This window comes from Cyrtonyx montezumae, unplaced genomic scaffold (assembly GCF_038088225.1).
Source record: "Cyrtonyx montezumae isolate F1298 unplaced genomic scaffold, pur_monq_1.0 scaffold_8, whole genome shotgun sequence".
Lineage (NCBI taxonomy): Eukaryota > Metazoa > Chordata > Aves > Galliformes > Odontophoridae > Cyrtonyx > Cyrtonyx montezumae.
Window position 1 is genome coordinate 54,427,486 of NW_027072089.1, and position 72,089 is coordinate 54,499,574.

Below are 72,089 nucleotides of genomic sequence, written 5' to 3' on the forward strand. Positions count from 1 at the left end.
AAATGGAATGTCCAAGTTAAGAACTCCATTGATTTCAAGCCTAACTTTATTAATCTCTTAGAAAAAAAATGAGCAATTGATACGCATGCCAATTTTCAACATATGATTTTAAGGTGTAAGCAATACACTTTTTCTTCACTCGTCTATAAATCATAGTGAATATATATGGGTTATTTCACATAAATAATTTGTAGAAGTATATTGGGAGACTTTAAACATTTGGAGGCAGATGCCTCTTCTTCATCCCTGAAGTAAAATTGAGAATAAAAGCATCTTTAACTGCTTAGAGCAGATGGTAGGGCAATAAAAGTGCTGAACAGCTATAAAACAAACATCAGGAAATGATATCCATCAGAGAAGAGCCAGTAGAAGTGAGATGCACAAACACAGATGTTAGAGAGAAGTGACGTTAGAGTAAAAATTTAGACTTTCTATCCCAGGTATGATGTTCTGTTGCCCTACCAGCCTTTTGGTACTTCTGATGCCAGTTTGCAACTGAGCAATGATGAACAAAAGGACAAAACATACCAGTAATTGCTTTCTTGTGAGAGGGGGCACCCATATTCAGCAGTTATCACTCAATAGCAACAGCAGTTGCGTTTTCACACATTACTGATTTCTTCACCTACCAGTGCTAAATTTTTAGCGGTTGTTTTTCGCTGTAAATTCAAAGTATCCTATCAGGCTTCCCAAAGAACTGGCTCCTCTACTCACTGTTGCTCTCTGCTCTAACTTGCCCTGTTAACATTTCCCTGCAGGAGTGGAAGGGACCAGATTTCCTGCTGTGGGTAATATTCAGCAGCTGAGGTACTCACCTGTGTTCTTCTTAATGACCTGTGATACAGCTGGCTATCTCTGGGCTACTGCCTGAACTACTGTGGCTTATCATAACTTATTTTCAGACTTCTGTAAATGATATTTTAATAGATACTATAATTAATAATTATTGTATTATTATTTTTACAGTTACTGTTTTTAGAGCTCCAGAGCTCTCCAGAGGGAACAAATGTTATGATTTAGGGAATGCATCTAGACTTTTTAAACTCAGTATTTAAAACCTGGGAAAAAAATAACCTTTTAAAAATTGGGTTTTATCAATGCTGACATGAAGCTGTGGCATGAAGTTGTGTTTAATGGAATGGAGCTGCATCAGGGAAGGGTCAGGCTGTGTGCTGGGAAAAGAGTTCCTTCACCAGAGTGTGGTGGGCATGGAACAGGCTGCCCAAGGACGTGGTCATGGCCCCAAGCTGTCAGAGTTCAAAGAGCATTTGGACAGTGCTCTCAGGCATAGAGTTTGATTTGTGGGTGGTCCTGTATGGAGCCAGGAGTTGAGCTTGGTGATCCCTGTGGGTCCCTTCCAACTCAGGATAATCTATAATTCCATAACATGATTTAAGAAAGTGGTTATTTTGTTATGTCACAATTAAACAGTGACACTGACACTGCCTTACATTCACAAATTGTGATTCAAGCCTCTTTATCTCTTTGCATTTTGAATTACATTTTTATATGCTCTGATTTTTATCACTGTCAGACTCTACAAACTTGTAAGCTGAGAATGTCAGATAAATTACTTGACTGCTGAAATGGATTTATGCGTGTGTCTTCAAAAAAAGAGTAGCCCTGCTCTAAACCCACAAAAATTAAAATTAACTGTAAAGTTCTCCTTTCTACAAGTTTCTCATTTCTATTAAATAGAATCATAGAATATCCCAAGTTGGAAGTGACCCATGTGAATTTGAGTCCAATTCCTGGTTCCACACAGGACCACCCACAAATCAGACCACACAGCTGAAAGCATTGTCCAGACACTGCTTAAACTTGGCAAGATCAGTACCATGACCGCTACTCTGGGAAGGCAGTCCCAGTGTTTGACCACTCTCTTGGTGAAGAACCTTTTCCTGACATCCAGCCTGAACTTCCGCTGTCACAGCTTCATGCTGCTCCCTTGGGTTCCATCAATGATCAACAGAGATGAGATTATAACCCAAATTTAGACAAATTCAAGGAGTAAACAAGGAAATAAAGTATGAAAAGTCAGATACTTTCAGATTTTCATTTTGATATCAGGTCGCCAAGATAAGGGTTATTTGTATCTGGAAGTTTGGTGGTTTAATCTTCTTTGTTTTGATTCAGTGAGAGTGAACTATGGCTATTGGCCATAGTTCATGGGGGAACAATACGTAGCAGTTTCTGATGAAGTAGAGCTAGGCTTTCTGCTTTCTTGCAGAAGTACAGAAAATTCCTAAGTTCATTTCCTCCCTAGAAATTGAACATTCTCTCTTCCCTTTTGTGGTTTCTTTAGAATTCAGGACATGCAGAAGAAGGCTTGAGGTCTACTCACAGCTAGAGAGTTCACATCAACAGACTGCACACTGATGCCCGCTGCCTCAGATCCCCTCATGCTCCATTTTCTTCGTGATTCCTCATCACATAAAGTTTTAGACCTGTGAATTATGTCTGTGCTTTGAAACCACCTCCTGGTTATCTGATGTTTCACACTAAATGCCAGTACTGCAGTGACAGGCACTTAATCCTGAATGAAAAATACATGAGGTAGCTGAAAATACAGTTTATCTGGTTGTTTTTCTTTTTCTGAACCAGCAATATTTTGTCTCTATTCATAATCCAACCTGTTTGGCTGATCTTTACAGAAAGCAGATATAACATTTCATAGTGCTTTTGTCTACCCCATGCATCACTTTATATGTAACCAGTTACAAACACCAAAATGGGCACAGAGTTTCCAAATAAGGCTGACCAGGCTGCAAGATATGCAAATACTTTTCCCAGGACATGTATGTCCCTTTCCCTGCAATATCACCTCTCCTCTGTCTTGCAGGCCCCAGCCAGGGCTTCTCTCAGATAAATGAGACTTCTCAGTCTCTTCACAGCAGCTTTTCTACATGTGCATTTGTTTAGCTTTGCACATTGCAAACAGTTGTGTTTGCACAAGAGAGTGTATGTTGCAGAGAGCCACTTCACATATGTGCAGGATTTCAGCTTCAGCTGTACCACAAAACTGCAATCTCTGCTTTTACGTCCAATAAGTCACTGGAGAGACAGACAGGCTTTTATGGAAGTAGTCAAGTTAAAACATCTCAGAGCCAGCCAAACAAATGGTAGAGGAAAATAAATGAAACAGAAACTAAGAAGAAAATAATTTACGATTAAAATATCTGTAGCATGTTTGTGAACAACAGTGAGGGAATTTCCAGAACATCTTTTCCCTTGAGAAACCACTATACAAGGGCAGGAAAAAATTAGGGGATTCTTACATCCAAGATGCATTAGAAGGTCACCAGAAGTTATTTAATTGGAATTTAAAGAAAATTTAGTTTTCCTAAAAGGGGAAAGCTCTTAAACTAAAGTTCTTAAAATGACTATATATAACAGAATTTTTTTTTGCCCCAAGTTAACTTTACATAATTTTTATCATATAGAATATCTTCAAATAAATGCCTGAAGAGTACTTTCGTATTAAAGAGGAAAATGTCATTTGGGATCACGGGATATTGCCAGCTGGAAAGGAGCTGGGGCATTTCTGTCCAACTCTTGCTCGCAGCAGGGCCAGCTCTGAGGTCAGAGTGGGTTGCTCAGGGCTTTGTCCTTCTCATCCACTTCTTGCAGCAATTAGTTATTTTCCTCTTCAGAATAAAGGGAAAAGTTCAAGCAGAAGCTGTACTGATTCTAATCAAAGGGACGCTTTTAGGCCAGGATCTTGTCTTCACTGGTGCTTAGCCCTCTGCATCTTTCCCTGATGTGACAGATGGGAGGAGGGCAGCTTGTCTCTCTCCAGCTTGTTCCCTACCAACAATTCTGTAACAATCAAGAGCTACAGATCCAGAAATTATTACTTTCTTAAGTTCCTCTAGTTGTCCTTTTGTTTAATTTAAAACATACATACAATAATGAAACTGTAGGACAACACCACTCAGTGTCTGAGCTTTTACTCTTTTATTATGACAAGAAAGACATAATCAAATGTGATCGGACTGACAGCAGCCAAATAATTTTCTGACAGAAAATAACACACAGATTTTTGTACGGCTATCTTGGCAAGAGGTTATCAGGAAAGTTTACACATTATTCTGCATCAAATAATGATTTTTTTTTTCCAAAAGATAAAATTCCAGGAATTAATAAACATTCCTACTAAATAAACTTTAATTGATTGTGTACTAACTTTGCTCTGCCATAAAAACCAGGGCTCACTCCTAGCTGTGGCCTTATCTCAGGCCTGAGATAGTAGCGAGCAGGTAATGGAAGGGAATCAATCCTGAAGAGAAAGAATTGATGGCCTGCTTATTTACGAGATTGATTTGGTACTTCTGGGGACAGATAAAGAATTATCCTTTATCCCCTTGTATGTTACTGTAAGAAAGTGAATAGGCCCTTTCACTTGCTACAGGAGCTACTTTCCTGGTGAAGTCTGTCACATTTCTCAGCTTACTTATCAGGAGTGAGTTTAGAGGAGGAGAATGTGGGATCTTACTCGTCAGTAGAACAAGTCATGATTAACTCTTCTGGGAGATTTCAGTGCTGTTTTGTTGTAGTGATGAGCCACTCACCTCCAGGAGTGGCTTATTTTTACATTCAGGTTTATTTGTCCTATAGTGCTCTCACACACAAATGTCCAGGAAAAGGCATTTAACAGCTTGCTTCATGTATTTCTCTAAAGGTTTTGTGTTTGTTCCTCATAATTCCCCAATGCAGGAGTTATCGACATGCCAAGCATGGCTATTTCAGCACCTTGCTGCAAAAATGGAAAGCTGTGAAGCATTCAGGGGTTTGTCTGGGTCTCCTGATTTAAGAAATGCAACTGTGTGCCTTAAGTCAGAACAGTTAGAAGAGAACAATTCTTGCCTTAAAGAAACCAAAACCACGCAGCATTGACTAGGTGTATTAAATGAAGTTATAGGCACAAAGCAGATGTTATGTACAAATCAGAAAAAAAGAAAAAGGATAAAAAATCTACTCAAGCATAATTTCTGAAGCAGTTTTTAATTAAGGATTATAAACACCTGAACCTGAAAATCTGTTGTGAGTGAATAGCTTTAAGTATGGCAACAAGGCTGGGTAGTTACACTGCCTTTCAAGAGCATCTTAAAAGTGCCTGGTTTGCAAGGTCAAAAAGATCTTACATTGTCAGCACTACAAAGCCTACCAGATAATGACTAAATTAAGTCACATTTTTGGTGAATTTTCTTTTTCCCTCTTTTGTATCTTCAGTAATTAAAGTCTCACAGGACAGTTTTCATGTTCCCGCAGCACCAACTGTGTCTTTCGTTAAATTAACTATACTGAAAACTGTGATGTGCCTTGAGAGATTTTTTATTGGCTTCCTGATTGTGAAATAACATCAATTCTGGTCTCAGGCACATCTCCAGGAAAGAAAATTATTTGAGTTTGGCTCTTAGCTTACAGGTCTTGCCTACATTAGGGAATTTTTACGCAGAAATCCCCAGTTACTGCAAACAAAGCTTGGAAGACATGCATTTAACATGCAGCTGAAAAGAAATGCAAGGAGCCCTGAAGTTTTATATGGTAATATATCTAAAATTAACATTTCAGGATTTGATCTCATCAGAGGGAATGAAGACGATCTAATTACAGAGGGATCATTTTATATCAGCATTGTGACGCTAACAACTCTGAAAGACAGAAATAATTTATTTTAATTACTAAAAGACAGAAATCATTTATTTTAATTTCTAAAATATGCAGAAGTGATGCCACATACTGCCTGCATGCAGATTTATTGACATGGAAGAAACCATTCCTGTCGTCATGCGCAAGAGAAGAATTGCTCTTTAAATATAATTAAGATTCTCAAAGAGATTAGTTTTAATATTTAATGCTTTTTAGGTCTTCCTGAAGTCACGTTGAAATGGTTTTGCTGTGAGCATTATGTGTTCACAAGAACAAGTCTGAACCTCAAAATTATCTTATTTTAAAAAAACAACTGTAGTGCAATGCATCTGGCAACCTTAAGTCCCTCCATCTCCCACAACCTCTTACTGGGTTTGCAGAAAACACTGCTTTTCAAAATATGTACTGAAATCAATGGAAGCTCTTAAAGGAGAGGCAGATGGCTGAAGGAGCAAAGTGGAAGAAATGAAATGATGTGTTGAGGTTGCACATGAGCAGCTGGTCCCTGGCTCACGCCGATGTGAATGGAGTAGGGTGTGCAGAAATGGCTGGAGATGGCAGATGACAGTGAGAGGAACCAGAAAAAGTTAGGGGGAGTGCAGAGAAGGGTGGCTGGGTTTCACACTGGTGAAGGGAATGTTGCGAGAGAAACGGCAAAATGCAACATCCAGCTGGATGGGGACTTTGGGGCTAAGGGAGCCACCTCAATAATGCCCTATAAAGCTGAAATTATCTCAGTAACTGTATCACAAATAGCAAAATTGAAGCTGAATACAGCAAAACTGGGAACAGTGAGCAAAGAGTGATTAGGGCTGTTCATCTGAGTGGAAAAAGGGTTGTAAAAGGGCAGTTGAAAAGGTCAAGGAACAGGAGAAGGAAGATAAAGTACCTAAATGGCACATCACACATGGACTTCCCCTACCAGAGCTGTACGTTACCCTCCAAAACTGTGTGGTATATGTCTCAGGGAGGTGTCTGAAAGCTTGCAGTTCCTTCAGCCCTGCTTAGCCTCCCTTGTATTGTCCCAGTAAACACAAGCACAGGGCAGGGTTTATGTCCTGTGTTTATGTGGTGGTGACTGTATGTGTCAGTGGCACCCACAGATTTGTTCACTGCTGACCCCTCTTTAACGCTTTGCACTGAACCTTTCCTGCAGAACTAAGGTTACTAATATACAAGGGAGTATTTCTCATAAGGACACAAGCTGTTAAGGCAAACCAGGCTATCCATTGTTTTACAGGTTAGCAACTTAGTGATTTAACTCCTTACAAATTCTGGTCTCTAACCCATCTTTTAATCACTCTGTTCTCTGCAGCCATCACATTAACCAGGACTAGAGATATTTTATTTCTCTGCATTTCATTTTTTATTGATTCTTTACATGAGTCAGTCTGGGACGACAATGCAAGCCTGATGCCTTAGGGATCAGACATTACAACTGAACCACGAGAAACAACATTTATGTGACCCTAAGGCACTTAATGCACAAGAGGTCGGTTAGTCTATAGTCTACAAACACCAGGAAAAAATACACCTAAAAACAGGCATTAATCTGAACCTGAAGAGCTTTCGCCATGGCAGCTTTATAACCACCTGCACAGCCTCCTCTATTACTTTCAGATTACTGCAGCACTGTTTGGCCTGCCACTCCCTAATGTCCTTTGATCTTTTCATGCAGAAGAGAAAGGGCTGCTCCCTGTGCAGTGATGGTAGTTGATGATTGCTGCCCAACCATAGCACCCTTCTTTTGTCTCCATGATAAAACTGATCCTTATATCCAGTTTCTCAACATTTGTGACTTCTAACCCTGTTCCCTTTATTACATCCACGAAAATCCACACAGCAGACACCTCTAGCAAAGTGTAAAATGCCCACTTGCTAATATGGCACGAGCAGAGTTGTAAGTAGGCAGAAGGCACATCAGCCTCCCACAGCACTCTGTGTTCCTACAGATGCTGCTTGAGTTCAGTGGCTGGCCTTGTTTTTACAGGCAGTGTCAAATTCTAATAATTCCAAAACTTACTTCTGCTGCTGAGCTTATTTGAAAATAACCAATAACTCCAAAATTATTCAATAACACACACTTTAGATTTTAAAACTGACAGTTGTATAGAAAGTAATAACAGCAAAAGATAGGTTATTGTATTTTACACTCAGGTTAGGTAAATAATTCCTTCCTTGGCTGAGCAAAATTAAATGAATTCACACTGAATACAACATGCTATTTTTGAGCCCTGGAGCTTCTATAGAGATACAATTTTAAAATCTTGGTACAGAATGAGAAATCTTAAAATAGGGTCAGGACTGGAAAAGACAAGACATTTTCTAAACCCCAAGAAAAGGACTGATTAGAGTTATCTGTTCCACCAGAAGTTTCCTTTCAGAAATATTGATTTTCTCCAGAATAACCAAACCTAGTGTGAATGTGTATTTAATGTACAACTCTGTGTTAAATCTGGAAAGGACTGGTTCTTTTTGCTTTTGTTTTTCTTTTTTCTTTTTTTTTTCCCCAATAGTAAAGAGTCCTGTTGTTTATGTTTTGATTTCCTACTATTCCAGATCCAATAAATATCTGATTCTCTTTTCCTCCCCTCTCAAAACCTCTCTGAAAGCAAAGAAGAAACATGTACTCTTACATTTCTTACTGTTTCAGAACCTTAGATTCATAAAATAATTTGTAGTTGACATATTTCATCACTAGAGGGAAATCCATCACAGCACTCTTCTCAGTAACACAGGTAGGGATCCTATTCTCCAGAACTGCAAAATGAGCAACGGACTTGAGTTTGGATGTAACAGCTGAGTAAGATGTGGAGAAAGAAGACTGATCCTTTCCTTTCTGAGAAGATTGCCCAGATAATAATCTCTGGTCTCCCAGCATAGATGTCTGCAAACCAAAACCAGGTCAGAAAGCTATCTCAGCCAGGGAAACACAAGAAAGGAGAAAGGCCTATTTGCACCACTAGTCCTCAATCTATGGGCATTTGGAAGAAACAACAACATTCTGAGACATTTGTTAAAACCACTTTCTTTTGCTCTTCCTCTAGCTGGTTTCCATCTTACTCTGGTGTTCACTCAGCTGTCAACCATCAGTCAAGACACTGGCACACTACCAGCTCTGGGGACATGAATACATAGTACATGTACATGTACCTCTCCACCGAAGTCATGACAATGGGGATGGTCTCCAGATCTGTCTGTATTGCTAAGAGAAAGGAAGAAATAAGTGAGATTGGCTAACAAGGGAGCCAACTCAATTTCCAATCCCGGATTTTAGAGATTTCATGGTATATTTTATCTTTGACCTCATTTGGCAGTAAAGTCAGGGGAAGCGACAGAAGCCTCTGAATAGAAAAGGGTTGCAGGAGCCATTACTGTCTTATTACTCTGCAGGACCATTTGTCCATTTTGAGTATAAACATTTCATTTCAGGATAAATGAAAGCCATCTCCAGAAACATCATTCCATGCTTCTTTACAGGGCCCTTCTGTGGTGAAGTACTGAGGAAATCAGAATCTTGTGTGCAGCTGGTACTGAATATGATCCTTTTAATTGGAAGCTCTTTTGTAACGAAACATAATTGCCAGAATTCAGTTCTTAGTATTTCAGTATACAAAGTACCTCAGTATTTCAGGCTACTTTGAACCCTGAGCTTCGTGACATGAAGGAAAAAAAAAAAGAAGATACTTTAGTCAGTAGACCAGAACCTGAGTTTCATGGCAGACGACCCTCGCTTTGCCATCCATGCTTTCTGTATTTATTTTCATCTCCAGCAGTATAACTAGTAACTGCCTCACTGCTCCAACGTCCCATGCACAGATGATGAAAGATGGAGTAAATCTGTGGGTTGGCACAGGGTTATGCTTACTTATACCAGCAGCGGCCTGAACTCTGATCTCTATATTATCCATTTCCCAATTACATTGTTCCTTTAACCCATTGCAAAGCTGTTTTCAACCACTTGCACAACTTTTGCTGATCATGGGTGAGCATTAGATTGCAACATTTCCAGGCTTCACAGATGAATCTAAGAATCATCAAACCCTCAGAGATCGCACTGAAGAAATACCAGCTATCATTTCAGTTTTGAACTGCTGTCAAAATCCACTTAACTTTCAAAGCTTCTTAGTCTGTTCCAAAAGCTGGAGTAGCTCTGTGATTGCATACTGAACAGTTGAAAAACCAAGACATAGTAATACATCATGTCTCCTGGGCGGCTTTTTCTCCAAACAGTATTTTCTTCTGTAATGACAATATATTCCAGAATATATATTCTGGCCATTGAGAAAGGATTTAGATAGAATTTAAATGTCTTTCCTAGACAACAACAAATACCAGAGAAAAGGAGAAGATGAAGTAAAGCAGGCACAGAGAGAGGAAAAGAAATACTATGGAAATAGCAGAAGGTTTATCAGCAAAGAATGATCAAGATGGGCTGGTGGAGAGACCTACATCCTGCCCCTGCCCTGCTTTAGACCACCACCTCTGTTCAGCTACTCTCAGTCACTTTTTGCTGTGCAGACAGGCAAGGCTTCATGTTTGTTTCCAGAGTTTTTTCTTCCAAGAAATAAATATCTAATGGAAAATTAAATTAACTTGCAGAAGCCCCTTACTCAAATGGCTTGGTTGCTTTTGTCAATGAAAAAGATAGGCTTAGACTGGAGTTGAGGAGTAACCTTCTTTCAGTACTTGCTTGTGTACACAGATATACACACACAGAAACTCAGAAAAAACCCTCAGTTCGGAAGATCCTCCTGATCCCATGTGGTCTGATCTCTGTTCAAAGCAGGGCCAACCCTGAAATTAGATTCAACTTCAGAATTAGATCAAATGCTCAGGGTCATGTCTGAATATTTCCAAGGATGGAGCTGCATACTCTTTCCATAACAAACAAGTGACATAGATCTAGAGCACACGTAGATCAAGGACTTTCCGAGTTTATCTACAAAATAAAATAAGAAAACTAACTGAAGGCATTATTTAAAAGCAAAAATTTCATCCCGTTCACCAGAATCAGATCTGAGCTTGGATGATAATCTGCTGTTTGGATTATAGTCTCCTGTTTTCCGATTCACGCATTTTCTACTCCCAGTGTTTTACTTTCACCTTTATATCATCAGAATGGTGCGTTTTGTTCCCCAAGGATGAAAAAAATAATTGCATTATATTAATTTATGTGATTGAAGGGCTAACATTAAAATCATATCAAGGTGTTTCCTTTTGGGTTCTCTCCCACACAGAGTTTGAAAACCTTCCTTTACTGATTAATAGACATTTGGCAATCGAACAGTCCAAAGTTTGACTGGAAGTACTGAACTCTTTTGCACTTGATCAACAGTGAACTGTTTTAAAGAGCTGTAAAAGTAATTAGTTTATTGTGGGTTTTTTTTTTTGTTTGTTATTTTTTTTTAATAAATTGCTTGAGGGGAAAATATATTTTTTTTTTTTTGTTATTTGTTTTTTAATAAATTGCTTGAGGGGAAAATATTTCTTTTCAGCAGCTCAGATTTTTCAGTAAGCAAAAGAGTAAAATCGATTGGCAAAAATCTGTGTCCATTTGAAGATAAGTTTCAAATGTTGCAGTATTTGCAGCATTCCATGTTTGCTTTGGAAGGCAGTGCAAAATGTTAATGTTTTGCATCATAATATATGACTTGTTTCAGAAAACACTAAGACAACATTTTAAATACTCAACACATTGAATAGCAACATGAAATTTATCAGCTCGGTGGGACCCAAGTGAAATAAAAGATCAGAATCAAGAAAAAAAAAGGGTTGATGTTGTTAAGGCAAAACTTATTTCAGATGTTCTTTACCCTATTGAAGGGCTGTTTTTGTTGCTGAAGTTTGCTGAGCATACCCACTTCCATTCTTCCATTACAATCATGGCCACTGCAAACCTCTCACTTATGAAAACAGGTTTGCACTAGTACACGTAGTTACAGACTATACACCAGCTACCACTGAAACAAAGCTGCAGTTTTCAGCTGAACAGGGCTACATCCACCAGTACATATTTGTTAGAGCTACTAGGCTCAGCACCACAAAACATTAAAGCATTTCTCCTCACATGAGGAACAGAATCCTGGCTCCTTCTCCCTTTCCTGCCCATCATCTCTCAGAAGAAAAGCTTAGCCCCACCTGTGTAGTGTGCTGAGCCTCAGTCAACGTGCTCGTGTTCTCAGAGGATTCTAAAGCCATTCTCTCAGATCAAGCTCTCAGTGACTTTAAGCAGAAGGAAATCTATGTTATGTTTCATCATGGGTACCAATTTGCTCATCCTGCTTAATACCAGGACATGTCTTAACGTCATGCTATTCTACTCATTGGGAAATCTAAGTCAGACAAAGGTTCTTCTCTGATACTAAGAGACTCAAGGATTAAACAACACTCAAGAATGACTTTCAGGATTTTTAGTTTTGGACAAAGGCAGTATTTTCATCTAGCTTCCAGCACCATTATTCCTGCAGCTACATGAACAGCTAGAAATAAAGCATGACCAGGGCACAGATCTCCACTGATTAGATCTAGCTCAGGCAGTCCTCCACAGCTAAGGGGCTGTGGGTGGTACATCATACACAGCAGCATTCAGTCCCCATGCAGAGGATGAGGGTGCCCAAGGACATTGGTCTCTGCTTGCCAATATGGCACCACAGAGCAGTAGGTATATGAGACATGACCATGCTAAGAAGACCACAAACCAGAACTTGTAACTCCAGCTGACTTCCCTCTGCTATCCTGATACCCTTGTCAATTGGTTTTGCCATCAGCTCCTCTTGTTCAGAGCATACAACACATCAACCTGTCAGTAAGTTGAGAAGCATCATCTTAAATACATACTTTAAGGCCCAGTTTCTTATTATTTGAGCAAGGGCAGCCCTTTCTCAGAGACTAACCCAAGTCCTAGCCAATTTCTATGTTTGAAGTCCTATATTTAATTCCTTGGGCCTTTTTCTAAAGTGAGGTGTTATCCTCCTCTCCTTAAAAATTGTAAAATTACAGTACAAGCTCCATAGTAAGTCCTATTTATTCTAAATAGTTCCAAAACACAAATGACATCCAAAACATCCCTCACTTAGAAATCAGGCTGATCAAGGAATGAGACTTGGAATAAAGTTAGAAGTACTTTACTGAAAGTACAACCAAGAGCTTTGCAATTCAATTATGAAATAAATGCATTCACCTAACAGGATTAAAAATCAGCATCTGCAAAACTTGGCCACCAAGCCCATTAGGGATCCCAAAACTGGATCTTTGCAAAACACATGTGGCAAGGGGAGTCTAGAGCATGACCCAGGACAATTGGAGGCCAAAAGGGAGAGAAAAGGTCATCCCCTGTTATGGCTCAGCCAAAATTCAGTTTGATACCTCCAACCATGCCTAGCATTTTAACAACCTTCAGCCCTCTTTGAGGTCACTGTGAATTGGTGCCTCCCAGCTGAGGTAAGCCTAAGTTTTCAGGACTTCCTCCATGGACCCTAAGCTGAGGTAAGGCTTTCCCTTTGTTTGGTTTTATTTGTTTCTGTGACAGCATTTGTAAGGACCAGGTAGTTACACCGAACTTGCTTTGCTTGTCTTCACATGGTACAGCTATAGCTTGTAAATACAGAGTAGTAATATGTAGCTTCTGTGTGTCTGATAAAATATTTATGATCTTAGCATGATGATGTAATGCAGAGAAATATGGTCCAGGTATGACAGCAGGGCTTGCAGAGCAGGCCCAAAATCTGAGGTGAGGAGCACAGGCTAGTGCTGAGTGCTGTAGGACCATAGCCAGCACAGCAGGGGTCAGATAATGAAACACAGGCTTGGAAGCCAAACACCCATTTTAAGAGTAAGAAAAATAATAAAGAACAAGTATTTAACATAGGTAAAATTCACCACATATGGGGAATTCAGATGTAACAGTATTGTAGATCTATGAGAAAAGAACAAAGCACAAGGGTTGCTAGGAAACATGGAAATGACTCTCAGAGGATCCTGCAGGAGGAAGAAGAAATGGCCAGCACCATATTAATTCCAGCAAAGGACTTGGGATGCTGACATCTCACCATACCCTTTTTCCCCAGTCGAGCAGTGGAAGGATGACCAAGACACCAAAGGAAAGGAGTAGATCCTACACACTGCGTGCATAACAGTTTTAACTCTATTATTTATTGATGTTTTTTTTCCTAATTAAGCTATTAGCTTATCCTATTGAGTTTTATTTCCTAATTTCAACAAAAGCGCTGATCCTTGTTCCCTGACCAGTGCAGGGCAGAACTCAGTGACCCACACAGACATCAGCTAGCAGTTCAGCTTGCTTCTGCCTCTCTCAACCCACTAGTTGCCTCAGTGCAATCCCAAATCCTGGCTGTGGGTGATGGCTTGGGCTTGCAGACACTTGCGAGGAGGAGCAGGCCAGAGGTGAGCCTGGCTGGTCCAGCCAGTGTTCTGACAGCCTCTCCTGCTGCAGTTGTTTGCATTTAGGGGGCTGAGGTCAGGTTGTCAGTGAGCATGGGAAAAGACAACGTCTGTGAAGAGGCCACATCTGTTCACTGTTCCTAGCAGACCCATTTTTCCCTGTTGCTCCTGCTCTTCTCTTCTCCTGCTCTATCTCTGAGCCAGGGCTTAGACACTGGGCCACAAAGAGTTTGGGTGCTTTTCTATGCAGTTTGGATAGGAGACAATGGCTACTGCCATACTGCTCTCAGACAACAAAAACAGTTAATAAAGCAGTCAGCCTCTGAGTGGAACTGCCATGTAACAGGGCCGATTTAACTCTTTAGCCTTGAACTCTTGTCCTGGGACTATTGCCTCCACACAACCCAGAAGGACAGGCAAAGTTCAAGCAAACAAAAGATTATTGGACCACTAGGGCAAGTGGAGAAACAATAAAGTAAACTGCTTGGATAAGCATGTAAAGATTGATTCGTGTTACTACTGCAGGGCAGTGAGACTGAAAGGTTTAAGTTTTCCAGTGACCAAACAAACAAACAAACAAAACAAAACAAAAGTCTAAATCCTTTTATATTCCTGTCAAAATTGTTTTACACATCAACAGTGAGAAAATATACTGTATAGGTTAAGTGGAAAAACTCTGTTGTCATCTCTCTCTTTTAAAAGGGATCAAAACCCAATCTTGTTCACTTGAAACCTTACTTTTCTGTTTACGCACTTCATATTTACAGCTTACTAAGATCAAGAGATATTTTGACATACTATTACTCTGAAAAACAAGCTTGAAGGATTTTTTCCCTCTCAAATTCTTTCAGCTTTTGATGTTTTTGTAAATGGTAATTTTTACAGGAACCAAACAAACATACAAACAATTCCCCCCACTATTCTTATTCGACTCATTGGCTTTGTTATGACTCTCCAGTTAAACCCACATCCCGGTGTTCCTCATTAACCTGCAGAAAGCCTTTTTATTTATTTATTTATTTATTTAAACAGTTTTTCAACTTAAGAAGATCCCTGAAATCATTGCTTCACAAAGCTACACCTCTAAGGTCACAGATTTCATTTCACAAGCATGTACTCATTTGACAAAGTTGAACCTGGCACACCTTAAAGAGAAGTTCTTGTAGCGACTCTCGTAAGGCATAGAGAAATGCATGTGCTGGAAGGTTAGTGGCATTCAAGTGTGCTTGTGAACACAGTCTTGCAAATATGCAGTTTCACAGAAATGAGAAAAACACAATAAGCAGCCCTGAAACTTTACCTTTACAATCCAACTCCTCTACAGCTGGACATTTGTTTAAAATGTTTCAGCTGTAGTTAATTAAACACTTGGCCTCAGTGTGAGTCAGCAATTGCCTTAAGCCAACATGCTGGCGGCACTGGCAAGTGTTCACTGAAAACAAATATAAAATCCCCTTTTCTGAAGTGGGTGTGCAGTTTTTCTTCTTCCTCTGAACCCTGAATAGTGAAAACAAAAAAGAAAAGTTCTGCCAAGTACTAGAGAATCATGCAAAAACTCCCCTAGGAGCAGACCAAGCTCCTCAGTGAGCCCTTCCACCTCAGGAAGGCCAGAGAGTGTTAGTTTGAACTCATGTTCCAGAAGCACTTGGCCCCAAAATGTTTTAAAGGCACTGAGTTCCCATCTGCCTCTGCCTAGCTTTGAATTGAAGGTATAGTACATACCAGGGCCTGAGTGCAGCACCCATAGAAATCCCCTGCAGCCCCTTGCTATGGCATGCTGAGCATGCAGTGGAACAAGTGGGCCTTGAAGGAAGAGAACGCAGCAGCAGAGCTGACAAAAGTCAGGTAACACTACATGTATTTCTGTACTTTTATCTTGACGAGGAAAAAAAATAAATAGACCACTTCAACCTCTTAGAAAACCTTTTGTTCCTTGCTGGTCGTGTTCTCTGGCAGCAGAGTAGCTGTGTTTGGGCTGAGACCTTGGCCAGGTTGAATGCTGTGTTTTTGTACAGTTACAAAAGGCAAACACAAGTTTTGCCCCACAGAAGACTTCGATGGCTTGAGAGAAAAGGTGGAAGAGAGCTATTCATTCTTAGGTAAAAATCTGAGCAGGAATTTTCAAGGAGAAAAGATTTTTTCTGGCCTTTCTTATGGGTGAGTAGACAGGCTTGACAGCTGATTTCTCTATACCAGCTTTCCCGTTTCAATTATTAACACACATCTATGTATCTGCATCTAGATAAGCAGTGAGGAAGATATGTAGGTCCTTCCAGCATCACAAGGCAACAAGTGTCCAACTAGTTCTTGTCATTAAGCAAACATAATAACTTGATGCCTTAGTTCAGTAAATCTGTTCACTTTGCTCAAGCATTTCTAATAAAGACTGCACCTCGTCCATGGCTGTGCCACTGGGGTGCAGCTACCTCTGCAACAGGATACAAGAGGCATGCTATCTTGCACTTAATTTCATTAAACTTTTATATTGCCTGTAATTAGACCGAGGAAGACCTCTGATGAGTGCCTTACACAAATTCCATTTTACACTTGTGAAGTCTGATAAACTTTGTGAGTCAGAATAGAAATCAAATCAAGTTATAAACTTGTGAAGCCTCTGAATGCACCCTGTGAAATTTTTTTACTAATAAGGCAGAGATATGAAATGCCTGCAGACCTGCCTGGAGCCATTATTTGTAAAAATAAGACTCAAACTCCTTTGTGAAATGGAGAAATCCAGAGGAAGATGGCAGCCAGAGTATATGCTGTATCTTTGAATAAAGCCTTAGACACTAAAAAGACAAAAAAAACCTTGTTTTGCTAGTATTTTCTGTTTACATTGTATATAGTGCAACACAGATGAACACAATGCCTATTTTGTTGTACTCCTAGGAGAGAAATTTTATCACGTACTGAGCAGCTGCCTGAATGGATTTGGAATCAATTTATGGCTGATTTGTGAAACAAATCACTAAATGAAGTACGTTTGACCAAGGAAACTTGCTTCTGGATTAAGGTTATATATAGCCCAGAGCATTTTGGCTGTACTTTGTTGCATGGACTAGGTTGATCCATCTAAAATAAATATAGTTTATTTAATTAAAAACAAAACAAACCCCACAGTTTTATTATGTAGCAATCAAATTGTTGTGGAAACCCTATTTTCTTCATGACTTTCCTGGTCTCCAAAGGTAACACCACAGCCAGGGCATGATCAGTGAATACTAAGACTCATAACACTAGCATAACATTTTAAAACCTTTTAAGTCCTTTTCTGTTGTGTTACTAAAACAAATACGACAGTAAATTTATCTTCTAACGGCACCGTATGAGTGAATTGAAAATTAGGTTATTAAGAGAAGTTTTGTCCCAGGGATAGAATGACTGTTGCTGGGAGACATACATACCACCCTTGCTTAATTAAAATAATACTCCACAGCACAGGTCCACATGTGGTTGCTCAGTTTGGTCTCAATTTCAAGATAACATTTATAGTCTCAATTGATTACTTCAGACTTTTTTGCTCTAGTAGTTTACAAAATGAAAGAAAACTGTGACACGTTGAGGTTAGTATTTACAAAGGAATTTAGGATCATCAGCTTACCTGCTGGCCCTACAACTGACATTTATCCAGTTGCGTTATTAGAGCTGTTCAGCACTACCAGCAGGATCACAGTCTGTTTGTATTAGGCATTTTACACACAAAAGAACAGTCCTTGCACTGATGAGTTTAAAATACACAGGTTTTTAAAGTTTGCTGCTTTATTGGTGTTAATCCTATGTGTGTTTTCTTAAATTCAGATTAGGTGGAAGGAAGATCATCTATTTTTAAAGGATTCCTAATGGGCTTGCGCTGATTCAAAGGACAAACTAGAACATGTCTTCCTGGAAAGCTGTGACAAGTCTAGAGCTGTGCTGCTGTGCCTCTCACAGCCCAGAGCCATGGCACAGCACGCACCCACGCGGTGACGCCTATGAGAAGGGTGTTCCAAAGCCACGCTCACTCCACACTGGGTCAGAGGAAAACACACTGCCAGATTGATGGCAAAGAGAGTAAGGCTGTCTGCAGTTCAGCAGTTAGGGTACACAGCTCAGAAGGAAAACCCTGGATAACACTCCTTGCTTCAAAGGCTATTTCCATTTTCTCAAGTGTCTGTTCCCTTTCCTTCTCACCTGCTGACACCAACTTTCTGAGGGAAAAAAATAGAGTTGTGAAGAGGTTGATCCTGAGAATAGGTGCTCTGAGTCACATGCTGGCCTCATCAGGCCTTGTGACATGTAAGCCTTGGTCAGCCAGACTTCCATACCTACTAGACACAGAGCTTCTCAAGCATACGATCATAAATCCCTTAGAGAAGATGGTGAAAGTTATCTTGCATGCAATAGGAGCAGCTCAACAACACCAGGAGCTGCCATGAACAAGTTGTTAGCTTTAAGCCTACAAGCTCTAGCTTGTATTCTAGTAACTTGCTCATCCGTATGCACAGGTCTGACGTCCTCACCAAGGTAACAAAGTACATACAAACAACCTGTTCCCTTACTCCAGTATCTCTGATAGTTCCATAGGGTCAAAAAATAATTGTATAGAATCACCTAAAGGTGAAGTGAGATTTTTTCATTCTAAACCCAGAAGCTGTGACTGCTCACACACCAGCTTTCCAGTACTATTTGTAAAGTGTTTGTACTCATCAGTCCCATGCAAAGATCCCCACCCCACAGTCTCCCACAGTATTCTCCCAGAGAAGCTGACAGCCTGTGGCTTACACAGGTACATTCTTCACTAAGTAAAGAACTGGCTGCAGGGCTGAGCCCAGAGTGGTGAATGGAGTTAAATCCAGTTAGCAACAGGTCATGAGTGGTGTTCCCCAGAAGCAGTACTGAGGCCTGTCCTGTTCAATATCTTCACCAGTGACCTGGAGGAGGGGATTGAATGTACCCTCAGTAAGTCTGCAGATGACACCAAGCTGGGAGGAAATGTTAATTCATCAGGGAGTAGGAAGGCTGTTCAGAGGGATCCGGACTGGATGAACTTGGAGGTCTTTTCCAACCTGGGTGATTCTATGAAAGGCTGCTACTCATTGCAATCCTACTCTGAAAATGGATCCAAGTAAACACAAGTCACAAATCCATTCAGTTTACACATGAAAGGACAGATTTGCTTGTTTCCAATTACCAGCCCACCAACCTGCAGGCTTTTAAGATGCAGGCTGAGCTTTTCTCTCATATCTACCCTTAATACCTGAATAGATAATACTCATCATGCTCTTCAGGTAATCCCTGCAAGTCCTGTTAAAGCACGATGAGTGATGTTCAAGCATCAACTAGCTTCTGAAGTCTGTGACAACTGAATGTGACAGGAGAAACAATCCTTCCCTATTTTCAAGATGTCAGTGGAAAATACTCCACCTGCTTGGCTTACCACTTGCCAGTCAACCTACCTCTTAGCCTGTGAGACAGTTTCAAAAAGACATTCTACTTGAAGTCAGCCCTTTCCCCATAGCTGATGGCTAACAACCTCGTGATTTCAAACAATACAGTGCTGCAATTAGCTGGGACCTAAGTAGGTGGAACTCCAGAGATACTGTGTAGTGCTATTACCCTGTAACAGGATTGGCCATCGGGCTTTATGCAAGGACCAGGGTTTTCAGGAAATGGACAGATTTCTGCAGTGAATATGGTACTGGGTATTGTTCATAACCTCTGGGACCCAACGGGACTTCTGTGGTGTCCTGTGTCCCAGGATACCACAACTGTTTCCCTATGATTTTCCTGCCTAAGTGCAGTAGTCTGGAAGAATTAGAAGCAGAACTTACACTACAGAGAAGTCAAAATTTCTTCCTTATACATAAGACTTCACAGTGCAACCCAATCCATTCTGAGCTCTGTTTTAGCAGCCATCAATAGTGACCAGTAGCTACACTACATATCAGTTTCAGCAACCTGTGAAAGAAAATTTCCAGAAATGTTTTACGCACACTTTTACATGTAAGACGATCAAGAACAAGCCTAACTAGTTTTGAGAAAGAACAGAAAATTCAGCATTAGTCACCTGACAAGACGTAGTATTTCACCACTTCTCACTAATTCAGGTGGGTTCACCCGCTTATAAACCAGGTCATTCACAATTTGAAATATTTCAACATATAATGAATTAACTGTGAGAAGGAATGTAATGTAATGTGAAAGGAAAGTGAAATCAGGAAAGCAAAACTCAAATATATGGTCCACCAGTTACTAGCTTCAACTTAGATCCAATCTGTCATCAGAGCTAAGGACATAGGAGTATGAACCTCCTCCTCCTCATTTCTTCAGTATGGTTTCTAAAATCCTTTTCTATCTTCAGCTCCTTCATTCTGACAGCTTCAGATAATAATCCTCACTGCCAGCCTTGCAGAAAACCCGGCAACAAGTTTGTCAGCATGACTCTGAATTCATAAGCACCTATTTACTCTCAACATCAAACACTCATAAAACAAAACCAGTGACTTTTTTCTTTTTGTCTCTGCCAATGTACTGACCTATAGATTTGTGACCAGATTTCATCTGCCTCATTTTTACCCCTTGCCAGTTCCTCTCCAGCATTCCACAAAATCCCAACTGCAGCATAGCACTGAATGATGGAGAAAGGCATCAGACTGCTGTGCCAAAGGAAGTGGGCCAGAGAAGAAGACAGTGTTTTATTTTCCCAACATAGCACAGATAGAAAATGAACAAGTGTGCTGGCTTTATTCCATGCAAACCAAGAGGGAGCCAATGCTGTCTCCACTGAAAGGAGCTCTCTTCTTACTATGCACTCTTTTGAATAACAAAGGATAGTCAAATTAAGGCCAAAAATGCAGCACACAAACCAATGATTTTAGGACACAAGAGCAGTATAAATAGTTGCACAGGTAAACATGGGATGACATCTTATTTAAAGCATTGATCACTAAAACCAGCTTCTCTGAACAAAAATTAGCATTAATCACCAGACCAATAGAGCCAGTATTTTTTATAGGATTTCAGATGAGGATTCTTCTTTCTGAGAATAAATTGGTCTCTGCCTATTCTTTTCTTTTTGCTGTCAGATCATGAGAACATTGACTACCCTTAATTCTCCTGAAAAGTTTTGGAATAGCAAACTAACTCATTCCTCACCACAAACACCTCTTTTCTTCCTCTCGTATTCATAATTAATAACTGAAGTCACATCAAAATTCCCATGCAATCCGCTATGGAACATGCATCTGCCCTCACTGTATTAAAAAAGGAAAATTAATGTATTTTTCACATTCATCAGTTAGCATTTAAAAATCTACTACAACAATGCCCTTCTCTCAGTAACAACTTCCACCAGCACTGATACAAACACACTAACTACAAGAAACAAGCTGAGTGCATCTACAGTAGCATTGTAGCTTGCATCTCTTACTTGTCTGCATTCACTGTATTTTTAGTTCACACTATGGAAATTCTGTGCCAGCTGGACTGCTTTTAGACTGCTGAACTTAAATAGATACTCCAGGGCTAACATATTAAGATACAGCCTCCAATAAGCACTCCAATAAGACCTCCAATACATTGGATGCAAACAGAACAATAATACAGATGAGTGGCTGAAGCACAAAGGAAAAAAAGCATCCTTTGCAACAAGGGTTTTGCTTTATGGATCCACTTAAACTGCATTATGTCCACATCATCAAATAGGGTAATTATCCCCTTCTGAAATTCTTGCAAAGTTGTTTGAAAGGTTAAGTTTTCTGAAACAGCTTTTCTTGCCCAGATGCAAATTTAAACACTACTGTAAAAAGTAACAGAAACTTCAGTATTTCAGACTTAGTTTATGAGTCTATATATCAACTTAAGAGTTAATATATCCTTTTTAAAGGTAATCTGTAACAAGTTAACGAAGCCTGAACTTTCAACTCAGCTTCACCTTATGATCAGAGGAAAAGCTAGGGCAAGAGCAGGACAGAGTAAGGAATTAGTGCTAGACAAAATCCCAACCACTGCCATTTACAGTGCAAGTTAAGTCTCCAAGGCAAAGGCAGAAACGGGGTCTATTCTAAATGTAGATCCCTGTAATTGTAAATCAAGTCTGATGGAAGTAAACACTTTCACAGTCAAAACTGTGAGGTGTTTTCTGCAAGAACAAAGGTTTTAATAGAGCCTTAGGTGATGTTTATCATCTGAAATCACAGAACTCTCTCATTTTATACAAGACCTATCCTGTATCCATCTCCCATGGTGCCCCAAGGGGGCAGTTACTACAATAGGGTTACAAGTGCTGGGAACTGCCAGAGCTTACAAAGTCAAAGCACTGCTAACAGTCACTAGTTGGTGTTGAGGTCATGCTGTTTACTTCAGAGGAGTTAGAATAATTTGTCCACACTACCTGTTCCAGGATAGGCTATCCCGCATTTTACATGCAACTTCTCTGCTTGATACAGAATTTCACTTTGAAGATGCACTATTGAACAACTTCACCTGAAAAGGGTCCCAAAAGGCAAAAGCATCCCTTCTAAGAGCTGCACAAAAGATCAAAATGAGAGTATTTCAGCCAAGAAAGAGTAAGCAATTAAACTTTTATTCATGATCATTTATATAAGACTTAAAAAAAAATTGTTCACCACAAAATGCAGACTTTCAATTGTCTTGTATTCAGCACAGAAAATGGCCATCTCTCTGTAGTAAAGCACCAAGGAGCACATAACAGTTAGAAACAGATTCCAAGCATCATTTCTTTTTCCCCTCATGAATACCATGATAAAGTTGAAGACTGCATACATGTCTAAAAGTTCCAGAACAAGTCTGAGCGTCACCTGAGTGCTTGGCAAGAACAGTATTACTTAGTAGCAGTTATATCACCTGTAGTGGAATTTACACAGCACTTTCTTGCAGAACCCTTCAGAAAACAGACAGACGTAACTGGGGCAGTGGACTTCATATTTTGCTTTCATTTTCCAACGGCAGCCAAATAGGACAGCAGGAGTACCTGTAACAACTGTTAAGAGGACAGGACAAGAGGGAAGGAAATCTTACAGCCTGACACGTAGGACCAAACCACTTATAGGCACTCATTACTATACTCAGCTTTTCCCATTTTGTTTATTTTAATTAGCCTCTTACTCAAACACTCTACATTTAAGACGACAACATGATTTTTAAGTTAAGATGTGTACATGGGCAAATACATGTACCAAGTTTTGGTAGTAATTTAAAGCTATAAAACTGATATGCAAAGAAAGTCCTACAGACTCCATTACAGATTAAAAAGGTATAACGAGAATCAGAGTGCTACTTACAAAGCTACTTTAATACAGAAACTAATACAGTTATCAAATCATTCATTAGAGAATATATTGTTATACAAAAAGAAATGCTGCCTTTTTATTACTTCAGTGCAGCAAATAAGAAGGCAACATTAAGAAAAGTGCACAGCAGAAAAGAATTGTTCAGTTTTCTGAAAAAGTTGAATTTCTCTTCAGATATCAGGCTTTTGTCAGGAAACGTATTGGGTTAGGATTGCTTCTATTCTCTCTCAGATCAGTCTCTTCTTGCATTAGTTCTCAGTAAGGTGCTCACTCTGACATGTAGGAACGATACATCAGGGCCACAATAATTGCAGCTATTGCCGGGATCACCCAGTTGGACCACGAACTGGAAAGAAGGTTTTGAAACAAGTAGTTTAAGAAGACACCCAGTCACACAGTTTCAAAAAGTCACTGGCTCAATAATGTCTGTCCCTCCCACCCTAACAAATACATCAAGTTAAAACAAGAGCAGAAGGCCTAAGCCAGTAATACTCAAACCAAAGGAAAAAAAGACTTTGCACTAGAGCTTACAATAGATTTCTTTGCTACAAAAGAGGAAAACTCCAGATGTATTTAAATTCGTAGCATGCTGCCCAGAATATCAGTCAATCCAAAGCTATCTCAGAAATTTAGGACTTAACAACATGTGACAACTTCCAAGTACCCAGCTTCAAACTCCAAGGGGTATGGAAAGTTCCTCTGAGATTTCAGCAATATGTAATAGTAAGCAGAGTATAACTTCATGATTTGTATGATGTCTCATCATACACCCACTCGCCACACCACTGACAGATTTTCCTTCTTGTAGACACAATCCTCTTCTTTCCCTTAGATACAACCATTGTGGAAAACTTAAAAAATGGAAGACATCACTAATAGCATCAAGTGCCTTCTATTCACCCAAGAGCATCCAGAAATGAAGGCTTGTAAAGCATAAACAATTTGGTAGAGCCTGATGAACGTCAATGTGAGAAAAAAAAAATCTAGACATTAATTAACAGGCATGTAAAATGGCACACAGATACCAAACTATACTATACACAGAATGGAACTTGTTATGCAGCATCCTTTGCCATCTGTTTCCTGCAGAGAGATGTTATAAGGTTCTGAACTCCAGAAACATTAGTGAGAATTTCAAATTTGGTACCAGATGTCATACTGTACCTGGAATTAGACTGCACAGTGGTAATGAGAGTTTCCTGGAAAGCAAAGCATAGAGAGATTTACATCAGGTAGATATCCTTGTCCATACTTAAGAGGTCCCTCCATTTCTCAAAACTGATTAAGGGAGACTAATTTTGAGAACTTTGGAAAAGTTTCTAAAGTTTCTCAGATTCCCTGTAACAGAACTGCTGAATTAGCAGCTAGATAGCAGCAGTTTCTGTAGTCAACACTGCATCAAAATTTATCAAAAAACACTCCACAAGAAATCTTGCTGCCAATTTTCCATGAAACTTCAACTTCAGTTTATATATAAAAAGCTTTAGTGGCCTAAAAGACAAAGATCTCTTGCTTGCCTAAAATCTAATTGAAGGGACTCCAAACGAATACATGAGACACTCTTGCAAAGAAGCAAAGTCCTGATTTATATTCACACGAGGTTTTTTAAGCTCACTCTGTTAGTGTGGTACTTCAGATTGCATAAGAATTACTGGCAAATTATTATATCTTTTGATATAGAAATGTTTTTGTTTTTAATTCAGTTATTTCTTTTTTCACAGAAAAAGAACCACTATAAGATCAAATCCCAGCTGCACAGTTTTTAAGACTACTTATTCCTTTCCATATTAGGAACTGCACACAGCCCTGAAGCTCTAAGCATTAAGACTGTACAGAATCCATCACTGAAAAATGAATTCCTTCAGTATGAGAATGCTTATAGTTCAGTCAAAGAGTGAAAAAGATTCCTCACATCTTTTCATGGGTTTAAACAGGCTACTTTTTCAGAAATCTATCACAGGTTGATGCACAAGGAACACTAGGTTTTAAGTAAAAAGGCTCAGTAATTACATCTCTGTTGATTTTGTGAATACCTCCATTATGAACTAACCCTTAAGTCAAACCACACAGAGCATGGTTTAACACCTCATTAAGTGTAACACCTCATGCCAAGGCCAGAGGATGGCTGCCCCCCATACTAAGACAGTAAGAGGAACTTAGGCCAGTTCATCAAAGATATGTACTTCTCAAAAACAGTATAACACAGGAAACACTGCTAACACTTGAACTTATTTATATTTTAGAAGTAATTGTTTCTTAAAAGTAATATTTCAAGCAGCAAAAGTAAGGTCCTAATCCTACTGAGTTATCTTCAACCATTTGTGTTTATTTATAGTGTGCTGCTGTACTGTTAAACTAGTCCCAACCAACCAACCTCTATTGGCTCAGCAGTAGCAACTGTACAGTTTCACCTCTGATATACTGGCTTCTTTTACAGACACTAATTTTAGGAGCTGACAAACTGAATGCCAGCACAACTTTATTGATGACAGAAGAATAGGTTGGAATATAAATGCACTACTGCATTTATAGGACACCAAGGTACTGCAGTAGTCAGGAAGCAAGCAGCATCCTGAAAAGGGTTCACAATTGTAAATTAACTGATCTATGCTACAGCTATCAAATCTGTCTGGATTCTGTATCTACAAGTGTTACCAACATGTTGTTAAGCCATTTGCTTTTTTTTCCATTAGAAGTATAACCTTAATCTGTCCTGTCTAAAAATGTTTTTCTTCAACTGGATACTAGAAAACCACAGACAGATCCTAGACTCATCTTTTTGTTGTAGTATAATGTCATAAGACTTAACCTCTTCGTTAGAAACCTCGAAAACTAAAGAACAGCTAACAGAAAAAATCAATTATAAAGCGAGATCAAAAGGGTTAAGAGACTTATAACCTGAAACACCACACTTTAAGCTAATTATTTTTGCTGCTGAGTATATCATTTACAGAGAAGCATAACCTAACACCCAAAAGAAATAACATGACATTTCAAGAAACACACTTACTGCTGGCTTCTGAAGCTTCACTCTATCATCCTGCAGGAAAATAAAGCAAAAAACATCTAGATCAGCACCCAAGACATAAAAAGAAATAAAACAGTAAGTAAAAAAAACAACAGTGAATCGCTCAATTCAATTAACTATTTTCATCTGTTAAACATGTACCTAACTTTTCCCTAGGAAACAGACTTGTGAAAGAGATGCTGGTATATTTTGTTCAGCTAATATAAACAAGATCACCTCCTTGTATAATACTCCCCATGATACAATGAAGAAGTGAGACCTGAGTCTGCAAAGTATTTAATTACTTCTTGTACCAGTGTTTTTGCATTTCTTTTGTCTCTGCATAGTACACAATTCCTTAAGCTAATACATGGACTACAGTAGTACTAGTTCACACCTACCTATCCTATTTATTACTGAGCAACCTTATCTAACTAGTTTGGTATAACCTCCAATGCAAAAGCCTCAAATTCTATGGATCTTTCACAAACTCCTGAAGCTTTACATGGGACAGTCACATTCACTACAGAAGAAACAGCACCTTAATGATTGTTTTAAGTGTATGAAACAAACAGTTCTAGAGTTTCATGCACCAAATGCAAACAGGCATCTGTCAAACAAGAATGAACTGTACTGATGGCCATGAAACAAACAATTTTACCTGTATCAGCTGCCACCTCAAACAGATGGCAAGCTTGCAGGACTGCAAACATGCACCAGACCTGAATTACTTCATATCAGGAGAGACTTACACAAGTAATATTCATCAAGAAAGAACCTAAGATAGGTACAGGATCAGGACTCTGATCCCAAGATCAGTGCGACATCACTGTCTTTAATAGTACATATCCACCTCAAATGCAAGACAAAACATATAGGGGAGAACAAGAGAACAGACAGGGATGGAAAGTCAAATTCTCTGCATGCCATCTGCTTAGGTCTCAAAAAAGTGGTTTTCAACTACTGCTGTGCAGGAGACCTTATAAACAACATATAGAAGGCAGCCATGGCAGCAGTTCTGTTACTAGAAATTATCCTTCAAAGCTTACAGCAGCAAACTTGTTAAAAGAATAGTAAATATGAAAAGTTCAGGACAAAGAAAAGTGATAGATCTAGTAGGAGCTGACAAGAAGTAGGCAACACCAAAACTGCACAAGAGGAACCAAAGACAAGGAAGACAGACAAAGTATTAGATTTATGTTTCCATCTTTCCAACTAAACATCAGAATGCACTTTTTTACTGTAGGGATGACTGAGCACTAGCTCAGGTTGTTGACAGATGATGTGGAATCCCCTCCTCAGACATCTCCAGAAGCCACCCAGACATAGGCCTGGGCACCCTGCTAGAGCAAGGGTAGGACCAGATGGACTCAGAGGTCCCATCCAGACTCAGCCATGCTGAGGCTCTACAGTTCTGCTGAAGCAGTCTTAATATACACACAAAGCTCTATACCGAGATGGAAGCCTGGCACACTATTTACAATTATGAATGTGTGAAAGTAACCGAGGAAGCACTCTGCACGATGACATAACAGAAGTTGTTGACATTCAGATATACAGCATTCATGAATTACAGCATCTCACTATAAAGCTCACATGGTGCACCAGGAACAGCATGATTCTGTACTCAACTTATTCAAAAACAAACTGTGAAATATTCCAAAGAAGCAAAATCTGAGAGGTGACCATCCTGATTCTACACTCATCAAATCCCTTCATAAGGGAGGCCTGTCTTCAGCCCACATCTATCCACAGCTACAGAGCAGTATCCAATCAAACTGGCAGCTCTCAATTTTGAAGCAAATAAACAGAAAAATAGCCAGACACAAAAGCAATCAAGTACCAGGATTCTTGCATACTCACCGGGTGAAGTTCCCCAATAATAAATGTTTCTGACAGTGCCCTTGCATCTGTAGAGTGGCCAACATCTTCAAAGTTCTCGGTAGCATCTCCCCCAGCTTGCTCCCTGAGGACTTCTTCTCCACCTGGGTGCTGCAATTTTTAATCAGTATGAATTAATTATTGAAAACCATCCCACATTCTAAATATGGAATTTCATTTCTTTACTTCTGAAAATAAACGTAAGTCCTTGCTGGGCTTCTTAGAGCAAATATAAGTCTCTCTATACAACCAGAGAGCTTTATACTCTCTCATAGGCCAAAAACAAAGAAAGGTCTCTACTTCATCAGTGACAGACCAGCAAGCACTATCCTAGTAGCTAAAGCAGCATTTAGAACATTATCAGAAACAATCAGTGCTTTAGCAGCCAAACTGTTGTCTAAAGTTACACTCTGTGCTCACAATTCCACAGGAACCATTTCTATCCAAACATAAGTTGCAGCAAAGAAGATACACATGAGAGTAATCAAACAGTGGAACAGGCTGGCCAGAGAGCATGCAGAATTGCCATCCTTTAAGCCTGCCTCATCAAAGCCCTGAGGAACCTGACCTGACCTAGCTAATCCCAGCTTCAGCCTGGGGATGGAGCCTCCTCTCCTAACCTCCAGGAGTTCTTTCCTAAAGATGTTAATAGCACGATTTTCCAGTAAGCCAGCTACTTTGACCCATCTTAAATAGTGCTGGAAGCACATACAAGACACAAAAATAGCAGTTTCGTTTTAGCAGAGTATGGAATCCCAATACTCCATTACTGTTAAAGCCACCAAAAGGCACTAAGTCACTCACCTCCCAAAGCCTTGACTCATCACCATTCCCTTTACCAAACTCCCTGCTGACCACTGACTGTTACTATTCCCCAGAATGCACTTCTGGGATTGCACACAGTTCTACATTTTTATCCATTCATTTACTCCATATACACAGTGAGACACACCATGCCTTCTAGTTCAGCGAGTTCTCAACATCAAACAAGTTACTCAGTTATCAGATAAGCAACACAACAAAAAGATGCACCGCTCAACTTGGAAGCGGGGAGCTATCCCATAAACACCAGTTGTTGCTAGGTAAACAAGTCCAGACTGTTTTAGCCTTGGAGTAAGGCAACCATAAAGTTCTACCACTTCAGAAGGGACAGAGGAAATAAGGCTTTGGTGCCTTAATTCCATTATTAAGGCTCCTGACTACAGAGTCTAAAAAGATGAATATAGGCAAAACTACTACTTAAAGTTACCTTACCTAGTGTATAACTGAGCAGAAAAGCCATCCTTACCCAGGACATTAAATAAGTGACGCAAACATTTCTACTAGCCTAAGTAATTAAAGTTGGCATTTACTTCAAATTCTCTGTATTAACTTGGTATCAGTGCTTTTTCTTTTACAAAAGACTTGTTCATATAGATTAAGAGAACAGTATTCCAGCTGCGCCAGAACTCCAAAACTTGAATTCATCTTCATAAAGGCACAAGTTTATTTTTACAGATTGAGAAAGCTGCTCAACAGTAGCTTTTTTTTTCCCCTGAAAAAAAGCTAAAATGGAAAAGGATCTCTAGCATGACTCAGCAAAAGCAAGATTAAGCAACCGATAGAGATATGAGGCATAGTAGCTGAGCAAAAAAAAAAAGGTTAAGAGAGTGCATGCAGAGAAAAGGTTACGCAAACTGGTGTGCAAACATGGCACGCTCACTAAAATCCTGCCCTTGAATCCAGTCTGATAAGTACTCAGGGAAAGGAGTGGACTAGGATGATCTCCAAACTTTTGTTCAAGTGTAAGAAACTGAACTTGGATCTAACAGGTTCTCCCAGACACTGCTGAAACTAAGTCTTCATAGAATTCATTCAACAATGTTTTTATATTACACTTAAGAACTGTGCTCTCAGAAATAGACAACACTATTCACAGAGGCATAAGTCACTCATGCTGTTATCAACCACGAAAAGCCACACGGAAAGATTATTCAGCAGAAAAGAAGGCAAATTCTTGGAAAACACGCTGAACAAGTCATCAACAAGCAAAAAGGAAGCACACTTATGCAATTTACAAAGCACTAATAGCATGTACATTCAATCTCATGCACTGAAGTGAACCCAAGCCCTACTCCTTCAGAGAAACAGAGTACTAGTAACTTCAGCTAGTTGCCAACCAGATGTATTCCTAGCAGTACAACTGCTTCTGTGTTAAAGCCTTTCCACAGGGTACTGACCACCTGCTAACTGCTGACTACAGTACGGTCATCCACTACTGCATTCCCAAATCCTTCCACTGTACTCCTATAATCACGGAGCTACAAAAACAGCCCCCAGAGGCACTCTGGCCTCCCGCATTTTGATCAGCAACTGATTCCCCAGTACCATGGTTTTGTAGTCAATGTTAACACAGAGGAGATATGATCATGACCAACGCTCTGCCACGCATCAGCTGCTGGAGTCAAGTTCACTCTGACCTCTGCCACCAAAACTGGGCCACTGGCATTTTTCCCCTTGTATCAGCAGGACTATGCTAGAGATGAACACATTTCCAACTTAATCCAACTAGCAGAAGACATTACACTTGAACACCTAAACAAAAGTATTTTGAAACTTCACACATTTTGTTTTGACAATAGCTCTGCTTAAAAAATGAAAACTTACAACCTGCCTGCAAACAAACAGCGTGTCAAATGAGCTATTAACAAAAAGATTTAACTTCCATTAATGAAAAAGGGGAAAACGTAAAGCCTCACAAATGTCAAGAAATGGCTTCTCTATCAAAAGTGCACTGTTTTCCGTGGATCAATGAGTCTCTCAGAGTTTATCTGTGCATGGCCTTTGCTCACACTTGCTACCAGAACTTCCATAAGAAAAGCCTTCTGGAACTGGAAGCTCATGGACTATACCACTCGTGACACCTAAACCAAAGTCCTTTTGATAGAAATAAGTATTTTTGCAGATAAATTTGCAGCTCAATGGAAATGAAAAGGTTTTTGTTTTCAGTTAAACTACTCAAGCTCATTCGAAGGACTGTCCCAGTTTAACAACAGAGACATCAAGGTTACACACATAACGGAAGTTTGTAGTAAGGCAACACAGACGAATTCCTAACTGCAGCACATAAAGACTTCGATAAAACAACTAAGCAGTTCAACTCACTTTTGTCATCTGGGTCAAAAGTCTGTAGTTACTTCAGTCAGAACACCTATCAGGTCTTCTTGCCACAGTCACGCAACTTCCCCAGTATCATAGTTCAAGATTGTTTAACTACCACAATTCACAGTCCTTATCATCCCATCCTACCCCCCATACAGAAGGGTGAATTGAGTTCTCGCTCCTATTTAAGCTTTGAGGTGATAGCTGAAGGCTTCTACTAGCCAGAACTATTTTATAGCACCAGAAGCACAGCCAGAACTAGAACTGCCCTGAGAACCTTTGGCTCTGTTGGGTAAAAAAAGCAAACAACCATTAGTCTTTTAAGGACACTTGCATGCAGTCAGAAGTCCTCCAAATTATTTCCATCAACTGTTAAAAGTTACAGAACAGAAATTCTGCTCTCAGGTAAGATTTAAGGTGCCTAGGAGAGTAGTCCTCCTTATGAGTTTGTATTTTTGAAAGCCATCATTAGGGTTTTATATGCAGTGCAAAGAAAACACCCCCTGGTGGAATGCCCATTTTCCCTCTTAAACAATTACAGCCTGCAGTGTTTCACGAGAATGCTAAGAAAAGCTCTTTTCCAAAGCTTTTTCAAATCCACCTGCAAGTTTCACCATAACAGTGGCTTACTGCAAGGTCCTGCAATAAGAATTCACGTGGTATACTGACAGCCTTAACAATGTGCTACCACTGGCACCTTCTGATGTAAGCTATTCATTAACTTGTACTCATCTTCCACAATATCATCATATCACGTGAATGTGAATTCACTGCCACATGGCTGCGACCATTTCTCATTCTGATACAGTAAACAGTATTCGTATTTTCTGCATTTATTCAAGCAGCATGTGAAGTTACCACTAGATAGATATTCAAAGGGTTTCCTAATGTGCTGCCAGAACGCACAATTCCTCAGAGTTAGAGGTGTCCTTATTCACAGGCCTTCTCTGCCAAGCTTAAGTAATCCAATCAAAATCTCATTAAAGAAATTAGGAGGACTCTTATTGCAAGACAAAGCAGAGATCAGGACACTGATAATTTTATTTATTTTCTTAAATATACTAAACTACTTGTTTAGCTTGTGGGATTGCTGCCAAAGCTTGTGCAGCAGGATTGGTTTATTAATCTACAGAAAAACACAATCAAGCACTACTACCACACTTAACTCATTAATTTACATTTAATATCATAAATGCATTTAATTATCTGCAATACAGATATAGCCATAAAATCCTGCTGTGACTACACAATTGTATCTAGTAGCTAATTTTTCCTAGAGGATGTCAAACCCAAAACTATGAACAAGTTCCCCAAGGTTTCAGCAATGAGTCTAACAGCCTTTAAATGAAAAAGATGATACAGAAGTTCCCAACCTTAAGCACAACCTTCCTTACCAAATGTGTTCAGACAGCACACTCCAAAAGCTTAGGTCTTTGGATTTCCCATCTTAAGAAGATATACTTTGATAATTAAAGAAAATTCAGAGGTAAATTTTATAATTTGAATATGTAAGTGTTTTCCTTCCACACAGAACTGGGAACAAACAGTTGCTGGAGTCTTTATCTATAAAGATATCAAAGTACATAACTCTTTTATTCTCCAGCACTTCATCCACATTTCAAAGGATCTCTTTAAGCCTTGGCCTTAGGAAACTGAGCCAATGTGGTCACACTGCATATACACCAACCACACACCACTTGCTAAACTCAACCCAGTGTTGACAAAGGATAATGGTTCCCCAAAACCACGTTCCCCTATGCATCTACAAGCTTTATGTAGAGACAGCAGCTGCACAGAGAAAACATAACCTCACAATGCTGTAATGAAAAAGCACTGGAAAGTGTTCAAGTCTAGATGCAATAAGAAAGTATTTCCACAGGTTAATGCAGTAGCTAGAAGGATTTCCTGCTGAATTAAGGAGTAGGACTGGCAAAGTTTGCTGCTGTTCCCAGTTCTTCACCCCCTGATAAACTGGTATTTGTATATAGCCTCCTATCAGGACAGAGTGAGATGATGTTTTAACAGTGCTTTGTTGGAAGGACTAGTAGCCTTATTTCAGCAGCTAACAATTAATTATTGAAATATTTTAAGCTCTTCAGCTCCTGCAAGAAAAAGCCACAGTAAAAACTGATTTTGACCAGTAATGCTCTAAAAACAACTAATGTAACGCCTGCTTTGCTGAGAAGCGTTTTGACCCAAGGGTGCCGCTCCCCGAACTCATCGACACGCGGAGAGCCCACAGAACTTCCCTCGGGAACGCAGCTCCGCTGAGACAGCCGCGTTGCAAACAACACGAGGAGAAGCAGCAGCAGGCGGCTGCGGTCAGCGCCCAGGACGATGCTCGAGGACAGCCAGCACCCCGCAGGCCGCACGGAGCCCACCGCCGCCCACTCCCAACGGCCGCTTCCCGTCTGCGGGCGCCTACCTCGTCCAGGAACTTGGTGATGTCGTAGATGCGGTGGTGCACGATGATCCAGGTGCTCTGGCTGTGATTATGCTTCTGCACCTCCTCCAGCCGATAGTAACGGCCCCGCCACGCCTCACCGCCAGCCTTGCTGGAGCCCACCATCTCACTGGAGCGCCGCCGCCGCCGCGACTCACCACAGCCCCGCTCTCACCCGCGGACACCAAATACAGCGCAGCCAACAGCCTATCACCGCCCGCCTTCCTTCCCTTCCCGCCCTCTGATTGGTAGAGAGATATGTCTTTCAAAGAAGGCGACACGCTATCGGCCGCGGATTGGCGGATCCCGAGTGAAGGGCGGGGCTAACGAGGTGGCCGCAAGGGTGGGGGCGTGCGCTGCCGGCTCCTCCCCTTCCCGGGCGCGCCCTCACGGCGCTCCTCAGCGCCTCCCGTCGCCCTGCGGGCGTGGTTTCCCCGTGTTGTCTCAGCGGAGCTCTTGCACACCGCGGTGCTCTGGTCCCCCAGCGTACTACAACAACGGCACAAGCCGCTGCAGACCCTCACAGCTAAGTGTAGTTTCCAGTTTTAACGAGGAGGCCCTTCATTCCATCTCCCAGGTCAGTACGAAGGTAATAAACACAGCTTGCAAATTCCGTGATTTCTCCTCCTCCCCGTCCTGAATGAAAAACAGCGACAGCCACTCTCTGACTGAAGGTCGTCTCTGCACGAGCTGCATTGGTTTGAAGATGGTGTGTTGAGACAAACACATCTACAGCTTTAAGCCCTCCTGCACGCTCGAGGAAGCTGGGGTTATGTGAGATAAAGCTGTCCAATGTGTTGCACTGTGAGCAATGGAAAGTAAAACCAGAACAGTGAAACCATCAGCAACACAGTTCCTCAAAACTTTTTATTCTGCTTTACATAATAAGATACATACATAATCTGCTTTTCACGTGAAAACCTGGTAAGCTCATAAAATCTAGGCAATAAAACTTCTATTTATTGATGACTTCACTGCTTTGGTAAGGCCATTTCCAAAAAGGGGTTTTGGGTCTGGAGGTGGGTGGGAGAAACTGCTTTGAAACCATTGAAACTGCTGCTTTTGGTGTGCATTGCTGGTGGCTCCCCTTGGATATGAAGTAGATTTCCAACCTCCCTTTTTCCACTTTGGAGCACTTTGAGAACTCTGCTGTAGTGAAGGGCTGTTTTTTTCCTTTGAATAATAAAACTGTGTACTTTTTGTCATAAATATTCTATTCCCTCTGCATTGCACCTGGACTGTGCTGCAGTACATAAACTCATAGAATAGGCATGTAACAGAAAGCCAGGTAATAACTATAACTTCATATTATTCACACTCATGAAACCTGGGAGCATTGCTGCATCTCACTGATAATGCATTTTGAAGAGCAAGCCTGTGGCAGGAAAGAAACTCCTGTCTCTGCTCAGCGTATAGTCCTGACATAGTTATTGCTGTTTCAATTGTGTAAATCACAATGGAATTATAACAGTTTACACTGACTGCTCTCTCAGTCTGTTTGTGGGAGAAATAGTAAGGAGGAGGACTAGGATCACATCCTCTGTATGAACTTCTGGCTATTTTGGTTCTTCTTTTCAACACTTTTTAGAAAAATTCCAAAAATGACAGAGTTGCAACAGACATGTTCAGCACTACAGCAATCAACATACACATGCTGTGCATTCTAACTCTCCATAAAATATCCATTCACATGTAATTCAAGGTAATACTGTGGCCTGAGCCCCACAGTGCTTCATACATTTGCACACAAAATGTAGTCTATTCCTGTTTTAAGGCAAAGCTTAGGGTGTGAGATACAGCTTCTTTAGAACCACCATGTATCTAATCACCTTCCACTCCAAAGAACAGGTGTGCCTTGTTTCCTCTGAGGAAAAAATGCTGTTCTGCATAACTTTGAGTGTGATAACAGGAGGGCAGCATACCTTAATGCAATTCTGAATCGGTACAGATTGTGGTGCTGTGTAAGAAGATACTGCCTTTCACGTAGGCAAGTATACAGCATCGACCTGTCACCTGAGGAGCAGTGGATTTAAGCAAGGAGTATACAGGCCTCCTGTAACACCAGGGAGCGGGCCTAGTGTGGGAAGAAGGAAGAGAACTCCATTGTAGACTTGTGTTCCCATGGTTTTCATTCTCTCAGGCTGTCTACCATGTTTGTATGACTTGGTGAGGGTCTCTCTCGCTGCTGAACTACTGACACTTAAAATTTCTTGCCAGACAGTAGGAGACAAACTTCACAGAAGGATTCCTCAACTCTTGGATCCCAGAAAAAAATCCCAGCCCAAAAATAGACTCAAGACGTAAAAGATTATTTCACCCTTGTCTTTACTCCTAATACTTTGGTTCTTGAAAAAAAAAAAAGTATAGAACATTTATAACAGAAGTATGTTGAGTTCACCAAGTAATTGTATATTACCCATCCAATCTTGTCAGAAGATAATTAACTGATTATTGATTTACCCAATATCATGTACTTAAAGTTCTGTAAATACCTGCCTTTAAAGAAGAATGCAATTCATTCTTGTAAGATCCAGGTTCTGTCTTGGGGAAATCAGCAATATAACATGAATGACAGAAGGCATCAGTCTCTATTCTTCACCAGTCTGCCAGATCTGCAGAAACTCTGTACCACTACAATAACACTGAGCCCCCAGATACCAGAAAGTGAGATGAGGAGCACACAGATAAAAGTCTGCAGGTAATTAATTTTGAGAGTTATTTTCAGAAGCTACTAATGTTTGCTATTAGTGTAACTAGAGTTAATTGTAATAAAAAATCAGCACAATTCTTATTAGCAGTAAACATTATAAGATTTTTTCAAAGTAATTTGCTTTTGATGGGTGATGTGCTGGCTATTGGAGAAAATGCTATTATGCTTTTAAATGTCATCAGTTAAAACCAACAACCTACTTGGAACTGATGATTAAAGTTATTCTTTTAACATGCAAATTTGGAATACTTTAGGTACATCTTTTGAGACATTGTAATACTTTCTGTATGTTGAGAGTGAACAGAACACTCAAATTATGTGTACATCCCCTGGTACTCAAAAAGAGTTGTTGTACTCCCTGTAAAGGGAAGAAATGAGAAATTCTGCCAGATGAAATGCTTTGAGGCAGATCTATAAATTCCCCAAAGGCCTGTAATCTGTGTCTTAGACCACTGTGGGTGGGTTAAAAGTACACTGTATTTGTTTGACACATTACACTGAACCACTGGAAAGTGATTACAGATCACATGTATTGTCTTTTTCAAAAGAAGGAAAAAGGTAAACTAAAAACAGAATCTTATTTTTGAAGCTTTTCCTAATTTTTTTTTTAATTTACAGACAGCTACTATTCCTGTATCAGGAGGTCCTTTCTGCACCTGTTATTGGAACACTAAATCAAATTGCAGTTGTAATGGCGGTCAGTAATCATTGCATAAATAAGTATATGTAGTTAGATTTAGCCACACTTCTTTACAAAGGGTTCTGCTTGAGGACCAAGAGTAAGTTTCAGGGGGTGAATGTTTTGTGGAACAGAACTGACCTTGGTAAGATACCACAAGGAGAGTAGCAGGGGCACGTTGTGCCATTTTGTTCTGGGCAGTCTTTTGCTCATGTGGTATTGCATCTTCAGCAAGAAATGATATTACAGTATTACAAACACCTAAACATAAAAGGGAGTAATAGCTAAAATAAAGTACAGAATACTTAAACAGCACATTGTATAGTATGCTTTTCTGAGACAGAGTACCCATAGGCCAAAACCTATGATTTGATGAAATGCTCTTCTATTTCAGACACTTGAATTTTCTATTTATCTTTTAGATACCATTTTACAAATCAGGATTATGTGAAGCATATGCAGAGAGACAAGGAGCTACTGTAAGTGCTGGAAGATGTCTCAGTTCTTCAGATAGTTAGATTTCTGTGACCGCTGTTGACAATGATGAATATTTTTGATAGGGCATGCAATTTGCTCTACAGAATAGAAGTCACAAAACATTAAAGAAAGCCCCTTCTGTTGTCAGAATGCGTCTCCTGAATCTGAGTACAATAAGCATACTTAGTCAAAAGCTTCAAGAAATCTCCCTGAACAATTTAACTAGATTCTTCTGCTGCAGTGGGCTCCTAATCCTGTTTAAGAGCATTAACAATTGACCTTGAGGCAAAGATAGATCAAAGAGCTTCAAACCAGCAGAAGAGATCTGTGTGTCCTGTAGTTTCAGTTGGTGAAGTGTTTGGAGAGCTGAATACCTCTCCATTCATGTTTTGCTTTTCCCCAGCCCAGATAGGATTGGGTGTCTCAGAAGCAAAATGAAAGCACAGAAGAAACAGAACCCAGAAACACGACAGTTTCTGTTTCAGGCTGTTCTGTATATGCTTTACTGTCTTTCAGTATGCATTGTTTCTGGATTTCATAAATGTATGTGTGGATGTACTAAAATTGCTAGCTCACAAAAGCAAATTGCAATTAAAGCCAGTAGGTCTGGCACAGCCAGTCATAGGTTTGTGGGTGTTTTTTCTTCCATCCAGAAATGAAAATACATATCTGGATTTTTGAGATACATTGCTTGAGTTAGTTTACCTTGCAGAACTGCTTTGGTTTTATTTGTGTAACAGACCTGTCATGGCTAGATTTTCCATCACCACCAGGTTTGTAGTAACACCTATATTTAATAACTCAACCATGTGCTGCAAGTACACCCTTGCAGGATCTCATTAGGAACATCCTCTTGAATGTGCACTTTCACCTCTTTTTAAGCTTCCTTTTTTTCTTCTGACTAATACTAACTACCCACAGCATGCTATACAGAACAGAGCCATCTACATAAAGCAGCATGGCAGGTGAACAAAACTTTATGCATGCACTGCTCCAGTGATTGCAAAAGAGGATCTTGAATTTAACAGGAAATAATTAAGTCTTGAAATCTGTGGCTATTGAATGGAAGAAGTGTATCTAATAGAGAACTCCCTACAGTTTTTCTCCCAATGAAGTTACAATTTCTAAGAAAAATGAATTGCAGTGCACCATACTTTGATGAGCCACAAAATTTAAGTGTCTGCATCAAATACTGTGCTAACTTGTAACTATATAGATGAAAAGAGGCTTAACATACACTGGGATTTGGCTCTATGGTAACAGCACTAAAATTGACTGAAGCCTTTGCAAAAGATATATTGAATAATTCCAGCCCCCTCCCCCACCCTTTTCTCACTGATGTTATCAGCTGGAAGCACCACAAAGAGTTAACTCAGCCATTCTCCAAACCTGCCTCTCCTACACACTTACAGCAAGACTTGCACCAAGGTGGAACAAGGCTGGTCATCTCCTGGTACAAGGTAATCCACTCATCCTGGTGTGGAATCCAACATTTAGTTTCCAGCTTCTTATTGTTGCATTTACTTTCCTTAATTTAACTTCTATAACTATTATTTCCATAGTTATCTTTTTTTTCTTTAATTACATTTTTATTGTTACTTTGTTCAAGTTCTAAGAAAAAATAACACCCACATTTTTATCTTTTCTTCATAATGGACTAAATAATTATTTTAACTGAATACAGCATACAGAATTAATCATTTCAAAACCAGACACTGTCACACACTTCTCTGCTCACAAAGAAGTGAAATTGCTTCTGACCATTTCCTGGTACTATTAGACAAAGTATTTTCAGGTAGACCAAAAGTTACATATAGAAAATGCAAAAAAAAAAAAAAACCTCTTGAACTCACCCAACTGGTGCAGAGGCTCTCAAGTCATGCAGCACCCTCCATCAGAGAATAGCCACAACCAAAAAAAAGCTCTCCCTCCCTTCAGTGGCCAGGTCTTATATGAGACCAGCATGGCTCCACCCTGGGTCTACCCCTTCTGAGCACAAGGGGAGCACAGGAGCAAACAATTTGTCTGTGCTCCCTGGCACAGCCACACCCCTGCAGCAGGTGCTCGATCACTGTTTGAGCCATGTACTAACAGTTCCCCTGCAGCAGTGTCTTCTAAGAACATTGTTTTTCAGGTCTATGCTTTCTTCAATAGAACTTTCGCAGTCGATTATGCTTTTCTGTTCAGAAGCATTTTCCTATCACATATCTCCTTCTATTCATTTTTATCTTTTTAGATGTAAGTTCTGTTGCCTGGCATCTCTATACTGTTTAGTATAATTGTGAATTACAGAAGTATGGAAAAAATAGACACATTTCAGATACTGTGGTGTGCTCCTACTAAGCAAAGTAATCATGTAGATCATTCAAAGTATACACTGAGAAAAGTGTACATGCTGTTATCTTGTCTCCAGCCACAGGATTAGCAGTATTCTTGTTTTCAATGTCTTCAAAACATACAGTTCTCTGAAATCAGCTTATTCAGGAATAACAGATAGAAAGCTAGATGGTAGCTGATATAAAACTCACTTCAGTGAAACTTTGACAAACAGCAACGTGCCCCTGGTGCATGTGGCGTGTCTGATCATACTCGTTGCTAAATCTGGCAAAATTCATGATAGATAATAAAATATATAGTAGGGCTATACAGATCTGTTTTTGAGTTTGAGAAATGTATTCACTCTTTAGTCAATTAAAAGTAATTCTGTATATGAACTCCTTCTTAGAAAAAAAAAAACTGTAAATATTGATCTGTTAATATACTTTCATCTCAATTCCTTTATGTTTAACATGCTTAGTCAGTGGAAAGTTAATTGGTGGTAGTTTTTCCTATTTTCAAATGCAACTAATTTCTCCTTTTAATTTTTTTTTTCAAAAAGACATTAGGCATATGGTTTAGAAAATAATGTTCATCTGTTTTGTTTATTAAGGAAAAGATTTTTTATCTCAAACTGGAAGGCAAAATGCAGTTGGTAAGTACAGTTTTCTGTTAGGAGTAAGCTTGTGTAAGTGAGTAAGGCATAATTATGTGAAATTACAATGATGCCACAATACTGTTACTATACTGTTATTAAAACAGTGTTTTTTTATTTGTCATTCTGAAGTAATCTCAGACAAAATAGACTTGGTGGCAGATTATTATTTTTTTATATAATTGTTGCCAATTTATCTGAACGCTTGAAAAATTACCCACAGAAAAGTACTTTTTCTACTGTTAATTTATGGCCATAGATTAAAGCCTACTGTTAAAACATTATGATTATTACAACTAAATGCTCTGGTCTAAAATTACAGCATGGAAGCCCAATAACAATAGATAGGAAAGGGAACAAAAGTGACTGTCTGGGGTTTGCTGTTAGCAAAATTAAAGCATGCTGCTTAACTATGGCAGAAAATACAAAATTAATTTTTAAAACTCCAGTATAAAAATGAAAGATTACATTTTGGGCCATCAAACCAATTTACAACAGGCACACATATTGTCATCAAATTTACAGCACCAGGAATATATATTCAGAAATGTAATACATTCAGTCTGTGCACTACAGGTGGATGTGTAGTCCAGAGAAACATCAGTAAGTGCTTGCCCTGGTCATATAGCCCTTGGTACTGATCATGTCTGGATGTGTAATGCTGAAATCGGTGACTCAGTACAGCCAATAGAAATTTTTATGTTAAATATGTTTGCTTTGAAAATGTATATTTTTGTATCAGACATATGGGTTCCAAGCTTCCGATTGCATGGGTGGCCCTGAGTTCACAGGGAGTGTATGGATTGTGATTAGTTGTTGGGCTTATTTTCACTGTTAAAATGCAATTAATTTTTATATCCACGCTGAGATTTGTTTTTTAAACTCAAGACTTGAACAAACAATGGCTTTAAATAAATGGCTTTGGTTTAGCAATCTAATGGTTGAGTTATAGTTCAGAACAGTGCTTTGGACTTTGTTTTTATTTTAGTTCTAGACATCAATGTGTCAGAGACACAGCTTTGCATCAGTGTGGAGGCTTGCTCAGTTCGGTTACCACCCCCCGAGGTATAAAACAGTTATATTTTCTATGGTTATTTCTACTTCCCTTCCTAACTTTTATCTCCATTTTTTGTTAGGTGACTTAACAATTAGTATGATGGGGATTGAACTGCCTAAGTTCTATCACCTTGTTTTGAGTGCATAATGTGTATTTTTTTATATTCATACATTTGAGCAAGCATACCAAGCATCTTCATAAAACAGATTCCTGACTACTTTCCAGATTTCCTTATAGGAGTGTTTTCTAAAAGCTATTCACAATCTCACTGTAATGAATAATCAGTTTTGAGTAAGATATTAAAAGTGAAGCTACGGGTAAGACGTCAGCATTATGTATAAGGTAAATGGATGTTGTTGTTTTTTTTTTCCTGGAATTTGCTTTGTTTTCTATGCAGCTTCTGAAACACAGGAGCAGTCAGTGTCATGCAGCTTTATAAATGGTTCAAGAAGGAATCACTGAGGTTAAAAATTGACCATATTGGTGTGCCCGTGCATACAGAGGCATATTTGCCAGACTTTCTGATTGCTTCCCCAAATACTTTTTAAGAATAGAAAAAAATAAGATTTGTTTTGTGACCTAATTGGACAGCATAAATACTAAAGCTGTCTTTGTGTCATTTTGAAACGGCATCAATGAAAGGGATCGTGGTGTGGCTTCATTGTCAATTTGACCATTTGAATACTATTCTAAAACAGAAATGGACAGATTTACTTATTAGTTAATAAATGCAAACCATGTTAGACCATGGATAGAGAAAATGTTTTTTTAAATCTCTGTGTTAGATTGGCCCTAACAGCCAAATTTTTCCTTTGTGAGAATCTTGGTTTTTGACTCCTCACAAGGTAAAGCTCTGTGCCTCTAATTCTCTTGCTGGGATCTTGGCACTTGATTAAGCAGAGAGGCATATGCATTTCCTATGCTGTCAAGCAAGGGTTTCTGAGTTTAATTTTAAAAACTGCATGAAAGTGAGACAGCTCTTAGTTTGAGGAATTTGTTCTGTACGCTTATTAATGCACTTAACATTTAAATTTCATGGATTTAAATTACCTTTAAGCCTTTTACATATGCCTTGGGAAATGTGGACTTTAACATAAGAGAGTATGCAATTTAATAATGGATGTATCTTATTTCACAAGCAGTCTGTGGGAGCTATAAATGAATAATGTATAAACTTCAGTATATTGTGATATACAATTAGTTTTGATATTTTAAGTTTTGTACAACTGTGGAGATATTTGCAAATAACTTTTTTTTTCTATTTTAAGCTTGGAGATTTTGATATTTCAGCAAACACTATAAAGCTGTTTGACAGCAATGAAAACACAGTTATTGACAGACATTTCATATTAACTAACTGGTGCTACGTTTTGCCAAGGTAGGCGTTTGTTTAAATTCCAGCAGAAACAAACATTTCCTGGAAGGTTTGCCATACAAATTGTGAATTTTGTACCAGTGATAAGAGCACATACATTTTACATTCAGGAAATTTTACTTTTAGGTCTCAATCTTATGGAAAATGTGAAAGAAAATAAGTGAATCATAATTTATGCATTTAAATAATATTTCATTTTTAGTAGTCTCTTTGCTATTGTTGTAATAATGTTACTTTTAGTATAATTTTAGAAGAAAGTGTAAATTTAAAGATATTTTCATCTCTGCCACTGACTGTCTCAGTTTTCACTTATGATTTTCATCACACCAGTTTCAGAAGTAATGATACATTTTTGTTTGTTCTACACTCAGTGCTAGCAAGTATTACAGATGAGAGAAATCAGCCTTGTATGTTCCAAGCTTTTTTCCATATTTTAGTAAACATTGTTATTGCTCTGTTGTAATCTGATGAACTAATGATGTTAGTTTTCAAAACTGGAGAATAATACAAAAATGCTTTAAAATGCCAAATAATCATGGAATCATCAAGGTTGGGAAAGACCTACAAGATCATTCACTCCAACCGTCCACCTATCACCAATAGTTCTCTCTAAACCATGTTCCTCAGTACAGCATCTAAACGCTCCTTGAACATCTCCAGGGCTGGTGATTCCAACACCTCCCTGGGCAGCCCATTCCAGTGCCTGACTCTTCAAGTCCAATGTATTTTCAAATGAGTTTTATGATATCCTTTATAAGCATCTTTTTTCGCTTGTGCACAGCATGAAAATGGGTCAGATCATAAACATCAGCCATGTAATTCCTCCAGAATCTCCTTTCCATTCGTATGAAGAATTTCAGATGCACTGGAAGAATCTGGTAAAAAGCACTGTTCTTGTATTTTCCCTCTCTTCGTTGTGTTTATTGAATTTATATTTGTAATGCACATTTGTGGGTTTTTTTCTTTCTTTCTTTTTTTTTTCTTAGTATGGATATATCCTTCCAGAGGATGCTGAGAAGAGAGAAATATACTTGAGTGTTTACTTCAAGCCAATAGGGGAAAGGTTATTTACGTATCCTTTAAGAATACTTTTTTGTTACATGTTCTCTACTACTCATCCTAAGACCTAAATTTTTGTTTTTCTAAATTTTCTTCTTCCACAACTTCATAGGGATCAGTGCAGCTGTTTCATTAGACAAACTGAAACAAAACATTACAACTGTTTGTGCTAGAGTTGAATAATAGGAAGTCAAGTAGATCAGATTGCTTCTCAGCTTCTGTAAACATGGTAATGCCACTCTGAATTGCGAGTTAAAAGTAACAGTTAAATTAATAGTATGCATTGTTTTTGTAAAACTAGCTGAGGTTAGCAAAGATTTACTTGAAAGGGAGTTTTCCTGTTAGGAAAGTCTAGACTAAAGGTTACATATCATTGCTAGAGTGTTTGAAGTCCTGCAACTCCATAAGCTTCAGTCACTTACAAAAGTACATGGATGCTTTTCTTCACCTTTTTGAAAAAAATCTTCAGACATACTTTATGGTTTTGGTTTTGTTTTCCCAAAGGAAAGTGATTCATAAGTGTGAAAATACAAAGAACCTTGTTATGTAACCCTGAACACTACTCAGGTACCCACTGAGATGCATCCGAAGTCAGCCAGTGCAGTATTTCCCTAGAACTGATTCAGAAAGTGTGTTGAGCTCTTTTATTTCTGATGTGAAGGCAAAGTTTCCACATCTTTGTGGATTTCCAGTAAGGATGACAAGTAAAGCACTTTATGCTACGCAGGAACTCTCCAGGACTCCAGCATGTGTAAGGTTTTTGGGTTTTGTTTTTAATAAAAATAGTAACGGCATGTATTCTGTTTATGGTCTGAAGTAAGTTTTGTCATATTCAGAACTCAGTGACAGCATGAATGTGTACTTTTCACAGTGATCAACTGTCTTCTTTTTAATAAATGTATAATGTGATATTGCATTTCTATTTTACATCACTATGTTGTTCAATTGACAAATACATTAAAAAGGAAACTAGCATTAGGATTAGAGTTAATATTATAGTACTGATTTGTTGCCATCAGTGTTCGCTGTTCTACCATCCTTATTTTACAATCAAGTTTCCAGAACTTTCTCACACTACTTCCAAAATAATAACAATTTTTAAAATATTCTGTAAATTACTTCTAAAAGGCAAACTAAGAAAAGAATAAAGTTGCACAAACTTAGGCATTTAGAAACACTCAAGCTGTTCGATTTACTCTGACTGATGATGGAAAGCAGGCACAACACTCTTAACTGGAGTTTTCACAAAGGCTTAAACTCAAATTTCCTGGGTAGTAGTATATGAAAGAAGTAATTCTGAACAAAGATACTGACAGAAATTGCTGAGACTCTATAATCCTCTTTCAGAACACAGTTTGTGTTTCTTCAGTGATCGAAGCTAGGATGGCTCCTCCTTGTCATCTGCAGGTTTTATAGGCATCCAGATGTCTTTTGTTCAGGATGCAGATGCTGTCAGACAAACCCTCTGCAGACCCCTTCGAAAGGGCATTGCCCAATTGGGAATCACTAAACAAAATAATAACAGACTTTTTGCATGGTCTGGTAGTGATAAGACAAGGAGGAATGTTTTTAAACTAAAAGAGAGGAGAGTTATATTAGGTGTGGGGAATTTTTTCACTCAAAGGGCAGTGAAGTACTGGCACAGCTGCCCAGAGAAGCTATGGTGCCCCATCCCTGGAGATGCTCAAGGCCAGGTTGGATGTGGCCCTGGGCAGCTGAGCTGCTGGGCCCTGCCCATAGCACGGGGTGGGGCTGTGTGGGCTTTGAGATTTCTATCGACACAAACCATTCTGTGCTTCTGAGTCTATGATTCTATGATAATGTCTGTAATTTAAGTCTTTCCTTCTGAGAAATACAATGTTCCAGCATAGTTTATAAACAGAAGAACTAGAAAAGGAGGAAATGAATCTTCAGTTATGGTTACAGCAAAATATTGTTTAGAAATACAGATTGTCATAACTGAAAACAGGAATTTGTATGGTTACATATTGTGATGTGAGTCAGGTATATATTGTATAGGGATACGTTAGGTGTTGCTATCAGATTTTTAATCTCAATTAATTGAGTTTAACGGCTCTCCTTATATTGCAGAAAATACAAACTGAGCCTACGAAATCGGCTGGTGAGATGGTTTGTGTAGTATCCCTGACCCATATGCCTCCAAGGAAACAGACTTTGGCTAGCATTTCTTCCTCACGCAGTACGGAGAACAGCCACTGGATGGAGCATTGGATCAAAGAGCCAAAACCGCACACTTTTTCAAGTAGCAATAAAAGTCCGGAGAAGATTAGCATTGAAGTAACTGAGAAATTTATCAATAGGCAAATACCAGGAATATCGGAGCTACCACTTCAGAGGCCCTTCGGAGTGCCTGGAAGAGCAGCTTTTGAACTCTCTCCAAAAAAGGTCAGCAAAATTATACCAATTTTCAAAGGAAGGCTGCTGCAGATGAATGGAAACACCACAAATCAAAATGATGGGAAGGAAAGAAAAAGTGTTGAAAGACAATCACCGGTAAAAAGAGTTAAATCTTCTGTGTTGACTGTTTGCAAGTCCAACTTAACTCAGGTTTATAAACCTGCTACTCGCAGCAGCTTGCTTCATACAAGTACTGAGAAAGCCTATATAAAACAAGATGTATCTGTATTTCAGTGGAAAACAGAGTCCAGTGGACAAATGACTAATTCTGATTCTTCCAGTAACTCAGCTGCAGGTTGGAGTTCAAGTGAAGTCAGTCACAATAAGGCAAATTCTCCCTCCTTGCATAAGGGTGTTAGGCCAGTGCTTCAGAAATCTGGTATCAGTCCAAAACTAAATACACATGCATCTTCCAGTTCAAGAGGGGGAAAAAACTGTGCAAGTCAAAATGCCACACAAGTTCTTGGGAAGCAACACCAGTCAAAGACAGTACTCTTGCAGATTTGTAAATTGGAGAATGAAATGACAAATTCCAGTTTATCACAGCAACAAACAAAGAAATCAAATGAAGGACCACGGTTAAATATTCAGGAATCCATCTTAAATGATGCACTGTGTGTTGCCAAAAATGATGAAAGCAAAGCATCCCGCTGTTCTAAGGATTGTACTGCTAAGGCAACCTGTCTTCACTCCAGCTCTGTCTGTGAGCAGGTACAGTAAAGAGCACTCATCATCACTGGTTCTCACAAACTCAGCATATTCTAAAACAACGAGTGATAAAGAGGAGGGCTTCCATCGTGTTCTACCATCATTCTCAATATAGTTGTCTAAAATTTCTACAGCATGTACTAACGTTTTGAACCAGTGCTGCTCTTTTTGTTCTGGAAAGGAAGGTGATTTACTTCTTCCTCTGAGATAGACAGATAGATTTTTTTTATTTGTGACTTGTAAGACAGGATGATTAGTTTAAATTTCTTTAAAACAGTTTGTTCTATCAGTTTATCACGATTTATTTAAGGGTAATATGGTGAAGGTTGAGTGTTCAGTCAGTGCAAAACCATATTAATGAGCAGTCCCTGGAAGGAATCTCAAACCTCATTGATTGTTTGGTGCTGACTGCCATGTGGATGCAGCAGTGTGCTCTTAGACAAACATGGAAGGTTTTGCAAATACAAACTTAATCTAAATTTCACTAGAAGTACTACTCACAAGACAAAAGATTCCCACTGGGCATAAGGAAAAAAATCTTAAGAGTGAGTTTAATTAAGCACTGCAGCAAGTTGCATGAAAAAGTAGTAGAATTGTTATCGGTTCAAGTTCTTAAAATATGATGGGTGAGGCCCAAAGTAATGTGATCTAACTTTAAAGTTATCACTGCTGTAAGTAAAAGTTACAACTAGATGACCTCGAGGCATTCTCTACAATCTGAATTTTCTATGATTCTTACTGGATTTTGATAATACAAATAGCTGAGCTGATTTCAGTGCAGTTTTTATGGGAGTGATGTCCCACGGGTAGGACACGTGGATGAAATGTGTTGTGCTTCTCAGTGTTCTCACCTATAAAATGTAACATGGTGTCTTATCTCTACTTTGTTATATTATGGTGTTTTTTGTCATTCCTTGTGCACAATTTTTCAGATCTATTAGTTCCTAAATGCCAAACCATGGGGAATTAAGGGGTGTAAGATTGTTGCATCTAACAGACACATTTAACTTCTAGAGGAGTGACAAGATATGCAGCAATTGCTAAACAGAGCAAGTCAGGATATCAAGATGAAACTTGATTTGAGGAGCAGTGAGATTATAATTCGTGTTGATAGTGACAGACACTACAGAACACAGTGCATTGTGTTGGTGAGATCTGATAGACAAAATACTATGTGGGTATTTTTTCTAATGAAAGTATGAACTTCTGTACTTTAAGATGTTTACAGGGGACAAATATTTGACATGTGATAAAACTGGGACCTCAGAACTGATGCACTCAACAAAGGAGAGCAACATGGAAGTGTCTGTAAAGAAAGGCTCTGCCAGAAGAAGACAGGTAAAAGACCCACACACATGCACCCTTAGTCCAGTCTACAAGAACTCAAATTAAGAAATGAAAAAGAAAATGTAAGTTTTGTCATTTTATCATGTCCCATTTGAAACAGCAAAATGAAAAAATATTCCTGAGCTCACTCTTGGTAAAATTAATCTTAACCATCAGTTATGCCAGTATTACTTCAAATAACACTTTTGTCTTCTCTAAAAGGTAGTGGAGTGAATGCTTTAATTATGTTACATAATGTAAATACGTTTCTGAAGTAGAACTGTACAGACAAAAGTTGTATTCTAACTTAACTATGGGTACTCTTATTGGCTCTGTAAATGCATCTACGTGCATCTTACATGCTTGAATTCAGCATTATTTGGGTAGAAATGAGCTCATAAAGGCTATTTATGAATCAATGTGGAATTTTTAAAAGTATATTTTCTCAGTTATTTGATGTATTTCAGATCTTTCATTACTACAAGGGGCAGCAGTAATTAAATAGGTTCCTAATACCAATCATGTTTTTCTCTAAATTCTGCTCTAATGACAATAGTGTGCAATCTAAATTCTTCTTATTTTTTTATTATTATTCTTAATTATTACTAGTATTTATCTCTAGACTACACTTCTGCTTCTTTAAAACTCAGTTATCTCTTCCATTTATTTCTCTTTATAGTCACATTCTAATGCTTTTACTATCTAGAAATTAGGCTGATGAGGATGGAGTGGTTTTAAAGCCTCCAAAGCTCAGTACAGTTATATTTTCTTACATATCTATAGATATGTAGGTATCGTTTGTGCTAATAGCCAACAGAACATACTGTGCAACCCCTCTACAAAGTAAGTCAGAAGCACACGTTGCACACAGTTTTCTCTGTTTACACTCAGCTTCCCTTGCCTCTTATGTTTTATCTCAAGCAAACAATGACCATTTGAAATCTCATTACACATGCAGAGTATGAAGGGCCTTTACACTACCTGAGCTATGCAAGCTGCTTTACGGAGGTTGCAGCAAGTCCTCGCTGGCTGCTTGGCATGCCCACAATGCAGCACTGCTACTGCTGGCACTAGCAAGATGGATGCACAGATGTAAGGGAGACTCGGCTGGAGGCTCAGGAACACTTAGAAACAACTTTTTAATTGAGCTGTTCACTTCTATTACGGCTTTGTTTGCTTTCCTGATTTTTCACTTGTTTTGTTCTGTTAGCAGAAAGAAGAAGGTCACTCGAAATTGAAGAAAGGCAAAAGAAGTAAGCCTTTTATTTAGGATTTAACGGGGTACTGAAGAAAATTCTGGGTATGTTCATTACAAAGTGAAATGATTTTTCTCTTATTAAGATAACAGTACATACCTGTAATAACCTTTGTATTTTATGGATTATGATATCAACTGTCTTCAGAGGAGTCACCTTATTAGACAACTGGCTTCTAGAACAAAATAAGGAGGTAGCAGAAGCCAAGGTTAACTTCAACAAGAAGCCAAGGTCCTTGGTTTCTTTGGACACCAGCAAGTAAGGCATTGTTTTTTTTTTCTTTCCTTTTTGTTACATACAAAAAATCTTCTACAGAGAACTTGGTTTTAATTTGTATTTTAATTGGCTCTTGTTCTTTCAGACTAAAATAAACTTTTTTAATTTTTAATTTTTTTATTTTTTTATTTTTCCGACTAATTTCATTTGAACCTCATCTAGAGTTAAAAACATAAACCATGAATGTGTGGCTATCTATGTTATTTAATATCACTACATGAAATAGGGTAGTTAGATGTCTTTGTGGTGCCAAGATCTAATCCAAGGACAAAATGACCTGTCATACAAAATGAATAAAAATTAGTTTTGTGGCCAGATATTTGAACCCACAGCATGGATCATTACTGTAAACTGTCTTGCAGGATAGAAGAAACTTATCTTGTGAATATTAAGGATACATAAAACATATGAAAAACACTAGTTTTATTGATCTACTAGTAAATTGCACATTATTAGTAATAAAATATGCAGGAAGGAGCAAGTCTTTCCAGTTAACTGTTTTAGAGATAAGTAGAAATATATTAATTCAGAAAAAAATATTGGTGTGTGAACACAGTGGTCACATAAACACAACAGCATAAAACTATACATTATACAAATCAAATAGAAAATATACCAATAAAAAAGGAAAATATAAACTGTGTGTCTTTTAACCTGGCTTTTGGCTTCAACTAGGTGCTAACAGGTAGCCAAGTATGCACATTGTCTCAGAGGTATACTTTATGTCCTTCTATTTTTTGCATGGATAAATTCCCTCAGGTGAATGTTCATACCAGTTGCCTGCCTCCCTGAAGAAAGTCTGTTGTATGCATAGAAGCTTATCATACAGGGCCTTTGTATTCTGCTATTCAGCAGATCTGTTCCCAGATCTAGCATTTCATCTGCTCTGCTTCAGTTTCAAAGCCAGGCAGTTCAGGCATGGCCTCAGATGTGGTCTGTTTCAGCAGACTGAGTATAGTTATCTCCATGTGCAAAGTCTCTGACTTGCTGAGAATTGACAGAGAAGGTGTTTCTCAGAATGGGCAGAACTTTAAGTTTTTAACATACATAAAATTACAACTTTCTTCTTATTTATAGGTTAGACAACAAATGACCAAGTTGATTATTGCAGGTAAAGTTTAAACAGTGGAGAACAAACTGTTATCCATGAAGTATTTATCATAGAAACAGAATCGTTTGAGTAGGAATGGTCTTTTAAAGGTCTCCCACTCCAAATCCCCTGCGATGAGCAGGGACACCTGCAGCTAGATCAGGCTGCACAAAGCCCCACCCAGCCTGACCTTGAGTGTCTCCAGGCACAAAGCATCCACCATTCTCTGGGTAACCTGTTCCAGTGCTTCATTACCCTTATGGTAAAACAACTTTTTCCTTATATCCAGTCTAAATCTTCCCTCTTTTAGTTAGAAACCATTCCTCCTTGTCTTACCACGTTTAATGTATGACTTCTAAGAATACCGTTGGTATGGATTCATAATTGGTGTTGGCAATCTAAAAACAAAACCAGAGCTAAAATAACTTCTGCTGTTGGATCGATGCCTACAGTTTCATTTCTGAAAAATTTTGCTTTGATTTTTCTTCATTAGGTATTACTGCGCTTGCATTTAGAATATAAGTTTTTGCTTCAACACTTGAGAATTACTTTTAAGTTTTTAAATTTATTGTGTAGCAAGAGCTGTCTTAGAGTGGAATTTAGTGATGTAGTTGACAAGACTTGGATCTTGTAATTCATGACAGTAAAAATATTTATATATATATTTTACAATTATCTTCTGAAAAGGGTTTGTTTGTTACTAATGCACCAAGTTCACAGCCTGTTAACTGCTTGAAAAATTCAGAGTAATTCTGATTCTCTTCTTGATTCTGCTGGAGCAGAAAAAGGGAATATGTTGATAAAGCATATGAAGTGTCATGAAAGAAGCATGTAAGATTTTAAGACCCTTAACATTTAATTCTAACACTAAAACATTCTCATTCATTCTGTTTGTATCCATATGTAGACAATCCCACCCCTCTCTGGGGAAGAACATGCTCGAAATAGCAGAGCTGAAGTTCCCAAGCCACTCATCTACAGAACTCTTCCTGTAGCTCTACTCCTGTGTTGATGTAGGATACTGACCTTTTTAGTTGCCAAATTCCATTTAGCAAACGAGAAGCTAAAAACTCATCTGATAGAATAATAATGCTAACATTTTACATGAAATTAATTTCTAACATTGATGCAAGGATACTGTATGAACACAATGAACACTGGGGATCCACACAACTGGGATTAAGTCATAATTCTCAGCAGTTTTGTATACGAGGGCTGGGACTCTATTAGATTGTTTCTTCTAGAACGTGGATTGCCCCAGGCCAACATTTAGGAAATTCTCTTGTGATTCAAAAAATACAGTATGAAATTTAAACTAAGCTATCTTTCAAGTACTTTCTTAATGTAAAATATAAAGTTAAAATAATACCTTTTTGTTATATAACGTGATCTGGTTTATTGAAGGAACACTTATAGCATAAATTTGAAAGCATTTACATGGAAATGATATGTGGGGAAAATATTTGTATTTTTATTGAAAAGATTCTGAACACTTTTAAATCTCTCAATGATAAAGCAAATTATTTTACCATGGAGGAAAGTTTATTTCCAAATCAGATCGGAGATAACCTTTGGTCTGTGTGCATTAGTAAATTGTTAGAGCCTTGCTCCAAAGAGTAGATATTATCATGTTACTGCTGTTGTCCTGTCTATTTTTCATTGCTACAGGCTTGTTCCAAATTGGGGTTAATCCAATTTACTGTGTGGTCAACTATTTTAAAATGCTGGAGAATGGTTTCTTCAGATTCTGTCTCTTATTTTTCTGTAGAGCTAGGACTTGATCTCAGCTAGTTGAAAAGCCATGAACACACTTTTGCAATGGAAATAGCTTTCTCCAGAACCACAAAAACAATATTTTGAGGGATTTAAATTTGAAACCCAAATGTAAGTGGAAAGGTAAAATTGAGTGTGTGTTTGCCATCATCAAGGACAGATTTTTCACTTGTTCTGTATAAAAATTATTTTAAAAACAAAACAAAAGAATGCTCTAGACAGAAACTTTGTAAGCAAAATGAAAATACAAATACTGAGATGAACCAACTTTTGTTTGTGTATTGAACACTTTTTTGTTTTGTACAGCTCTGAGTTGCCTTTTGATTTCCTTTGTGATCTCAGCTTTTTCTGTGTTTTCCTCATTCAGGCTTTCAAGAGGCCATTAATGTGCTCAAGGATCTCTGAGCTTTGTGATCTTTACTCTGTTTACTTCATGTCACTGCTACCTGTCTCTGGATGAAAAACTGAAGGTTAAACACATATGGTCAAGAGAACCCATATTTCACCTCCTACTCCAGACGTTTTACGTTCATAATCCACAAATGGTTTTGGAAATTCAGCTACTTGTTCTGAATCCTTTAATCACGTTATGTCTATCCTATGTATAACCCAAGTTGCTTACACACTTGGTCACTGTTACAAGTTATTTTGAAGTTTTGAGTCCGTATTTAGATGACATAATTATTTTTTATGACACAATTATTTGCTATAATATCTGCATCTCTTTGTTTCACCAGTAAAATATTCCTAAATAACTTCTCCTCAGTTAGAAACTAAATGCTGCATTTTTACATGGTTAGGGAACAATCTGAAGGCTGGATCTGATTACAGCTTCTTTAGCTCTTCTTATATTTTTTAGTGAATTTCCATTCTCACTGATTAAACTACTGCATGTAAAGGATTTTTAAAGTCCAACTCACAACACCATTCTTAAGCAATTCATGCAAAATATATATTGCTGCCATTTTAGTAATTTTATCAAAAGAAATGTAGTTACAATTTTACATACAAATTATTTAAGTGCCATTATTTTTCTTTGTGCATGAATACTGTTGTGTTACATGGGAATTTAGAAGCAAATGCCAACTCCTAAACTCATACAGAATAAAACTGCAGTATAACATTTGCTTTGGTAACACATTGCCAAAACCTTATATTTATTTATATTTTTTTCCCTAAAGGCATTGGTATGTTGAGATTTCACGTGCTTTATAAAAACTGTATATTGCCATAGTTGTGTTTTTATTTGCCTCATGTTTCACGTTAGAATTTTTCTCTACTACTGTAGAGAACAGTTTTGTTTATTGTTATTTATTTCAACTGGAAAATGTTAGCATAGCTCTAATTTAGTGATGCAAGCATTTAAAAGAAAGTGAGCACTTCAGTGACTTGTAAATTCATTGCATACAATATTAAAAAAGAAAAACACTAAATAACACAAAAAGAGCAATAAACTCATCAAGAAACCAAGTGATATTTATGCTGTTTGGAAAATGGTATCCAAAACCACTTTTCAAACGCAGTGGATTAGTTATTCTAGTTTGTCTACACATAATCTATCTTTTTCTTTCTCACAGTATGGGAAAGCTCACGGAACAGTTGTCTTTACGTTATGCTATATAAACTTGCGCTTCGTCTGGTCTGTGTCCTGCAGTTGCTACTGAAGTGCTGCCACTCGCCAGCGTTTGCCTGGTATCTCCTTATTAGCAGAAGTCATTGTGCCTCATTCTCGTGTTTTAAAATGTTTGCATCGCTTTATCTGTTACAATACTCTGAGCAGTGAAAACGCAATTATTTTAGGTTCAGTTTGCTCCGCTTCAAATAAAGTACTGAATAATTCATATGCGCTCTATGGCCAGCCCCTTTCTAGCTTGTGCTGCGGGTGGGAACCTGTTGCTCCAACCCTCCCCCTCCTCGTAAATATGCAGCAGCGTTTGGTACGGAGTGGAAATGCGCCGGGTGCAGGCGTGCTGCTGGAAATGCCACTGACGGGGGGCAGGGCTAGTGCCGGGGCCGCCTTTGCCGGGGTTTATTGATGCTGAAAGGATCTTCGTTGATGCCTTTTGCTGTATGCAGGGCAGTGTTAAGAGCTCCTCTCGGTTCCTCCTGTAATGAGTTCTCACTACTTGGGCAGTGCCCTCAGTGCCTGCCGTCACCTGGGGCTTCCACCTGCAACGTCTGCGGGATGGATTTCTCAGGGGGAAAGGAACAGACAGGCACATCCACCTGCCCCAAAATATTTGGATATGCATCGGTAACAGGTGGAAATGTAAAAAGTTAAAGAAATCCTCAGGAGTCAGAAACTGGTCAGAGGTTAAAAGGCAGAAGATATTGCCCGCTCTTTGATGGCTACTGGCTTTTAACATTTTGTACAGCTCTTTCATCAGTTTTTCTATATCTAAGACTTACATTTGACAAAGATTTCTCTGTCTGCAGTACTGAAGGATTCAGAGGACTACAGCCAAACTATTTGTAATGAGTTTACATTGTTTAGTAAATATGCACTGCCAGAGAGCAATCTGGATTATTCATATTTTCATAAGTTGACTGTTCTTTTCTTCCACAGATGTAACAGATGTAAGCCGAAGGGACTTCTTACATTCTTTAAACTGGCCTGTGCTCAAAGCCCATGTCAAATCTAAACTTAGAAGATTACAATTTTGGGGGGGCAGGGAAGCTTGCTGTTTAGTTCCTTTGTTGTGGGGTTTGTGTTACTAGTTGGTTTTAAAACAGCCAGATTGGAGCCCCCTCTCACTTTACCACAGAGTAGTGGAGTGAACGGAGTAATTCAAGGACTTTGGGCCACGTGCTGCTCAGCATGCTGGTCCTCACTTCGTGGAGAACCATGGAGAATTACGTGGCATCTCTCCTATTTGCTCAGGAAAACGATGTGTTGCAGCTGTGAAAAGATTCGCTGTTCTGTCTTGTTGTGAAGCTGAAGTTCTGCTGGTCTGCAGAATGCAGAGCAGCAGCTCAACCTCTCACCTAAAAATTTGCAGCCAGGATGAGCAAATGTGTTTTCCCTGGGATCTGCACAGAACTGGATGCAAACTCTGAGCAGCTTAATCCCCCCAGGGCAGCATTAGATTCTGGGACAAAGCAGCTTTACTTTGCTGGAAAATATGTGCAAATTGTTCCCAATTCTACCAGGAACACACGTAGCTCCTCGCACTGATCTTACTGTTTTTCAGAAGAGTTGACAAATTTATTCTTAGGCACAATGTAAATAAAGATTTAAGCTTACTCCAGTGAGAGAGATTGAAAAGTACTGGAAGCTGATGCACCTGAACCTCTTGCAGAACGGGTCTCCTTTTGCCTAATACCTTTGATGAATGAAAGGTGTGAGAGCAGCCCAGCTCAGCTGGCTTCAACTGCACGTCCGTGTGTGAGCTTACTTAAATACTATTAAACTATTTGAAGTGTCCATCTGGGTAGAAATGCTGAAGTTGAGCTTTGCTGTAACCAACCAGAAAGCACATGCTGGCCCAGTGAAATGCATTTTCCTTAATGACATACAATGCTGCAGCACAGATTTAAGCAAAGAGAAAGACTGGCCCTACAGAGCTGCTGCCCACCTGCCTCAGCTCGTCTCACTCCTGCAGAACTGGGTCAAGATCCTTGCGTGCCCCAGATACAGATACCTATTTAACTTTTTGTGCTATGTTTTGGATTCTGTTTCAGGTTGGAAAAATTTCTTCTCCGAAAGAGTGGTCAAATGCTGGAACAGGCTGCCCAGGGAGGTCGTTGAGTCACCATCCATGGAGGTCTTCAAAAAACCTGTAGATATGGTACTACTAAGGGGTATGGGTCAGTGGGGAAATATTGGTGGTGGGTGGAAGGTTGGACAGGACGATTTTGGAGTCCTTTTTCAATCTGAGTGAGTCTATGATTCTATGTTGTTATTGTAAGTGGAGCTACACAGCTGCGGGATACTTCAGAGGAGGAACATGAAATAATTCAGCCTCTGCTGAAGAGCAGGAAAAGGGTGAGATGTCGTAATTCAAACTGATACCATGTACTTTTTATCTTCAAAAGAAAGAAATACCATAAAGTGAATTTCATTTCCTTTTCTGACATTAATTCAGTGGAAAATAATAAAGAAAAACGGAACTTCTATACATTAAACATTCTCCTGGAGCTCACTGTGCATCTTGCAGCACATATGACCAGCACTGTAAAGAGCTGAAATTTGGGTAAACTCAAACATTCATTACCCACATACATTATATTGTGCTCTTTTCATTGAAAGAAAGATTGAAGTAAGACTGAGTTCTGAAAGTTTCATTTCCTGGGAGATCAGACTTCAAAAGGCTGATAAAAGTCCATATGCCCCATCCCTGGAGGTGCTCAAGGCCAGGCTGGGTGTGGCCCTGGGCAGCTGAGCTGCTGGGAATTGGAGCTGGGTGGGCTCTGAGGTCCCAACCCATGGCATTCAGTGACTCTATGAAAAGCATTTCATTTTGTATCAAATCTCACAGCTCCTGTAGGAATGCCCTCACTAAAATACCCCCCAGAGAAGCCAAGCGCTTGGTCCGGTGGGCCAAACCTGGGTTATTATTTTTCAGTCTTCTAGTGCTGATTGGATATTCTGCCTCTGCAGACTTTGTAATTTGGAAAGAGTAACAATGAAATCAGGATTCTGCCCATCAGTGAAACTGAATGTGTCCAGTAATGGAAAATGCATGGCTCCCTGTCCCTGGGCACTGGGCCAGCCCAGCGTGGCATAAGCATACATCTTCATTACTTCCTATTTAGAGAGGAATCGATTGATGCTAGCAGTGTAAACTCAAGTAGTGTAAACCACCCTTCAGATATAAAGGGTAAAAAAAACCAGTGTGAGTTGCAGGATTTCAGCCTTGCTGTTAGTACTGGGTATGCTACTGCAATGCCCACGTCTGGTTACCCACCCACATGCCCAGCTGCAATCTCTTCTGAGCCCACTTAGCTGTGCATCAGTAATGGCATAACATTGAAAGTATGCATCATTAATTTTTAAGACAGCTCCTGTTAGAAGAAAACTATTAGACTTTGTGAAGAGCATAATAGAGCTGCCAGGGCTACATTTTATCAGCACAACATTCTTATTTTCATTCCTCTGAAGAGCTGGTATCTGTTTAAGTTACAGCGATGCTCATTTATTGTGCAGTTTCTCACAGTACCCGAGGGAAATCTGACGCAAAGTGTAGCTCCTTCACATCAGCTGTAAATGCCTCTCTGCACCATCAAGGAAAGGGCTTTGGAATAATAATGCAGCAGTCTTGTAATATGCTCATTGCCAAAGGTTTAGCACTGAGTATTTTTTTACTTTGTGAACATAGGCTAAGATATTGATGGAGTCATTTCCTATTACTTGCAGATATAACACACGATATAAATGATGTTATATCACCTTGTGACTGCATCAGTCAGGTAAGCTCAGGAGGTCTACAAACACAAAGACAGCATGGCCAGGGGAACATGTGGTCAGAGGCCCTGGCTACCGATAAGAGCAGAGAGCAGGTGAGCATCACAAGTTATAACTGCACCTCGGTTGCCTGCTTCCCATTGACTTCTTTGCATATGGAATTATGACTCCCTCTAGGATTATGACAGCACTTCTATTAGCACCAGTCACGCTGAGCTCTGTGTAATATCCATCCCTCCTCCCCTGCAGGTCGGTGCATGCTCAGTCCAAAGGCTCAGTGCATGCAGTCCAGTAAAGGTCTTCCCATCTCTGCCTCAGAAACCACACTGCGCTCAGGACTTCAGCATGAATAATGCACTTTGGGGAATGCTCTGCAGAAAGTAATTAATGAGCCTGGCTTTCATTCCCGGTGAGTCATGTTCGGGCCAGCAACAATTTTCATACAGCTTAGGTTGTTTACTCTTCTACTTCAGAGGGGAGATGTGACTAAGTGTGGAGCCCGGTGTTGTTTGAAAAGAGAATCTGGCAAGAACTGAGATGCATCAGGGGAGGGTCAGCTGGGAGTTTGGGAAAGATTCTTCACCAGAGGGGGGTGGGCAATGGAACAGGCTGCTCAGGGAAGTGGACATGCCCCCAAGTGCCGTAGTCAAGAAGCATTTGGACACTGCTCTCAGGTACAAGGTTTGAATTGTGGGTGGTGCTGTGTGGAGCCAGGAGCTGGACTCCATGATCGTTGTGGGTCCAACTCAGGACTTTCTGTGATATCTAGGAAGGGGTCCTGTAGCATTCCAAGAGGTGGAGATGGAGGGAATGAAAGTACCCGTGGATCTAAGCAGTGCAAGGGATTAGGACTAGATGGGCTCAGGATTGAGGGGTGGAGCTATTTCTATCCTAGATGACATCAATGGATTTTGGCCTATGCCAGAGAGTATCATACATGCCTACATAGATGGTCAGGGAAACCTGATGGCGCCATTCAATGCCAGCTGTTGGAGCCTAGACAACTCAGGACATGGTTATCTCCCTTCCTTTTTTTATCTTGAGTGACAGTGATAAACAGTCACATAAGCCAAGCAGTGCCATTTATATGGGAGCAAATAGTGCTGTGTGTAATGCAAAGAACTGGCTGCGAGTTATACAGGTTTAGGGGTACCCCCATGCTAAGGGTCAGACACAGTGCCCCACAGAGCTGTGGTATGGATGCAGGAGTGCTTCAGCCTCAGCTGTGCCCTGGAGTAATCTTATACAGGGGTACAGAGGTGGCTGAGAGACCAGCCCTGTAGTTCTTGACTCTGCTAATTAAAAGTCATGGGGATTTCCATATGTAAGATTTGGCCCCAAACTATTCTTAGTACTTGGGGAGTACATTTTGTTGCTCAGAGTTTGTGATAAAATGGAGAAATAAGTTCTCATGCCCCTTCGTCTCCTGTTTATCAGCAAGGCTGCACTGAATCCAAAATAAATGACCTTAGAAAGGAGAACTTTATGTTACAAAAATACTCGTACAGTCTATATGGAAAGCATGTGAATATTCCTGAAATATGATCAAAACAAAACCCAGATGACTTGAAGAGATTGAAGTAACATTATCTTCCCTTTATTCAACCCAAGCAGAATTTAAATCTGCTGCAGGCAGTCTCTAGAAATAGCACTTAATGTGATGCCAGAACATCCTGCAGAAAAGGTACAACGTATTAATGTATGTGGGTTGTCTTCCATTTCATTCAGTTGTGTGAAAGGGCACAGTCAGATAACCACAGTAATGGTATTTGTGCAACCCACTTGTTGAGGATGACTGCTTACACACAGTGGTGCCCGCGCCTGCTGAAAAGCAACAGTATCAAGTTAGACCAGTGTCTCAGTTACTAAAACATGGCTTGTCTTATAGGGGTCTGCTTTGAAATTCATACGAGACAGTAATTTTTCTTTTTGAGTACTGGTTCTGTTCCTGCCCTCACCCTAGGGCTGCTGGCCTAATTATGCACCTCTGTGGACTTCAGGGCCTGGTGGATTCACAAATCTTTTGGTCACCTCAGGTTTTCATTACATCCTGACGTACCTTCAAACCCAGCCTGCAGATGGACCTACCCCAGAGTAGTGACACTGACAGGTATCGGCTCTGAAAGGAGTGGGTAGAAGAAATACTTCAGTCAATGTAGTAAAACTCCCATTAACAATGGGATCAAAACTGCCACTGATTTCAGTGGAGGCAAACACAGATTTCTTTTCCTTCTTTCTGCTGCCTTTTCTTTCTTTCTTCCTTTTGTTTTCCTGCATTTTTGATTAATCCCTGTTTCTTCCAGTCTCCAAGGTCTCCATTTTTCTGTCTGTCTTGATTTTAGGGTAGAGTTGACAAGAAGAAACAACTACAGAGAAGAAAATAGAGCTGCTGAATGCCATACATAGGTCTTTGAGGCTTTTTTCCCTATGAGTTTAGTTAGAGACAGGTGAAGCTTTGAGTCCCGTTTCATTCCCTACAGTCATTCCTTTCACCTGGTCAGCTGATAATGGCTTTTGAGTTCCCCATGCTGTTCTGCTCCCCTCCTTAGTCAGTGGATTTCTCTAACTTCATAAGCAGACACTTGAGGTAGAAAAGATTGCAGATGTTCGTTATACAAAGCAGAGGAAAAATACGTATCTTTTTGTATTTTGCCAATTCTTGATAATGCCTGCCTAGAGAAATATTAAAACCATATGCTCACGTAGCTCTTGATGCCTTCTGAAATGAAATGCTACCACTTAAATCCCCTGTGTTTTTGTTGGTGGTGGTAGTGTCGGTGGGTTTTTGTTTTGTTTGATTTTGAATTCATTTAAATAAATAGACAAAGAGTTTATAATAAAAAACGCTGACATACATTCTTGCAGTGAGGGTGTAGTTTACCAGTGACTGACCCTAACTTGCTCATAGCTGTCTTACTTAATGAGAAATGCATAGTGGGAATGGATGGCTAGAAGCCAGAGCCAGGAAGATTTAATTGAGGAGCAAGTGAGAGTGATTAGCCATTGAAATAAGCTACGAAGAGAAGCAGAGGACTTCTCATGCCTGGATGTCTTCAAATCAACAATCAAATCTCATGTGGACAAAATAGGTAAGCAAACAAACATTTATGTGGTCTCAGCAAAGGGCAACTCTATGAAAGTCAGTGGTTTGTGATCTGCAAAAGATTGCAGTGTTTAATGTTCCTTCTGAGCTTAAGTCTGAGTTCAGGGCAAATTAAAATACTGATAATGTAAGTGTGACTTTCTGAGCCCCAAATTCCCTTGCAGATTTTTTCTCCAATTCTGCCGAACTCCAAATGTCCAAGTACTGAGTGAGCATGGAAACAAGCTTGAAAGAGCTGCCAAGGAAATCGTGGGCTGTTTTGTCCCTGGAGACATTCATGGATGAAAATTCATCACAGAGAGAAACTTTTCCTGCTCTGATGCCCCATGGAGAGGTCTGCCTGCCTCTGGTACTCTTGGGCCCAGAAAATCAAACACTTTGACAGCCAGCAGAAAGTTTACCTTCAGTCAGGTTTTAAAATGCCCAGCATCACATCTCCTGTCTGTAAACAATAAATGAAAAGTAATTAGAGGAGGAAGGACTCAGTAGCTTTTCTTTTCATAGTAAGTAACTGTGAGATACCCAAGAAGCTGCAGCTCTTTCACTCCATTTTTAGAGTCTCTCTTCCAAATCAAGCGTGCAAGTGCTTTGATTTCAGACTAGCATTCTAACCAGGGGTATTTTCTTCAAAAGTAGAAATTAAAACCAGCTCCTTTGCTTAGTGGGCTCCTGTGATCCGAAGCTGCAGTGAGATATTTCCCATTATCAGTATGCAGCTTCCTGCTTTGAATTGCCAACTTCTGAAACTCTTTTTCAAGCGTGCCTGAAATTGAATATTTCATATGGAAATAAATGAGTTTGTGAAACTGTTTTAATTATTTTACTTCAGTGAAAAGATTAAAATCTTAGACTCTCTCATTTCATACCCCATGTTTTAACTTGAACGAATATAAAGAAGATTAACTATTTTCATGCCAAATACCGAACAAGTATTTTTTCCTTTTCTTCACACAATCCAAAGCCATCAGATTCCTGCACCCACCTTGCTGAACATATGAGCTGTATGTTGTCAAGTACAAATTAAGGATCTGATTAGCAGTTTCTTCTGGATATAGCCTCACACAGTTGTATGTGTTTCAGAGTCAAAGCAGAACGAGGCTTCCCTGGGATCAAGCACCACAGGGAAACAGAAAGGCTCTGAATCAGCAAATGCAGTCCATTTCTAATTGTAAAATTAAAACAAAAAACTGCTTCATTTTGAGAAAAAGAAAAAATTACACCATGTTAATATTCTAGTGGCCTGATGAGGTTTTTGGAAGAGCGGATGTAGCGGTGGTGTGTGGCTGCTGGGAGACAGGTTGCTCATGGGCTGGACCTCAAGGTTTGGGTCTTTTGGAATGCCCACAGCCTTTCAGGGGACATGCAGGGCCTCCTGCCCACTCCCAGGGCAGCCAGCCACTCCCAGTAAATTAGGTGGAGACACTGGGCCCTGGGTGAGTAGCACACAGTGGGGAACTATGGAAATGTCAGCTGTGCTTTGGTGTGTTGTAATTTCTAACTGCACCAGGCATTTTAAATCAGGTGTGGTGCATTAATATATCAGCTGCCAAGAATGAACAGCACAGAATATTGTGTTTTTTTTTTTTATTTTTTTTTTTACATAATGACTTATTCAAGGCTAACTGATTTGTAAGGATTGTATTTAGGTGCAATGGAAATACAGTAACTGAAAAAAATTATGTATTCTCCATGAACTCTGGCAGCTCAGGGCTGTGCCCACTGCCCTTCTGGAGCTTGTTCCATGCCCACTGCCCTCTGGTGAAGAACCCTTTCCTAACCCCCACCTGACAGCTCCATGCCATTCCCTTGGGCCCTGCCACTCCCTCCGCTCCCTGTGAGGAGCTGCACTGCCATGGAGGCCTCCTCTCGGCCTCTTCTGGGCACTAAAATTGGGAGTTTGTTTCCAGTAGCATAGAGCCATTCTTCACGATGATTTAATTTCCTGGGAGTAGGGGGAATTCTGCACCCCAAAGACCCCTCATGCTGTCTGGTTCCCAGATGGCAAGTCTGAAAGTCCTCCCACCTGAGGAGGAATAACATCGGTACAGGTTAGGTGCAGACCTGCTGGAAAGGTGCCCTGCAGAACCTCCTGAGAGGAAAGGCCGAGAGATCTGGGACTGGTCAGCCTGGAGAAGGCTGAAAGAAGATCTTATAAATGCTTACAAATGTCTAAGTGGTGGTAGTCAGATGGGGCCAGGATCCTTTCAGTTGTGTGGAGCAACAGGAAAAAGGGCTATGGGCAAAAACTGGAACATAGCAAGTTCCATACAAACATGAGGAAGAACTTCTTTAAGGTTTACATAGCACTGGAACAAGCTGCCCAGAGAAGCAGTCTCCTCTGGAGACATTCAAGACCTTGAAGCTTTCCTGTGTGACCTCTTATAGGGAACTTGTTTTAGCAGGGAGACGGATTTGTTAATCTCCAGCTCTCTTCCAACCCCTATGATTCTGCCATTTTGTGATTCTTTACAAAGTTGCTAGAGAATTCCCAAGCAACCAACTGTGGAAATTATCCACAGAAAATAATACTTGAAGCAGTCCATTCCTTTAGAGCAATTTACCACCAGAGCCCTCCCTAATGGCTGGTGGTAAATTGCCTGTTTACGCTGGATCTGGTCCATGCCTGTATTATTTTAAAATTTCCTCTAAAGAACATTCCATTAATGTGATTCCCTCACAACACATTAGCTGAGAAAGTTCCATCTCCTTTATTAAAAAATTTATTTTCAAATTAACTCATTCCAGTAGATTTTTGTTCTGAAGATGAGGAACTGAATATTGCTGGAGGAAAAAAGAATTGCTGCCTTTTCTTTATTTATTTATTGTCTTTTTGTTTTTTTCCTTCCATAGGGAGTCCTGATGGCCAGGACTGATAAGGAACCAGGTGGTCTGACATGGAGCAGCTGCCCACACATCCCATTTGATAAACTATGAGGAGACACAGCATTTTAAGGCCAGCTTAACATGGGCTGTGCCTGATTCTCAGGCATGGTAAAAAGCTGCAGCCCCATTAACTATACTGGAGATGGGTCTGCTTACTGCAGGTGGCACACAGGGGGAACACAGTGGAGGGAGGAGGGCATGAAGTATCAAAGAGGCAGACCCTGATAAATAGCTTATATTTAACAGCAAAAGAGAAGCAGAATGAAGTCTCCATTACTTTTCTAATGCTTCAATTAACTCCTCTTCTACTAATGCCACAAATCTGCTGCTCTGTGTCCTCCTACAAGCAGGCCTGTGCTAGCACAGATCACAATTTACAATGCGCCAATAATTTCTGAGGACTCTTCTCAGGAAAGTCATACGGTATTCCAGGTATTCACAGGTTACCACAAAATTAGGCTAAAGATCCTGAAATATTCATCCCAGATGTTAAAAAATCAAAGTGCTGCTGTCATTGGTAACAAAAGAGCTCATGGCCAGTTTCCTGGGAAGCCCGAGACACCTGCTGAACTGAGCATCAGAGATCTGATGGGATTTTGGTCGTGGCCATGCTATACTCTGGTCTGAGGTGACAAAGCCAAAGGTGACCATAGGGGCAGCTGACGTGGGAATGGAAGGGGAGCTGGGAGCATGTATTGCATGCTGCAGCTAGCAGACCCACAGCTGCATGCAGCGCTCTCACTCACCTGCTATGGATCAGGCTATGAAGAACCACTCTATTTGCAGCACTGCAAGGAATCAGTTTCTAGGTCTGCAGTATTGTTTTATTAATAGAAACCAAAGAGTTAAAAACTGTGCTAATTAGGAAATCATAGCAGGCTTTGACTTAATCTTCAGATCTGTGGTAGGTCATGTATGGGAGAATATGGTTTCATGCAATTATAAATTAATGAGGAGGATGTTATTAGTAACAACGAACTCTTTGTGACTTACAGTTTAGTGAAGAATATTTTTAAAAGAACACTGTGCTCTCAGAGTAATTTATGTTGGAACAAGAGTGTCTATAAACTGCAGGTGTCTCATTAAATTCTGCTGGTGATTAGAAGAAGCAGCCATGTGCAGAGATGTTCATCAGGGGCTCCATGATTTGTGTTGTCATGCCTGTTTTTTTTTCTAATAGCTGCACACCACTTAGCATTGTTGCTCAGCCGCTATGAGCAGAACTCTGCAAAAATAGCAGGTTTCCATTCAGAAGTGAATGGCATCAGGCCAACTATTGATTTACAAATTGACATATACCCCTGTATAATGACTGCAGGAACGCTTGGTACGTACCTGCTACCTTTCTTCTGGAGTACATTAAAAATAATTTTCCACTTGATAAACGGAGGCATGCAGCATGATATTTTTGCTGGTCGTGTTCATGGAGAGAGCTGTGAAGTGTGGCTTTATGCAATGACACTGCAGAGAGGGAGGCTGAGAAAGTTTGTCTGTATTCCCAGTTCTGATTAAATGACTTGGCCCAAAGGCAAGATGGATACGTGCCCATTTCTTCCCACCTCTGACATGAGATTGAAAACAGCGACTTGGTATAATGCTTAAAAATATATGTCTGCCTTCTTTAAAACTAATTATTTGGGAGATAAAGTTATAACATTCAAACTTCTAACAGCAGTGATAACATTATTTAGAATCCTCTTTTGTTTTATTCATCTCAACAACTATAAGACATTTATTTTATTATTTCCACAGAATTTATTTCTTAACTCTCTGCTACATGGCAGCTACCTTTTAAAATCTTTGCTCCTCTACTCTTTGTCTGCTCTCTTTTCTTTCCTTTCTCTTCCAGTTTAATGTAAGATAGACAAGGAATGGTGGGATTATCTCAGTGGTGAGGTTCTCTCTAGGAGGATGTATTTATGTGACACCAAAGGGCACCAAGCTGCTAGGCTTGATTCTGATTTTTTTTTTTTTTTTACGCTGAGATCTTGCAGTGGATGTAGATTATATTGACACCCACTTTTGCTCCTGAAGGTCTTTAATAGAGCAATGAATGGGGGTATAAATGTGAGTATGAATTCAGGCATTGCATTTTGCACAGCTCCTATCACAACAAATCCTTTATCAACTTAGCCCAGAATAAAGAACAAAGTGTTTAAAAAAAGTGTTGTCTTAGAAGTTCAAATGGAGAACTTGCTAAACAGAGACCAAATATGTGCTTTTGGCTCCCTCACATAAACCATATCCAGAGTTGCAAGAAGCATTTGAGTATTTTGAGTAATAGTTGTTAAGAAAGACCACTGCGATTTTTCTGATTTTAAACTGTATGATCAACGTTGTAAAAAAGGGTGTATGCAGACACTGGGGCGTGGAGGTGACCTGATCCAACCTCTCACTCAAACAGGCCCGTTTAGAGGAGAATTCCTGGGGCCTTTTCCTGTTGCATTTGAGTATCTCCAAACACAATGAATCTGCAAATTCTTTGGGACCCTGTTACAGTACTTGAACTTCTTCAAAATATAAAACTTTTTCTTCAAGTTAGGCTGGAATTTCCCACTACGTTGTGTTTTTTTTCCTCACACCACATGCTTCTGAGAAGAGTTTGGCTCCGTTTCCTTCACGCAGTCCCCTTAGCTGCAGTCTTTACTGAAGGCTAAAGAAACCCAATTCTCTGATAAGAATCTTCTCTACTCCTATGCAAGAGCAAAGCTTCATTTGTTTTGCATAGCTTTCTTCTTCTACACCAGAGGAGAGAATGGTGTGCAATGGTTGTGGTATGAGCTGTGCCACCAAGTGCCTTGCCATTGTGCTAAGGCTTGGACGGGGCCTGCAGCCAGGAGGGGTCCATTCAGCCTTTGCCTTCTTTCATGGGCTTACAAGAGTGCCAATTGGTGAAAGTTATGAAAGACCTTTCATCGTAGAATCATAGAATCATGGAATATCCTGCGTTGGAAGGGACCCTCCAGGATCATCCAGTCCAACTTCCAGTGGAGACACCCTGGGACTGAGAACTGTGTTAAAGACTCATGCATTAGTAGCCTATTAAGACCCAAAAGAGGGTAATATTTCCTAGTGAACTTGCTGTCAAGAACTGAGAGCATTAGTACTCATAATTCCTTGAGTCAAAGACTTCAAATGCTTTGACTTTGTGCTTACCATTTTACCTCTGTGTGTATCTTTCTCTTCGCACCTATAACAACCCCCAAGGATTTTTCCAAATTTATGAATGCTTTTGGGTGACTCTGGGAAGTGATACCAGAAAGCCTTGAGGGGAGCCAGCCTGAGAGAAGGAGCTGTACTCCACATCCCAAACAGCAGTGCACAGCTTCTCTCTAACTTTGCAGATCACCACGCTGGTGTAGATCACTTTATAGACCACTCTCTTTCTGAGTGAGTGACAAAATGATAGGGTACTCAGCTTCAACAGCTCTACCTGGCACTGAGTGACAGAATAGGAGGAGGTAGGCCGAGCTGTTGCCCTGAACCATTAGTAGTACCTCATCTACCCACACATCACTCCAAGTAAAGAACAAAAGAAGCTGCTGTGTCCTGTTGCTCCCCACCTCTTCCTAGAGGTGGGAGGAAGTAGCTGTGGTACAGCTGGGTCTGCTGCCCTGTTGCCAGCATGCTCAGTTCCACTGCTGAGCCTGTGTGCATGGCAGTGACTGTGATGGATGTTTCTGATGTCCTCAAGGAGCACCTCTGGATTGCTTCTGAGTCAGTGCAGCCAAGCTTGGGCTACAGTGAAATGTCTGTGTTCTCACATGCATTAAATGAATATACAGCTCATACTACTCCTCCCTCTGCCTACTTAAAATACCAGGAGCTTTTGCTTTCCTGCTGACATGAATCAAGAGCAAACGCCAAAATGTCAGTGAGTTAGGCTATTGTAAGCATGCCTAATATCAGATATGAATTCATCTGAGTACATATGAAAGGGAAAAACACAAAAAGAACAAGGAGGGTCCCTGCTATTATCAGGTTCCTACTGCAGGCATTTCAGTGGTACTCATCACTTTGCTGGCTGAGTCTTGGCTTCACTTCTTTGGTTTAGAGAGATATCTACTGAAATGGCAGTTCATGCAGTATACTTTCATTAACTAATGCTTCTTCAGCAGTATTGCTTTGGCTGATATATTACTGTTCATCTGACGTTTTCTAAGAGCTGGAGATGAGAGTTTGATCCATCAAGTTTAACTCTTCAATCAAATAAAGAATCTTAGTGAAATCAATGGGTAAAAATGTGGAATTTGATTAAGCATTCCATTAATTCTTCATTATTCCTGCACAGTGTGTGATGTTCATTCATATTAATAATTCATCTTGCACTTGCCTAATTTGGACAGAATATAGCAGGAAAAATAGAAATACTGTGTACTTGGACTTGATCCTTATGGGTCCCTTCCAACTTTGGATATTCTATGATTCTATTATTCAGTGAACATGTTACCTGAAGTTACAGTTCATCAAACATATGCACAAATGTCCATGTGCACACCTGCTGCCTTTATTCCACAAACAGTTTAATAGGATAACTCAAGGAAAGGCTCTGAATGTAATATTATAAGGGTTATCTTTTCTTCCTCCATGCTCCAGACTGGATACACAGTTTTGCCAAGCTTTAGCTATAGTCTAAATCCATGTGAAAGTATATCTGAACCTGATTTTGGCAAAACATTTATTTATAATCTAGAACCAGATACTATTGGAATAATTACATTTGCTCAGTCTGAAGACAAAGCTCCAGGGGAGACCAAAAAGCGACCTTCCAGTACCTAGAAGGGGCTGTAAGAAAGAAGGGCACAGTCTTTTTTGCAGGGTCTGTTGTGATAGGACAAGGGGAAATGGTTTCAAACTGAAAGAGGGAAGACTTGGTCTGGATATAAAGAAAAAGTTTTTTAGAGTAAGGGTAGCGAAGTCCTGAAATAGGTTGCCCAGAGAAGTGATGGGTGCCCCATCCTTGGAGACACTCAAGGTCAGGCTGGGTAGGGCTTTGAGCAGCTGACAGAGCTGTACGTGTCTGTTCATTGCAGAGGAGTTGGACCAGATACCCCTTAAAGGTCCCTTCCAACTCAAATGATTCTATGATTTGATGATAAAAGCTAGATTTTGAATACTGGAGTAATTACAAGGATGTTTACTTACTTGCTATACTCAATTAATCAGGCCCTTGTTTCATGTAATAAATATACAGCCACTGACAGCTATCATCTGCAAGACTAGAATGGTGCTTAATAACCATTGTAGTAGAGAAAAATTTAATTTGTGGAAACTGTTTTTCCAGGCATACACTTTCTTGATACAATGGACAAAATCTGTTTCATAAGAACAGTGATACGGCCTGAAATATCTCACCACAAATTTGAATGTATTTGAAATTTGGAGTAGGAAATGCACTCTGCTTTATTTTTTGTTGAATGGGAAAGAAGCAGAGGACTTTGAATTCGACAAATGCAAATATTAATTTGGGATACTGGGTGAAACATCTGCATTTTTTAGCTATTCACACTTAACCTCTTCTTCAGAAAACAAGTGACCTTGTTTTTTCCCATCACTTTACATGCCATACATTTAAGAGAATGAACCCATTCTGAACTCAGTACAGTTTGCTCTTTGCCTGCTATAGCACGGGTCTCTGAGAGATTATGATCAATTTAATCAGCATGGGGGTTTCTGTTTCTAACTACCTACCCACAAACTGCTAAGGAACCAGGAAGGGAAAATGAGAGGTATTCACAGTAGTCTCCAGCTTGGATTACATATATCTCGAATGCAGTAGCAGCAGATGCTTGTGGAAGTGATTATGCCATCACTGCTTCTGCACATTCGTAGCATAGGAAGAAAACCCTGTCAGTTTACAAAAAATGAAGCTCAAAGTACATTTCAGAAGGAGAAAACAATCCCAGAGTTTTCAAGAAGCTCAGCAATCACTGCTGCTCAGGGCCCTGAGCCAGCAGGACATTCGTTTATCAAACCTGAATGAACCCCACAGGATAATGGATCATTACCTTTTTAGGGATTTCAACATTTCACCATGCTGTCATTTATAAACATGTAACACTTTCATTGAGAAAAGCGCTTTATTTCATCTTCTTTTTTTTTTTTTTTCCACTGATACAGGCTGTAGTAATCGGGACGATTTTCTGCTTTTACAGAAGTACTACTTCTAAAAGCTTTCACAAAATTATTTTACTCTGTCCAGCCTGCAGTCTGCAGACATCATCATTTTGTGTCAACAATCTTATTTATAGATCCTTACACATATACACCAAATGACTTTGGAGGTGCCGGTGCAGCACCCTCTGTGCTGTTGTTCTTTTTCATTTTAAAGAAATACAGTAGGAACGTTCGGGATCTTTTTTCTGCCTAATTTCTTGACATTCTCTGATTTTTCAGTATAGTCTCCTATTAGCTTTGGGTCTGAATTTAGTTGTCCTGGATTTTCACTCTTCCAAGCAACTCAATCTTTCACTCTCTACGTATTGCAGCCTTCTCTTCTGCCGCTAAAAGCCAAAACAAAGCATTGGCCTTTCTCCCAATTTCACTGAGGATTTGGAGAGCTGGCAGTGCCAGAGGCTCCCAGCTCTGCTCATTGCTCTGGCCTGCTCATTCCCAACAGGTGGATTTCATCTTTCATCTGTTCTGAGCTTCTGAGAGCATTTGCCAGGATTGCTAAGCTGATTGCACACTTCCACTGATAGCAGTCATGGCTTTTCTTAACAGTTGCTTCTCTAGATGTGAAAACTGGTATTAGAAGCACCAGGTTCTGATGTCACAATCTGATACTCATTACAAGCTGAAATTCATCACCTTCTGACCCAATCACATACCACTATATAACCTGCTGAAAGATAGGTAGTATGGTATATGGCTTCAATTATTTTACTGAAAATTACAAAAGAAATAAAAAAGCATTTTGTGTCTACATTTTTTCACTATAGGAAAAAAAAAATCAGAGCAGAGTCCCTAACTACATCCTAATCCCACTTTTCACCACTTGGAAGCATTTTGTTCAGTCCATGTTTCTAATTGAAAGGAAATAATGCCTTCCCTCCCTTCTTCCCCCGTCCCAAAGTAGGCTTTGTACCTACTGCTGCCTCAAGCAATGCATCTGAACACTCTCAGTGACAGGGGTTCAGTGAACTCCCAGTAGGGTTTAGGTAGGCTCAATGTGAATAACTGTGGCTACAGTAATGACCTGCTGTTCTGGATTAGTCACCATAATGTCAACCCCAGGAGCACAAAGGAGACAAGGAAAATCCTTTGGGGCATGTTTTGCTTTGTTTCATATCACTCTCGTGCATGACTATGGCTTGCAGATGTTTTTGAGAAGCATACAGTACCAGAAGGACAAAAATCTGCACTGAAGAAGAAATTGTTCTATGAAAATCTGGAGAAAAAGGCTGAATTTAATTTTTCCTAAAGATTATGGAATGAAATTCCAACTGAACTCCAACTGTAAAGTATGGGAATAAATTCGTGTATTTATATTATTGCAGAGTTGAAACACCTGCTGTTAACCAAGATGCAAAGAAGGAATAAACAATGACTTAATGTCACTCCTGTTTCACAAAGAGCCATAAACGTTGGCAGAAAGTTGCTGAGTAAGGCATGAGTACAGCAAGAGGTAGAAATGAATCAAGAGGCTGTGCCACTTTTATAGGAGAAAAGGATTCAGGAACAAACTGACCAGGCACAGAGATGGGG

The 72,089-nt window shown here is 39.5% G+C and overlaps 2 protein-coding genes across 2 annotated transcripts; one reads left to right on the forward strand and one right to left on the reverse strand.

Moving 5' to 3' along the window:
- Nucleotides 1–22,595: 22,595 nt before the first annotated feature.
- Nucleotides 22,596–33,943, reverse strand: LOC136059229 (cytochrome b5). Its single transcript, XM_065753253.1, has 5 exons — nt 33,800–33,943; nt 28,216–28,344; nt 26,356–26,385; nt 24,510–24,544; nt 22,596–23,691 (listed from the first exon to the last, which is right to left on the reverse strand). Exons 1-5 carry the CDS (start codon nt 33,941–33,943, stop codon nt 23,613–23,615), a joined length of 417 nt encoding a protein of 138 aa, XP_065609325.1. The 3' UTR covers nt 22,596–23,612.
- Nucleotides 33,944–36,381: 2,438 nt separating this feature from the next.
- Nucleotides 36,382–53,779, forward strand: CUNH18orf63 (chromosome unknown C18orf63 homolog). The gene is made up of 14 exons (XM_065751868.1): nt 36,382–36,515; nt 37,146–37,224; nt 37,629–37,685; nt 39,032–39,143; nt 40,613–40,654; nt 41,643–41,719; nt 42,980–43,089; nt 43,868–43,964; nt 44,073–44,158; nt 44,713–44,896; nt 46,237–47,274; nt 48,490–48,609; nt 49,811–49,897; nt 53,360–53,779. The coding sequence occupies exons 1-13, from the start codon at nt 36,382–36,384 to the stop codon at nt 49,865–49,867; spliced, it is 2,193 nt and encodes a 730-aa protein (XP_065607940.1). The 3' UTR covers nt 49,868–49,897; nt 53,360–53,779.
- The last annotated feature ends 18,310 nt before the right edge of the window (nt 53,780–72,089 follow it).

Coding starts and splice junctions, on each gene's coding strand:
- CUNH18orf63 (XM_065751868.1), top strand. CDS start 36,382: ATGAATGACAGAAGGCATCAGTCTCTATTCTTCACCAGTCTGCCAGAT. Junction 37,686..39,031: donor CAGAGAGACAAGGAGCTACT/GTAAGTGCTGGA, acceptor TGATGTTATCAG/CTGGAAGCACCACAAAGAGT. Junction 44,897..46,236: donor TCTCCAGGACTCCAGCATGT/GTAAGGTTTTTG, acceptor CTTATATTGCAG/AAAATACAAACTGAGCCTAC.
- LOC136059229 (XM_065753253.1), bottom strand. CDS start 33,943: ATGGTGGGCTCCAGCAAGGCTGGCGGTGAGGCGTGGCGGGGCCGTTAC. Junction 26,386..28,215: donor TTATTGGGGAACTTCACCCG/GTGAGTATGCAA, acceptor ATTTTCCTGCAG/GATGATAGAGTGAAGCTTCA. Junction 24,545..26,355: donor TGAAGCTTCAGAAGCCAGCA/GTAAGTGTGTTT, acceptor TTTGCTTTCCAG/GAAACTCTCATTACCACTGT.